Source organism: Rutidosis leptorrhynchoides, chromosome 3, assembly GCF_046630445.1.
Source record: "Rutidosis leptorrhynchoides isolate AG116_Rl617_1_P2 chromosome 3, CSIRO_AGI_Rlap_v1, whole genome shotgun sequence".
Lineage (NCBI taxonomy): Eukaryota > Viridiplantae > Streptophyta > Magnoliopsida > Asterales > Asteraceae > Rutidosis > Rutidosis leptorrhynchoides.
Window position 1 is genome coordinate 39,767,822 of NC_092335.1, and position 72,089 is coordinate 39,839,910.

The following is a 72,089-nucleotide window of genomic DNA, read 5'->3' on the forward strand; positions in this document are numbered from 1 at the left end:
CTATACTGGTTACTACGAAATAAATTTAACAAAAAGATTTAGATTTCTATTCAAGGATAAACGGCAATTTTAAAAATGTTAACTCTCCAATACGGTAACCAAACACTATGAGTTTAACAATTAGTTTGGTTGTTTTAATCAAGAATTTGTATTTGTATAAAAAAGGATCAACAATGGCTAATACAGATTGATATTCGGTTACGATTTACCTTCAAAACATAACCCGAGTTTGTACCGAAACTATTCACGAAAGTTATCATTCTTGTTTTGGTTTTACTTGGCCCCTCCACATGCTGGTCTATGTTTTTTAGTTTCCTTGGTAATTTGTTACAGAGTATTTGAGAATGAATAGTAGGCTGTATTGGTTCACTTAGTTTGGAGGTGATCTTCATATAAATGGAGTATTTACGATGAATGATTTCAAGTTAAAAGAATGTGATCTCAATTTTATGGTTACCGAGAGAATTATTCACGTAATACACGTGATTTGATGTCGTTCTGATTTGGTAAATATGACCGAGAAGTTGGACGATAAAAATGGGAGGTGATATTGTTACTATAAATAAATTCTCTTATTTAATTTTCGAACTAAATATAGAACAAGTCTCTTTTCCCGATAAGAGTTGTCCTCATTTCATAGAGAGTGAGATAATTAATTATGTTAATAAGAATGATTGTACCGTCGATAAGGCATTTCTTGTAGATAAATATTCTACCTCTATGATTGTCGGGTTACATCTGGTCTCTAATGTGATGAGAAATATCTCAACCTTATGCCTCGGTGTTGGAGGTGAGGCCCTGTTGAATTTCTTGAAATTCTATTTGGAGATGGAAGTTCTCGGGGTTGGTATCCGTGACCACATCTGCACTGTAGTTGCAAAACATACTTTTAAAATGTGGGATGATATAAGTTGATTTGATGCTAATGCAAAAACTTTTATTAAAGTCATGTCAGGTTTGAAAAGGAAAGGTCAGCGTTACGTGGAGTTGTTAGATAAAGGTTGGGGTAACTTTAACGCCATATTTTTGGACGTTAACGTACCTGATGATGTATCGCCTATGGGAGTATGTTCTCCTCCTCCGATTTTCATTATGAAGACAATGCTTGAAGGCATGCGCTCACTTCTGGACGCGCACAGAGTACTCATAATCAATGTTATTCTCTGCGATTATATTTTTTATGACGAGATTATTCGAAACGTGAAGGATGTTTTTCACAAGATGTACGTGCTTGAAAATCAATTTTTGTAAATTAGCATGAAATTATTTCTGTAAAATCTATTTTTGAAAATATATTTTTTAGAAAAAAAAAGTTACAAATGCCAACAGTTTTACAATTTTTTTTTCTCACAAAAATAGATTTTCAAACTTAAATTTTACAAAAAAAATTTCATACTAATTTACAAAAATAGATTTTCAAACACGTACACCTTGTGAAAAACATCCTTCGTGTTTCGAATAATCTCGTCATAAAAATACAATCGAGGGAAATAACATTGATTATGAGTACTCCGTGAGCGTTAAGAAGTGAGCGCATGCCTTCAAGCATTGTCATCGTAATCAAAATCGGAGGAGAAGAACATACTCCCATAGGAGCTGCATCATCAGGTACGTTAATATTCAAAAATATGGCGTTAAAGTTACCCAAACCTTCATCTAACAACTCCACATAATGCTGACCTTTCGCCTCCAAACCAAACATGACTTTGATAAGAATTTATGCATTAGCATCGAATAATCGGATATCATCCGACATTTGAAAAGTATGTTTTGCAACTATAGTGCAGATGTGGTCATGGATCTCAACCCCGAGAACCTCCATCTTCAAATAGGACTTCAAGAAACTCAAAAGGGCCCCGCCTCCAACACCGAGGCATAAGGTTGAGTTATTTCTCATCACATTAGCGACCAGATGTGACTCGACAACCATAAAGGTAGAATATTTATCTACCAGAATTGCCTTATCGACGGTATAATCATTCTTATTAACATTATTAATTATACGCATTTCACTCTATATGAAATGAGGACAACTCTTAAACCCGAAATCTCAACCGGTGCTCAACCTTCTTTTCGGGAAGAGACACTTGTAGGGATGGCGCCCGCGGGCCATGGACGCGGATTCTATAAACCTGCAACCCGACCGTCGGGGTTTTTTTTTGCTCGTTGAGACCCTATACCCTCTCGCGGGTAAAAATATTTCGCTCATGCCCGTGACGCGTGGATACCCGTGGGTCTCGGATAAACCCACGGGTAATAAAATATACAAGTTAGTTAAATAAAATTTAAAAAAAAATTATTAATTAGAAACTATATGTACAAATTACATATAAAATAACGTAAAAATTGTGTTTTTTACTTATATGTAATATGTAATATTATATATTTCATTATTATTTAATTACAAGTAAAATCGTTTTATATATAATAATTATATGTGTATAACTTACTATTTAAATTTAAAAATTGTCTCATGAATTAGCGGATCGGGTGGGTTTTACCCGTGACGGGTAGTATATACCCGCAACCCGTCCGCGACCCATCGACGGGTATAATTTCTTACATGTACCCATACCCACGGGTAAGATTTAATGATTTTACCCGCCCATCACGAACTGAGTACCCACAGGTCACCGGTTTTTTCTCGCCCATTGCCCCTGGACACTTGTTCTATATGAACAGCTAGAAAACCACAGGAAGTATTACTTACGTGCTGATAGATCAGGAATATGACCAAATCTGTAAAGTGTATCATCGCTGAACGCTAGGAACCTTACCACCGGCCTCATCAGAACCTTGATCAAGAAACAATACTAACAACCCGCCCCACATCACATGAACATTTGTGAAGTCGACAACAACATCATGATGTGCACTATACTCAATAGATGGACTAAGTTGCGTGGGATCATTACCCACTACAATCAATCGAGATAAACCAATCAAAGTACTTTTTGATTAAATGACCATGACCTTGTTTTGTTGTAAACAGCCAATCATATATCTTGTCGGCCAAAAGGTACGATTATTGCTCTCGCCCGCGGTATGATTAGCGGTGTGTGAAACTACATCGGTATTTAGTATTAAAACTCGTAACTTTTTCGTGGTAAGCCACGTACAAATGGAAGCAACAGGATTATGTTGTCGATGTACGTCTCCAAGACCCGATTAGGGAAGATGATGGTGAAGTTGCTGGTATTGGCCATGGGAAATGATGTTGAAAGCACAAATGTTTAGAAAGGAAAAGATGGCTACTTAGAACAGTGAATTATATGATGCGAAGGTGATAGATTAATATGGCTCGATTCTTCCCTTTAAATATAATATATGAATATGAATGATCAATCAATTTCTAGGTAGACATCTTTTAATTTTTTACATAAAAACATGCAAGGTATATATATATATATATATATATATATATATATATATATATATATATATATATATATATATATATATATATATATATATATATATATATATTGGCAGGATCAAGAGGGAAGTAACCATTCGGGGGGAAGCGGGGGGAAGCAAAAAACTTTTTTTTTTTTTTTCGTTTTTTGAAAAAACTTTGTTCACGAACATTATAGATGAGATGAAAATATGAACATTTAGTAGAGACCCTTTTTGATAAATGTTTTTATTTTGGCGGAAAAACACTCGAAGAAGTAATATATAACAATTATCGTGTTTTTCGAGCGTATTTTGAGATTTTAGCTATCGGGGTTTAGATATTAGGGTTTAGATATTAGGGTTTATTGGGTTTAGATATTAGGGTTTAGAAATTTAGGGTTTAGGGTTTAGATTTAGGGTTTAGATTTAGGATTTAGATTGAGTTTTTAACACGAACGGTTTAGAGTTTAGAGTTTAGGGTTTAGGGTTTGGTGTTTTGGTGTTTTAGGAATAAATCCAAAACACCAAACCCTAAACCCTAAACTCTAAATCGGGCTAAATTTTACTTCACAAAACATGAAGAAAAAAAAACGTTCATATTATAAACTCAGGATTTAGGGAACCCGTAGTTCCAAACATCGGATTGTTGATTCTCTGCGTAAAAGAAAAAAAAAAGTCAATCCGGAGTTCGAAACGCTGGATTCGACGACATGGCATTTTTTTTAAGAGTTGAGTGTATATGTGGTCAAATCCACGCATGTTGTCTTTAAAAACAAAAACTGATACATCTAGCTATTTATGATATAAAATTCATTTTGAAGATTAGTTTTCTGGTAAAGGGGATGTGGAAATTAATGCACAACACACAACTCAAACACTCAAGTCATCCTCATCTCCTACAATTATCACCAAACTTTAACCAACAACAAGCATCATGTGGTGTCTGCAAACCTCCAAATTACACCATCTGATCAATTCTTTTAAAAAAAAATGCCACGTCGCCAAATCCGGCTTTCGAACTCCGGATTCATTTTTTTTATTTTTTACGCAGAGAATCAACAATCCGATGTTTGGAACTACGGGCTCACTAAATCCGGAGTTTAGAACTCCGGAATTCCTATGTTTAAGGAGTAACACTTTTTTTTTTTTTTTACATTTCTATTTTTGTAACTTTTTTTCAAAAAAAAAAAAAAACCCCATTTCAACAAAAAAAACTCCTCATTTTCTCATTCTTTAAAAACCTTTTAAATTCAAACAAATGCATATATCCGTAAATATTTTTTTAATTTTTTTAAAATTTGTTATAATTATAATCCCTTCAAAGATGACGATGAAATAGTAAATGACTAAAGAGTCTTTTATTTGCTCATTTTCTCATTCTTTAAAAACCTTTTAAATTCAAACAAATGCATATATCCGTAAATGTTTTTGTAACTAATTTTTTTAAAAAATAATTATTATAACTAATAATTAATATTACTTTGTCAAAGATAACGAGTAGTAGTAAATTTAGTTTCGATTGTCTTTGATTGGTTAGTGTGGTAGTGCATATTTAGTTTCGATTTTGTTCTCATGAGCCAGGTCGCTTTATGCTTCTATATTCCTTTAGTTCTTTTCTTTTTCAAGAAAATGACTCGCTTATATAGTTTTTGTTTTTTGCTATAAAAAAAAGATGAAAATGAAATATTAAATGACTAGAGGGTCTTTTATTAGTTCATTTTCTCATTCTTTAAAAACCTTTCCAATTCAAACAAAAATGCATATATCCGTAAATGTTGTTTTAACTAGATTTTTTTGTAAAAATTATTATAACCATAAGTGTATATATATATATATATATATATATATATATATATATATATATATATATATATATAGGGAGAGGATCCAGTGACAACTTTTTTAGTGTGAGAACTCTAGGAACTCCAAATACACTGAAATTCGAGCAAAAAAACACACGGACGAACAAAAATGGAGGTGGTCGAGTAAAAAAAACGCGGCCGAACAATTATTTTATAATCGAGCAATTTTTTGAGCTGGTGAAAATGTAGAACATGCATGTAGAACACATAAGATAGAACAGAAAAATGTAGAACATGTTCGAATTTTCAAATTTTTTCAAATTGGACCTGATTTTCTTCGAATTATAATTTTGTAGAACATAAATAAGTTCATATTTTTCCAAATTAGTTCGAATTTCACCATTTTTGTTCGAATTTCACACGTTCTACATCAAAATTAACTTTTTTTTTTGTTTTAGTCCAATTTAGAGTTTAGGGTTTTGGGTTTTGGATTTTGGGTTACTCCGTAAACCCAAAACCCTAAATCCTAAACCATAAACCCTAAACTCTAAACCGTTCGTGTAAAAAAAATCATTTTAAACCCTAAATCTAAACCCTAAAATCTAAACTCTAAACTCTAAAATATAAACCCTAAATCTAAACCCAACATCTAAACCCTAACTTAATTTGATGAAAATTGATGTAGAACAAGTGTAAAACAGCATGTTCTACATGCTGTTCTACATCCTGTTCTACAAAAAATGTAGAACCAAGCCTAATGCATGAAAATGAAAAAATGTTCGACCAAGGAATCATTTGTTCGGCCGCGTTTTGTTTTTGCTCGACTACTAGAGTTCTCAGAGTTCTCACTCTTAAAATGGTTCTCATTTGATCCCTCTACTATATATATATATATATATATATATATATATATATATATATATATATATATATATATATATATATATATATATATATATATATATATATATATATATATATATATATATATATATATATATATATATATATATATAAACGTATAACACTCATGAGTCCCAAAGTACTCTAAAATCAATTGGTAGTAGAGGGAGACACCCATGAGCTTATATATTGGCATTGACATTTATCCCCAACCAATGTGGGATTGAGTTTGCACCCAATAATCCTCTCTCAAACTGAAGACCACATTACCAGACCTCCCCTTCAACGATATTCCGTACAGGATCCACTCATCTTATATTGCGGGCCACTTGCCCGGAACACTCAACCTGTTCTGGGCCCAATCAGGGAGACTTTGATATAAAGAACACATAGGATCCATTATCGTTGGCAGACCGAGGGGCGATTCATGCACATTATAATTTTTTTGGGCTAACCTGAGCTCTAATACCACTGATAGGACTGATTACAGCCAAACAAGCGCCAAACGTATAACACACATGAGTCCCAAAGTACTCTAAAACCAATTGGTAGTAGAGGGAGACACCCATGAGCTTATATATAGGCCTTGACATTTATCCCCAACCAATGTGGGATTGGGTTTGCACCCAACAATCTAATTGTTGGGAAATTACGGTCTCACTAATTTCCACTACCCAGCCCAACAATAACAGTAAGGAAATAAGAACAATCCACAACACAAGATTTAACGTAGAAACTTCAGAACATAAGAAAAATCACGGGCCTCCAAAGAGAGAAATACACTATATCACAAATTGTTACAATGATATAGACGGCTCTCTTAAGCCAACTACACTCTCCAAAGTATTTAACTAATACAACTCTCAAACAAGGGTAAGAAAGAAAAAAATAATCAAATATTTAAAGTGTATTGATTGATGCGATTTGAAAGTATACCCATGACCTCCTTTTATAGCCAAGTGAGATACCTCCAACTCTTAATTTCCTCCCACCTATGTGGGATAGCATCCTTCCTTAAGTTGTGACACCCCGTACATAACCATCGTGTACGGATCATCAACAACAGGATCATTACATGGTCAAACACTATATGTTGTTTGAAAACCGATTTGCATTCATGAAAGATAACGTTTTACAAAAGATAAATAGGAACATTAACAGGAGTACATGATACTAAGGTCATTACGAAGCTATTGTTTTGAAAATAACATAAGTTGCGAATGCAAAGTAAAAGTTCCATGCTTGAGACATCTCTAAGTAATGCAGCGGAAGTCTAACACAGCAAGTCTGTAACAGCCAGTCTAATACCCAGACATCAAGTTTATAACACCAAGACAGCAAGTCTAACAGCGGAAGCAACAACGTCTAAGCACCTGAGAAATACACGCTTAAAAGTCAACACGAATGTTGGTGAGCTATAGTTTGTTTGTAATCAGTAATGTAATACAGGCCACGAGATTTCAGTGCTTCAAACAAGCGTTTCAAATCAGTAATTCAAATCAGTATGATAAGGTATATGTATAACCGTGGGCACCCGGTAACTAGACTTAACGTTTATAACCCCCTGAAGGTACACCTGGCGAGTGCGTATGTTCACGAAGTATTAAACACCCGTTAAATGATAGCGCGACTAGCCCGAGTGGGGATGTCAAACCCTATGGATCCATATCTAAGATTCGCGTTCACCGGTTCAAAAACCAATGACTAAACGTTACCGTGCTAAGGGGAATGTTTATGCCGTTGTATAACCCACACACATATAAAGTTTAAGTACTCGTACCTAGTATGTAAAACGTAAAAAGCGCATGTATTCTCAGCCCCAAAATAATTAAAGTAAAAAGGGATGCTATAACTCACAGTGATAAAAGCGGTAAAGTCGGTAATGAAAGTACGCAAGTAGTAAGTCGGTCCGAAAGGTCGTCAACCTAAATCAAGGGTTACTAGGTCAGTAGGTTGTCTTTATAAATTCTAACAGTGCATAAAATAAGTTTAAGTATCATCATCATCATCATTCATCATCATAAAAGTTAAGTAAGTTTGACAAGAATAGAGATCGAAACAATAGGCTGACTTAGGTCAGCTGCTACGACCTCTACGTAAATCGAAAAGACGCATAGTCAGTGGCTATGGCTCCGTATAGGAGTCCTCTAACATCTGACCAATTTTTAGAACCTAAATCGTCTTCGTTTGACCGTGGTGACGGTTTAAGTGCGAGTAGGTCAGAAATTTCAGCACAACGTTAATAGGGTGTAGTGACTATCGGAGGGCCAGAAATCCTAAACCGTAACTCGGATTAAGACGAGGCCTAAACGGAAAATCATCTACTCGAACCGAACTAACTGAAAATCAACTTTCCAGTAGCCCAGGTGGTCTGATCAGATACGAAAATCAGTGAACAAGTACTCCGGTGGGGTTCTTGGTGCTTGATGCTCATCACGGTTCTCATCCTTGATGCTTGTAGCTTCAAGTGTACAACTCGTTGATGGTTTAGCATCACTTTTGACCAAGATTCACCATCAATACACAATATGTTAAGACCAAGTAAGAACACAACTCATTCATGAGTCTTAGATGGATGATGAACCAAGGTTACATCATATCCTTAGTCTTAACACAATTTCAATTCACAATAACAACTAAAGCTACAAACTTTACATCATTTCAACAAGTATAAGCACAATCCAAGTCAAAAGAGGTGATGGAACCCTAAGCTAGAGAGCTTGGATCCATTTCACACAAGTTACAAGGTTACAAAGCTAGAAAGCTTGAACCTTTAAGTGTTCTTGAAGATCTTGAAGTATAAAGCTTGGATCTTGAAGATATATGAAGATAACAAACACAAGTTTGAATCTTTTTAACAAAATAACAAGATCAAAGTAAAAAGAACTTAGATCTAACAAAAAGATATGAAGATTCAAGCTAGAAAGCTTGCATCTTGTTTGTTCTTGAAGATCTTGAAGCATAAAGCTTGGATCTTGAAGATGCATGAAGATTACAAACAAAAGTTTGAATCTTTATCACAAAATAGAAAGATTAAAGTATAAAAGAAGTAGATCTACAAAAGATATGAATATTCAAGCTAGAAAGATTGAATCTTCCATGTTCTTGAAAGATTAATGCGTGAATCAACAAGATATAAGTAAGATCAAAGCTAAAAGGAACTTTGATCTCCATATGATGATGATGATGACCACGAAATTGAGAGGAAAAGAAGAAGGAAAAGAAAACTTACAAGTATTACTAGAAAGGAAAGAAAGAAAGAACAATTGTGTGTGAAAATCAAATGAACAAGTGTGAGGTAAATGGCTAGTATTTATAGGCAAATGAAATGACAAGGATTGATGACATGGATAAGGCCATGGTGGCCTTGGTGGCCATGGGTTTTGGGTAGGGGGAGGGAGACACCACTTTGCTTTATGGATCATGGTTGTCTAAAGTGTGTACTAATGCTAGAATCCCATGTGACAAATAGATAATCCTTATCCATTATGCTAGTATGACTCATTAATTAATTAATTTATTATTTATTTATTATTATGGGCCACTAGTAATAATACTTGGGCTAATTAATTGGGTCACTAGCTAGAGTAGGGTGGGCTTGAGCCCAACAAGGTAGAAAGTCCAACAAGACTAACTATTGGGCTTTAGCAATTAAATAAGTAAAATTAAGCATCCAAAAGCCCAAGTAATTATTATTAGAAAATAATAATTAATATTTCGCAGTCCAAAAGTTCTGGTTCCGACAAAAGTCATACGTGCGCGCAGTTCGCGGTTTAATCGTAACGGCAAGTAACACTAACGGTTATAAAGCATCCAATGAACAAGTTAAGCATTCCACATACACTAAGGCACGTTTTAAGGTATATATGAATATAAAACACGTATATCAAGTTTTCGAAGCATAAATCAACGCAGTACGCACAAATACGCAGTTTCGCAAAAATACAAGGCATAAAAGCAAGTCGAAAAAGTCGGGTCGTTACATTACCCACCTGTTAATGGAAATTTCGTCCCGAAATTTGAGGAGTGACTAAAAATGGTACCGTATTTAAATAAGAAGTAGTGTATCATAGTTCCGTGAGACTTGTGGGCTCAGAAGTGAGTTATTTACCTTGAAAGGTACTTGGGCGTATAAAAGTAAGAATAGGTATATGCCATTAATTAAGTCTCTTGTCCTAAGAGATCAATAAATTGATTTCGTTTCTTGCTATCATGAATATGTCATCCGGATATATACCCACAAAAGGAAATAACAAGATTCATAGATTCTTAAAGTATTTTATACTACATTTCTGAAAGAAAATCGCACGAAAGGTGTAATCTTTGAACGAGAGTGAACTCTTCGAGCGGATTGATCCGAATTTATCCTTATACTCATGGAGATGCGCGGATGAGAAGATATGTGGACCCTTGGTCGTAAAGAATGGTTTACTCTAAGTGAAAAGAATCTCAAAAACGATTCCTTGTACTTCAACCTACTGATTCATAGAGATGATGTTGCGATTTAGTCTTGAAACATTGAGAATAGAAACCCACCTAGTGCCTTCTCTACAATAGGGTGACCACTAAGTGTTCCTCAGAAAACTGATTTATCGGCCCGTGTTTTTGCCATGTTTAACCTTAAAAGGAACATTTTATGAGCACAAAGACTTCCTAACAACTTTATAAATCTGCCATCCAAAGTGGCTCAAGAGTTTTTAACAAAGATCTTAATAGTAAGCTTAATCCCTAACGGAGGGCGAGAAGAAGTGTGATCCATACATGGTGTAGTCTAATACGAAAACCTTTAATAAAATCAACCAATGAAGTTTTAAAAACCTTTAAACATTTGATGTAACAACATAAACGGAACGAAGTTCCTAGTAAATTTAGAAGTATGTACAACGTGTACCATTTTGCACAAAACTATTTGACTTAAGTTAGACAGCTCAATAAAGGAGCGATTTTTAAATAATTTGAAGGTATAACTTAGTATGTACTAACTAAAATAAGTAAAGGTAAATCTATACATATATGATTTTATAAATCGCATAAGTGTCAGAAAAGATTTTAGTACTTTCATTTGTCCATAAATCTCGTGAGAACCGCACAAATAAGCAACGTGTAAAATCAACGTGTAAAAATTTTGATAAACATAGTTTTTCGTATTTCAGAGGTTACGATTTGAAAAAGATTGAGTGAAAAATCCTTGAATCATCGGGTGACATGTCACCGGGTAATAAAAACTAATGAATTAAATGTAGTTTTGACAATTATCAGGACTTAAGTCTTTGGCCCAAAAATGTTCACGTGCGAAGCCGTTGCTAAAAAGTGAGGTATGAAGGATAGAGCATGAGGATGAGAAGTTAATCGCTTCTTGTCTTTGCAAAATTGCCAAACAGGTTATGGCCAATTTTAAAGTCGGAGTACTGATGATGTTAATATCGCTAGACGAGAATATCTTGGAATAAGTCAGGACTTAGAGTTATGTAAGAAAGAACATCGCTCCGATGGGTGTGGCAAATAAGATCCCTAGGGTAACGCAATAATTTTGAATGGTTTAAGTGCTAGTGGATGCCCAAAGGCTCTGTATGACGTGGTAGTAAGTGCCTTCATCACGTACATACACACATGAATCTCTCAATTTCGATAGTTGTCTGTCTTCATGATGACTTGGATACGAATAAGCAACTAAAAATTTTATATAATGAGCAACAAAAATTTTATGAAATTGTTTAAGGTGACAATGTAAGAAAAGAAATGAAGTTCTTAGTAAACTAGGGTTACGTACAACCCGTACCATTCAAAGAAAAATATCTTTTGAACAAAAGATTTGATTTGTAAAAGTGAAAGTAAAATTTCATATGTATTTGCCAAAAATAAGTAATCATTTACTTTATTTTATATAACATATGTGATTTCAAAAATTTGCACGAATGACAAACAAAATAAATTTACTTTTATAAAACCTTGGGAGGATCGCACAGTAAAATAGTGTGTGAAAAATTTTGGCAGCAAAAATTTTCATATTTCGGAGGTTACAAGTTGGAAAAAGATCGAGTAAAATATTTTTTTGAAAATTTTGGGTGACATTTGAGCATCAATATCACGAGGTAATGAAAACTGTTGAATTTAAATGTGGTTGATGACTATTAGTAGGGCATAAGTTCTTTGACCAAAAATGCTTAAGTGTAAAGTTGTTGCTTATAAGTGAGATGCGAAAGGGAGAGTATGAGGGTGAGAATTAACTACCCATTGATTTTGGAAATCTCGAACTGGTATGACTAATATCGACGTAAGAAGGGTGATGGTGTGATTATCACTGATTAAGAATTCTCTCGGAATAAGTTAGGATTCAGTGTCGCATAAGAATGAGCATCAAATACGATTCTTGGGTAGTATAGAATTTGAATTGCCGAAGTGACGGGATACAGTTTCCTTTATGTATCGTTGTTCATTGTATCGGTTTCTTTCATGGTTAGAAAGTGAGCAGACTTGGTGAGGCGGTCAACAATAACCTAGATAGTGTCATAACTGCCTATTGTTTTCGGTACTTTCAGGATGAAATCCATCGTCATCCCTTCCCATTTCCATTGTGGGATCTCGGGTTGTTGAAGTAACCCAGATGGATTTTGGTTCACCATCCTCGCGAGGTATACGAATAATCTTCTTACTACATATTACTTTCGCTTTCATCCTTGAAAGCCAGTCCATTCCAACCAAATCTTATCAACCTTCTCAAATAACATCTGCTTGTGCGCAGGTAACTAATCCTTTCCAACTACTACTATAAAACTTCCAAGTTTCGTCGGCATGAGGTCATCTCCAAATGACCCACCTATTAATTTTAAGGTACTACCTTAAATTATTCATCTATCTTTGCCAGCTTACCATTAGTTTGTCTTTTAGAATACTTAACTCTCATGGTTGTTAATGGCTTACTCGTCATAACACTATAGTTCTTAGATGTAAGGTTTCTATCACTCTAGTATTAAACAACTTCGAGACAATAAACGTTGTAAAGAAATGTACCCTAACTAAAATCAGGATCCATGCGAGTCTCCATAACTGAGATAACGATTGTTCTACCGCATGTAAGTCCAAATTTTTCCCTTTTTGAGAACTTTTTCCTTAAGTGTCTAGGGTGTCTATATTCATAACAGATTATCGGGTTATCAATTTCGTAATCAAGGCCCTTCTTGTACAGTATCTAGGCTTAGTGGTTATTCCTACCTCCAACAGACCATAATGCGTACACTCGAGTGGTTCCTACCAAAATTTCCTTTGAATCGCTTCATATTCCTTATATAGTGACATTGGGACTTCTGCATGATTTACTTCAACATAATTACGCTGGCCTGGCGTCATTATATTGTACTAAATCATGCGTTCATTCCAACATCACTCCATATGGTCAATGTAACGTGATCACTTCAAGTTCTACTCAATTCCATCTAACGGTGCTTCATCTATGCTATCTCAAAACCGATTCTACCTAATTAATCTCACAGTTTCTCGGTGTGGGTGCGTAGGTTCTGTAGGTCATGCATCAATGCCTAAATGTCCCGAAATTTCTTCAAAATGTTCGGGTTCAAGTAATGTCGTTAGGTTCCTTTCTAGAAATTTAATCTGGGTCTCGTATCGAGTTGTTCGTGTAGCAAGTAGTAATACGATTTATCTCGAGGTGACTCCCAAGTCTTTGGATATGGCTGAGCATCAGTAGAAGGCACCCTGACCTTGTGAAAGGAGATGTCCTCCCGACTTCTCCAATTCCTAAGAGTGTTGGGGACCTAAGTCCAGAAGTGTCATTAGATCGTTGAGTAGCGGCGAAGGATGAAAGAGATAAGTGACGGTCACGAAAGTGTACGGGATATGAGTCAACTTGCAGGAACTGGACATCCTTCTAATATTCTTACGTAGTACGTGGCTAATTAGAGTGAGCTTGGGGTGCGGTTACTCCGACAAGTCCTTACATATCTCTTCCTCCGAGGATCAACTTCAGCGGGCGTGTAATCCGAGGGGTACTCTTCCTAGATTGCGTGAAGCAATGTTTCATTCTTCGGAATGGTGGAATGGTAGTAACAGGTGGATTACATTACTAGTCCTTAGGGTTAGATGAGTGGGAAAGGGTTCAGAAAAACATCTGAACTAGGAAAGGTAAGTTTTTTTCCAAGTTGGTGCAACGAATAGCAGGCATGAAGCAAGCATGTAATCAGGCACTACAGCAACCTAGCTTGTTTACAGCAGTATATAGCATGGCAATATTAACAGTACTAAACAGAAGTAACATGCAATCGAAAGCAGATAGTAGCATGCAGTAGCTAGAATAAGCAAAAGCATGCAGCGAGTTTACATAGCAGTAAAAGGAAACGGTAGCATGCAGCAAGTTCATACAGTAGTAAAAGTAAGCAGTGGCATGCAGTAGTAGTAAGCAGTAACATGTAGTAATATAACACAGTAGCATGCAGCAGGTTCCGCAGAAACAAGTAAACTAGCAAGTTGTAGATTAGTCCTATTAGTGAATCCTACTCGGGTCGACCCTAGACTCACTAATGCAACCTAATTCTCTACAACCAATGCTCTGATACCAACTGTGACACCCCGTACATAACCATCGTGTACGGATCATCAACAACACGATCATTACATGTTCAAACACTATATGTTGTTTGAAAACCGATTTGCATTCATGAAAGATAACGTTTTACAAAAGATAAATAGGAACATTAACAGGAGTACATGATACTAAGGTCATTACGAAGCTATTGTTTTGAAAATAACATAAGTTGCGAATGCAAAGTAAAAGTTCCATGCTTGAGACATCTCTAAGTAATGCAGTGATGTCATACCCCGTCCAAAATCTTCCTGAACGAATACAATAACATCTGGTACCATCGCGATGAACTGACGTCTATATGCCATGAACGACTCCATGTAATGTCTCTAGAATGAGTAAATGCACAGCGGAAGATTTCTTTCATACCTGAGAATAAACATGCTTTAAAGTGTCAACCAAAAGGTTGGTGAGTTCATAGGTTTATCATAAAACAATAAAATTCATCATTTTGATAGACCACAAGATTTAAATGCTGCATGATACAAATGGGCCCGAATCCTATACCCACCTGTAATGTACATGCGATATCTTTTAAATACAGTACACCTTTTTCGTGTACAAAATCATCTTTCATAAATTTTAGTAATCGTATACATATCTCGTGCACAAAAATTAACATACACATAACCTGTGTATAAAATCATTCTCTCGATACATAACATTCATATCAATTGGTGGCAATTATCATGTCCACATAATTCAATGGTGGCAATTATCATGTCCACATAATCCAATGGTGGCAATTATCCTGTCCACATAATTCAATGGTGGCAATTCTCATGTCTACATAATTCAATAATAATCCGCAGAACTTCCGTCTGCATAGTAATTCATTCGAGGAATGTTTTGCTTGTGTCTATTTCTTCAAACATTTATAAAAGCATTTCATATAATCTCAGTCCAAAATATATTTCAAAATTATTTAATAAAGCAGTCGTAAAAACAACGCATGTATTCTCAGTCCCAAAAATGTAAAGAGTAAAAGGGAGCAAATTAACTCACTGTACGATATTTTGTAGTAAAAATATGCATACGACTGAACTGAACAAAGCAAGGTTGACCTCGGATTCACGAACCTATATCATTCATATATATATTAAAACATATACTTGTATTCGGACAAATATATATATTATTTCAATTGTTTATATTTTTATATCTATATGTATACTTTTATATATGTTTTTTATAAGTATTTTAATAACAATTTTCATTGTAATAATAATAATATTAATAATAATATTGTTAGTAATAATAATGTAGTTCTTATAATAGCAATAATGATACTAGTAGTTAATAAAATGATAGTAATGATGATAATAATATTAATGTTAAAAATAATTATAGTAATGGTAATGATAATAATAATTATAATATTCATGAAATTAATAATAATAATTATATTCAAATAATAATAATAAGGATAATAATGATAAAAATAATGATAATTCTAAAAATAATACTAATAATATTTTTAAAGAAAATGATAATTTTAATAGTCATGATAATATTAATACTTAGACTCATAATGAAATAATGTTAATGGTAATAATAATAATAATACTTATAATAATGATGTGATAATAATAATTATAATAATAATAATAATAGTAATAATAATAATAATATTAATGATAATAATAATGATAAGTGATAAGTAAACTACCTCCAAGAAGTAACCCTTAAAAAAATGCCCAATTCCGGTTTTGAACCCGCGACGTCCCGCTAAACTGATAACAACCTAAACCATTCCTCTGTCTCAGCTTTTCTGATTTAATTCCCACTTAAAATTTATTTGACCCGTATTATTTTGTTTCTATTTTCTTCTTCTTTTTCTAAAAATAATGCCTCAGACCAGGCTCAAACCCGAGACCTCTCTATTAACAACCATAACTCTAACCAATTGAACCACTGCTACTTTCCTGCAATAACTCATACGCAAATGTATTTAATATATGCAAAATAGTTTTATCATCTTCATTTTTTTTTTATTTTTTTTTTGAAAGGCAAACTCACACACCCACCTAATTCTAGCTCGAATATATACACCACGAATTGTCCTAAGCAGGACTCGAACCCTCAACCTCAAGGTTGTAAGGGTGACCTCGATACCGCCAAGCCATTGGCTCTTTGGTTTTATCATCTTCATTAGTTCATCACCACCATTCCCATCTATTATTTTCATAACCTTCTTTATATTATCATCATTTCTTAACATCGCCACCTTTATGTAACCGTATTATCATCACCTTCCATGTACATCATCATCCTTATTGATATCAATTTTTTTTTTCGTTTTTAATATGCAGCTCACCATTCAAAATCCTAATCAACTATCAACAATTGGGTTTCGGCCCATTTAGACAAATTGGTTACTAGTTCCTTAGAGTTTTATGGCCCATCAACAGCCCAATCAAGGACTCAGTCCAATAAATTTTTGGACTAGAAGCAGAAAATGGGGACAAGTCCATGTTACTGACTTAGGATTCGATTTATTCATTAAAAGCCACAATACTAAATCATGCGTAAATCAAGTGGTTCATCTGAAGTGATTAAAAACACAACCTTCCAACACATCTCCTTCTTGTCTCCCACTAGTTATCAACCTTTAACTTTTTTCTTTTCTTTTTCTTTCTACAAGTCATTATCTCTATCTCCTAATTATCATCTTCATCTTAATTATTTATATCATCATAATCTTAATGCATCTTCACTGTTTAACATCATTTGGTCCAATAACCCTACGACCCTACTAGCAAAAGTGTCATCTTATTACCACAAAACAAAAAAAAAAAAATCGGAAGTGTGTCTTGTAAGTGGGGTTTTACATTATATCTTGTTTGCTCATAACCACACTAGCATACACCATCATCATTATTACTTTAATATCTCGCCACCTTTCCAAATTTACGAACCCAACTATACTTTGTAACCCATTTATCATTTGCTTAGCCAAAGTTAAATCAGTGGGTGAGTGTAGTGGTACGTCCAGCTCCAAACGAGGAAAAAGAAAGGCAACCACAACAGAATCCATAGTTGGTCATGGCCCCAATAAAATTTAAATGTTATCACAAGTTGGCGTATAAGTTTGATACCCTTGACCCACCTTAGAAAAAGTATCACGATTAATTGAGCAAATGGGTTTTCTTGATTAGAGTTTGTCGGCCAAAAAAATGATAGAAAGCACATACCTAGCAGCCACTTTGTTTTGTTTATCATTCCCTTTTCCCTCATACATTATTCTCTATATTTTTCTTTCATCTTCTCTTCATCTATTTCATTCTCACATCTAAATCTAGTACGATGTTTAAACAATGGTGGTTTGACAGAAATATGAAAGAGATAGAGAGTAAGAGAGGGTGATTCGATGATGGGTGGTGGTTATAGTTGTAGTGTGGGTCGTGGTGGTTTAATGGGTTGAAGAAGGTGGTGGATGTACGTGTTCGATCAAGAAAACAAGAAACATTTAGTGCAGCAGCTCGATGGTTTGTGAGCCGAAGGCAGATGATAGTTTGTAAGTGTTTCATTTATGTAAGTGTTGTCTTCCCACTAATTTTGTTAGGATATATATATGTATATATATAATGTGATAATTGACAATTACTACACATTAAGATTCGATTGTAAATTATTTTATAGTAAAATTGGGTCGACAGATAATATTAGATTAGAAGATTTTAAATAATAAACAAATTAAAAGCAGACTTTATACTCCGTATTGGTACGGTTTGAATGAGATGTGTAACAAATTTTGTAACTGTCTGTTTGATCTTTTTCATCGAATTGTAGTAATGAATCTTATATAGTGTAAGTATATCATGGATGTAGTATCACGATTTGATAGATGGTTGTTTGTAGTGAAGATATTAAATCGACAAGAAGAATCAATCAAGAGAAAGAATACAGAAAGTAAAAGAAGGGAAAGCGATGGCTAACAGATTCGTACAATTCTGTGAATTTAATATCTATCAGATTGATCCAGGTGAAACGAAGGTGAATTAGATGGCTAACAAAATTTGTGATTACTCGCTTGTCTTATTGAAGTGAAGATTTCGATGGGTACAAATTACAGACAGGAAGGACAATTCATTTTTCAATAAGGAGAATAAGAAAAAATAAAGCAGATAATTACATGTAACAGAATTTTGTTTTATATTTGAGATTTTAAGTTCATTTGTTTAGATTTAGAGACAAGAATATATATTGTTGATGTAGATATGAAACTGGTTCATTTTCTATATCTGTATTTATAAATTTATAAATTATATAATTAGTATTAACAATTAATAATTGTATAAGTAATAATACTAATTCCAATTAATAATAATTATTTTAACAATACTAATATTAAAATTAATAATGATAAGAGTAATAATGATAAATGTAACAAAAATAAGGAAATACTAATTTAAATAGAAATAATAATTTTTAGTAATCATAATAATAATAATTATAATAATGACTAAAATTATTAGTTTATTAACAATTATAATAATAATGGTATTAATAATTAATAATACTGATTATAATAATATTAATATTATTCATGATAATAATATTAATAATAATACTATAACAATTATTTTATTTTATAATTTAAATTTAATATATTATTATTACAAATTATTAATTATATCATATTTACTAATTATACAATATACTGAATATTTGATATTTATAAATTTTATATATAATACAATATATATGATATCACTTATAGAATTTATATATATATATTTACACATAATTGTTCGTGAATCGTCGGGAATGGTCGAAGGTTAAATGAATGCAAGAAAACAGTTCAAAAATTTTTGAGACTCAACCTAGCAGACTTTTCTTATCATGTCAAAACATTAAATCATATCAAGAGTTTGGTTTAAAATTTGTCGAAAATTTTCGGGTCATTACAGTACCTACCCGTTAAAGAAATTTCGTCCCGAAATTTGAGTGAGGTCATCATGGTTAATAATAAGAATGTTTTCATGACGAATAAGAGTTGCAGAATAGAGTTTTATCATTATTGAATAAATCAAATAAAACGATTCAACTACTCGAAGCGTACGAATGAAGCTATCACTAAATAGTGAAATGAGAAAGACAAGTTTCATCATAACTTTTGAATAGTCATGGTTGAATTTAGGAAAATAAGGTTCATCTTAACTTTTTGACGTTGTCTCGATTGAATTCCGGAATTCAAGGGATTTAAAAGAAAATCTTCGAAATCTATAAAATTTGATTCTCCGGTGAATAAGGAAATTAGGATCTCTTTAATTAAATGCGGTCATCTACCTCAATTGCTCTGTCGAATGTTTCCATTATAAATTTACTTCTTCCGTTTTATTATTCTCACCATTCCTATACTTTCTTCCTGAATCCATACTTCTAAAGATTGTAAAAATGCTTAATCCCGTACTGATCCTTGTCCTTCTTCTGACAATCGCTTCTGTCTTCCTCCTTTCTCATCTAACACCTGAGGAATCTGTTAACTTCTACTATTACCTTGGGGTTATAGTGTTTTTCATTCTCCAGTGTATTTATGTTGCTATCCGCATTGATATACACGGTTTGTAATTTACGTGTTTGTGATCGACTTTATATTTTCCTTTATATTTCGGAGCTCCATGCTCTTGTTTTCTCTTCCCGATTCTAAATCAAGCGAATAATGGTCTAGAATTCGTAGATATAGAGTTTTCGAATGATCATAATTTTCTAAGTAGGAAGGAACGTAATAGCACGATTTGATTTGGTAAATCACCAGAATCACAGAGGATAGAACTATCAAGAATATATTTTCTTGTTATGTTTGGAGGTTAAGTAGAATGAAAGAGTTATGTAACATGGCACATGATGATGGTATGATCTGTGAATCATCAGGTTCCAATAGAACTATCAGTATGAATTACTGTAATATAATCACGTTGGCCAAGTGTCATTATATTATACTAACTCATGTTCAAATTCTTAACACTTCTCCAGAATTCATTCGTAATTTATACTTAGATTTTACAGAAGTTCCCAAAATGTAATACAGATAGTACGAAGGGGTATATAATTTTCGGGCGAGAATATTTATGAAAATATCCTCAGAAATATCGAAGATATTTATGATGTTGTTTTGGAATTTTCTAAGTTCGAAGATTGATAGAGAAAATTTTTCGCAAGATTTTAACTGGGTATGGAGCAAGATATTCTCTAAAGATTTCATCGGATCCAGATTTACCTGGGTTTTTTTGAATATAGGGTTTGGTCCTTATATTTGTTCTTGGTCTCCTTCATAGTTAGCTCAATCCGTTTTCCAGTACCAATTTTCTACTGAGTGTTCCCAACACTCCATTCTTTTATCATCACTTTTGGCCATTAAGACCATTTACTACATGCTGCTTCGTCAGCATTTTCAAAGTTACTGGATCTGGATCATTGGTTATCAAACCGAGGGGTTTCAAGAGAATTGTGTTTGTAGATGATTAAACGCTGATTTCTGGTAATTGGTATGGCAATTCTCGTTACAAGGCGCGGATGAGTTCATGATAAGACTTCAATAGATAAATATAGTGATTTGTCGGAGAGATTTAAGCCAAGGAGCAACGAAGTTGCTGGTACGTCTGCTGGTGATGTGGTGGAATATAAAAGGTTCTCCGATGACAATAAAAGAGCACGCATATATATCAAGGTTATAATAAGGTTGTTTCGAATGAAAAGTCGAAGTTGACTTGCTAGAGCTGTGACAAAATTGGCTAATTTGAAAAGGGATTGCAAAGTTATTTTTGGTAATAACAACTCCCAAAGGGTTAGCACAGATACGTTTTAAACATTTACTCAGGTTCCGAGTGTTTTCAGTTGCATAACTATATGCATCAATCTTTTTTTTTCGTAGATGAAGTGCGATTGGTTCATCCTCTCGATTGAAGTATTTTCAAGAATTATGAAATGTTTGAACGCAGATTGGAATCGTCAAAATACAAATGAGGTTTAAGATGAAATCAAGTGGCAGACTTGAAGAATTGTTTAGTTTCATATGTTATAATCAATATTTTAATTCATTTTAATTGTCCAATGTTTTCTTCATTATGCCACTTGTTGGATTCTGATAAGTCAAAATCCAAATATGAAATCGAATAAAAATGGTTATTCTGTGGTCAACGGATTCGTATATCTGTGGATGTAAGTAGGATAGTAAATGACTGTTGAATCAGATTCGAAGAATGTACAGTGTAACTTATTAATGTGGAACTAAATATTCCTCGGGTATTACCTACCCGTTAAAATATTTTCATCACTATCAGTTTGTACAAAAGAATTTTTAATTACAATCTTTATGAAAACATATATACATATATATTTTCTTCAGATGTAATCATAGATTTAATGAGTTAATATGATATTAAACTCATATGATTTTCGGTTTGAGCTTGAATAAGTAATCTCTAAAATTATTAGAAACCACATATTCTTCGCAGAATATTTCTTCAATGAAGTTATGGATCAAACCTTCATCGTTCATTGTTGTTGGTACTCCTTGGTAGCTATGGTGCGTATGATGTTGATGTTCGAGGTATAGATTGTGATGTCAAGACGTGTGATGCGGATGTTGCTGTTGGCGGTGGTGATGGTACTGTTAATGTTGCTAATGGTGGTACTGTTGGTGCCAGTGATGTTGCTGAAGCTGGTACATTTTGTACCATATTTTTCAAGGCTACAACTCGGGCGCGAAGCTCGTTGACTTATTACTCCGGAATGATTGTCGGTAGGAATGAGCGAGTGAATAAGGTTTTGAGATAGTATATAATCATGGCGAGATATTCAGGAAATGAGAGAGAAAATGGTATTACGAACAGGTTCGCCGGTAAGTGCTTCAGGTTCTTTGCCAAGAGGGCAATATGGTTGGTGGGAGGGATCACTTCTTCACATCTCCATTGATTAAGTTTACTTTGTACCCATTCTTAATTCATCTCGAGTTTATGATGGCTAATTGGTTGACCTATTCCGGTTACACTGCTTCCGGAGCTCGAGTGGAAATCCATATCGGAATCCGAGGAACTTGAACTAGTGGTGAGTTCCATCTTGTACGGTTAGATAAAGGGTTTTCGATATGAAATGATTTTCGGATATCGAATGATATTCTAATTAAATAGAATACCTATAGATAGTACAGAAGATCCCGTAGATTACGGAGGGAATTAAGGAAACGTGTCAGACAAGATTTAATGTGATGGGATCTGAATTTTTCTGTACACCATCTATGCAATAATTGCAATAAGATGTATCGAGACTGAAAATGATAGGTAGATATTTTTCGATAAAGAACGGTAAGCAAAAATTTTGACATGCAGACCAGGTTCAAGTCTAAACTTATTAATATAACCTAACAACTACTAGGCCGAAGTCCAGACTCATTAACGCATCCTAACAACTACTAGTTAGACACATTAATGCAAGACCTGGTTCGCTACGACCACCTCTCTGATACCACATGTCATACCCCGTCCAAAATCTTCCTGAACGAATACAATAACATCTGGTACCATCGCGATGAACTGACGTCTATATGCCATGAACGACTCCATGTAATGTCTCTAGAATGAGTAAATGCACAGCGGAAGATTTCTTTCATACCTGAGAATAAACATGCTTTAAAGTGTCAACCAAAAGGTTGGTGAGTTCATAGGTTTATCATAAAACAATAAAATTCATCATTTTGATAGACCACAAGATTTAAATGCTGCATGATACAAATGGGCCCGAATCCTATACCCACCTGTAATGTACATGCGATATCTTTTAAATACAGTACACCTTTTTCGTGTACAAAATCATCTTTCATAAATTTTAGTAATCGTACACATATCTCGTGCACAAAAATTAACATACACATAACCTGTGTATAAAATCATTCTCTCGATACATAACATTCACATCAATTGGTGGCAATTATCATGTCCACATAATTCAATGGTGGCAATTATCCTGTCCACATAATTCAATGGTGGCAATTCTCATGTCTACATAATTCAATAATAATCCGCAGAACTTCCGTCTGCATAGTAATTCATTCGAGGAATGTTTTGCTTGTGTCTATTTCTTCAAACATTTATAAAAGCATTTCATATAATCTCAGTCCAAAATATATTTCAAAAGTATTTAATAAAGCAGTCGTAAAAACAACGCATGTATTCTCAGTCCCAAAAATGTAAAGAGTAAAAGGGAGCAAATGAACTCACTGTATGATATTTTGTAGTAAAAATATGCATACGACTGAACTGAACAAAGCAAGGTTGACCTCGGATTCATAAACCTATATCATTCATATATATATATTAAAACATATACTTGTATTCGGACAAATATATATATTATTTCAATTGTTTATATTTTTATATCTATATGTATACTTTTATATATGTTTTATATAAGTATTTTAATAACAATTTTCATTGTATTAATAATAATATTAATAATAATATTGTTAGTAATAATAATGTAGTTCTTATAATAGCAATAATGATACTAGTAGTTAATAAAATGATAGTAATGATGATAATAATATTAATGTTAAAAATAATTATAGTAATGGTAATGATAATAATAATTATAATATTCATGAAATTAATAATAATAATTATATTCAAATAATAATAATAATAATAATAATAATAAGGATAATAATGATAAAAATAATGATAATTCTAATAATAATACTAATAATATTTTTAAAGAAAATGATAATTTTAATAGTCATGATAATATTAATACTTAGACTCATAATGAAATAATGTTAATGGTAATAATAATAATAATACTTATAATAATGATGTGATAATAATAATTATAATAATAATAATAATAATAGTAATAATAATAATAATAATATTAATGATAATAATAATGATAAGTGATAAGTAAACTACCTCCAAGAAGTAACCCTTAAAAAAATGCCCAATTCCGGTTTTGAACCCGCGACGTCCCGCTAAACTGATAACAACCTAAACCATTCCTCTGTCTCAGCTTTTCTGATTTAATTCCCACTTAAAATTTATTTGACCCGTATTATTTTGTTTCTATTTTCTTCTTCTTTTTCTAAAAATAATGCCTCAGACCAGGCTCAAACCTGAGACCTCTCTATTAACAACCATAACTCTAACCAATTGAACCACTGCTACTTTCCTGCAATAACTCGTACGCCAATGTATTTAATATATGCAAAATAGTTTTATCATCTTCATTTTTTTATTTTTTATTTTTTATTTTTTTTTTGAAAGGCAAACTCACACACCCACCTAAATCTAGCTCGAATATATACACCACGAATTGTCCTAAGCAGGACTCGAACCCTCAACCTCAAGGTTGTAAGGGTGACCTTGATACCGCCAAGCCATTGGCTCTTTGGTTTTATCATCTTCATTAGTTCATCACCACCATTCCCATCTATTATTTTCATAACCTTCTTTATATTATCATCATTTCTTAACATCGCCACCTTTATGTAACCGTATTATTATCACCTTCCATGTACATCATCATCCTTATTGATATCAATTTTTTTTTTCGTTTTTATCATGCAGCTCACCATTCAAAATCCTAATCAACTATCAACAATTGGGTTTCGGCCCATTTAGACAAATTGGTTACTAGTTCCTTAGAGTTTTATGGCCCATCAACAGCCCAATCAAGGACTCAGTCCAATAAATTTTTGGACTAGAAGCAGAAAATGGGGACAAGTCCATGTTACTGACTTAGGATTCGATTTATTCATTAAAAGCCACAATACTAAATCATGCGTAAATCAAGTGGTTCGTCTGAAGTGATAAAAAACGCAACCTTCCAACACATCTTCTTGTCTCCCACTAGTTATCAACCTTTAACTTTTTTCTTTTCTTTTTCTTTCTACAAGTTATTATCTCTATCTCCTAATTATCATCTTCATCTTAATTATTTATATCATCATAATCTTAATGCATCTTCACTGTTTAACATCATTTGGTCCAATAACCCTACGGCCCTACTAGCAAAAGTGTCATCTTATTACCAAAAAAAAAAAAAATTGGAAGTGTGTCTTGTAAGTGGGGTTTTACATTATATCTTGTTTGATCATAACCACACTAGCATACACCATCATCATTATTACTTTAATATCTCACCACCTTTCCAAATTTACGAACCCAACTATACTTTGTAACCCATTTATCATTTTCTTAGCCAAAGTTAAATCAGTGGGTGAGTGTAGTGGTACGTCCAGCTCCAAACGAGGAAAAAGAAAGGCAACCACAACAGAATCCATAGTTGGTCATGGCCCCAATAAAATTTAAATGTTATCACAAGTTGGCGTATAAGTTTGATACCCTTGACCCACCTTAGAAAAAGTATCACGATTAATTGAGCAAATGGGTTTTCTTGATTAGAGTTTGTCGGCCAGAAAAATGATAGAAAGCACATACCTAGCAGCCACTTTGTTTTGTTTATCATTCCCTTTTCCCTCATACATTATTCTCTATATTTTTCTTTCATCTTCTCTTCATCTATTTCATTCTCACATCTAAATCTAGTACGATGTTTAAACAATGGTGGTTTGACAGAAATATGAAAGAGATAGAGAGTAAGAGAGGGTGATTCGATGATGGGTGGTGGTTATAGTTGTAGTGTGGGTCGTGGTGGTTTAATGGGTTGAAGAAGGTGGTGGATGTACGTGTTCGATCAAGAAAACAAGAAACATTTAGTGCAGCAGCTCGATGGTTTGTGAGTCGAAGGCAGATGATAGTTTGTAAGTGTTTCATTTATGTAAGTGTTGTCTTCCCACTAATTTTGTTAGGATATATATATGTATATATATAATGTGATAATTGACAATTACTACACATTAAGATTCGATTGTAAATTATTTTATAGTAAAATTGGGTCGACAGATAATATTAGATTAGAAGATTTTAAATAATAAATAAATTAAAAGCAGACTTTATACTCCGTATTGGTACGGTTTGAATGAGATGTGTAACAAATTTTGTAACTGTCTGTTTGATCTTTTTCATCGAATTGTAGTAATGAATCTTATATAGTGTAAGTATATCATGGATGTAGTATCAAGATTTGATAGATGGTTGTTTGTAGTGAAGATATTAAATCGACAAGAAGAATCAATCAAGAGAAAGAATACAGAAAGTAAAAGAAGGGAAAGCGATGGCTAACAGATTCGTACAATTCTGTGAATTTAATATCTATCAGATTGATCCAGGTGAAACGAAGGTGAATTAGATGGCTAACAGAATTTGTGATTACTCGCTTGTCTTATTGAAGTGAAGATTTCGATGGGTACAAATTACAGACAGGAAGGACAATTCATTTTTCAATAAGGAGAATAAGAAAAAATAAAGCAGATAATTACATGTAACAGAATTTTGTTTTATATTTGAGATTTTAAGTTCATTTGTTTAGATTTAGAGACAAGAATATATATTGTTGATGTAGATATGAAACTGGTTCATTTTCTATATCTGTATTTATAAATTATATAATTAGTATTAACAATTAATAATTGTATAAGTAATAATACTAATTCCAATTAATAATAATTATTTTAACAATACTAATATTAAAATTAATAATGATAAGAGTAATAATGATAAATGTAATAAAAATAAGGAAATACTAATTTAAATAGAAATAATAATTTTTAGTAATCATAATAGTAATAATTATAATAATGACTAAAATTATTAGTTTATTAACAATTATAATAATAATGGTATTAATAATTAATAATACTGATTATAATAATATTAATATTATTCATGATAATAATATTAATAATAATACTATAACAATTATTTTATTTTATAATTTAAATTTAATATATTATTATTACAAATTATTAATTATATCATATTTACTAATTATACAATATACTGAATATTTGATATTTATAATTTTATATATAATACAATATATATGATATCACTTATAGAATTTATATATATATATTTACACATAATTGTTCGTGAATCGTCGGGAATGGTCGAAAGTTAAATGAATGCAAGAAAACAGTTCAAAAATTTTTGAGACTCAACCTAGCAGACTTTTCTTATCATGTCAAAACATTAAATCATATCAAGAGTTTGGTTTAAAATTTGTTGAAAATTTTCGGGTCATTACAGCGGAAGTCTAACACAGCAAGTCTGTAACAGTCAGTCTAATACCCAGACATCAAGTTTATAACACCAAGACAGCAAGTCTAACAGCGGAAGCAACAACGTCTAAGCACCTGAGAAATACACGCTTAAAAGTCAACACGAATGTCGGTGAGCTATAGTTTGTTTGTAATCAGTAATGTAATACAGGTCACGAGATTTCAGTGCTTCAAACAAGCGTTTCAAATCAGTAATTCAAATCAGTATGATAAGGTATATGTATAACCGTGGGCATCCGGTAACTAGACTTAACGTTTATAACCCCCTGAAGGTACACCTGGCGAGTGCGTATGTTCAAGAAGTATTAAACACCCGTTAAATGCTAGCGCGACTAGCCCGAGTGGGGATGTCAAACCCTATGGATCCATATCTAAGATTCGCGTTCACCGGTTCAAAAACCAATGACTAAACGTTACCGTGCTAAGGGGAATGTTTATGCCGTTGTATAACCCACACACATATAAAGTTTAAGTACTCGTGCCTAGTATGTAAAACGTAAAAAGCGCATGTATTCTCAGTCCCAAAATAATTAAAGTAAAAAGGGATGCTATAACTCACAGTGATAAAAACGGTAAAGTCGGTAATGAAAGTACGCAAGTAGTAAGTCGGTCCGAAAGGTCGTCAACCTAAATCAAGGGTTACTAGGTCAGTAGGTTGTCTTTATAAATTCTAACAGTGCATAAAATAAGTTTAAGTATCATCATCATCATCATTCATCATCATAAAAGCTAAGTAAGTTTGACAAGAATAGAGATCGAAATAATAGGCTGACTTAGGTCAGCTGCTACGACCTCTACGTAAATCAAAAAGATGCATAGTCAGTGGCTATGGCTCCGTATAGGAGTCCCCTAACAGCTGACCAATTTTCAGAACCTAAATCGTCTTCGTTTGACCGTGGTGACGGTTTAAGTCCGAGTAGGTCAGAAATTTCAGCACAACGTTAATAGGGTGTAGTGACTATCGGAGGGCCATAAATCCTAAACCGTAACTCGGATTAAGACGAGGCCTAAACGGAAAATCATCTACTCGAACCGAACTAACTGAAAATCAACTTTCCAGTAGCCCAGGTGGTCTGATCAGATACGAAAATCAGTGGACAAGTGCTCCGGTGGGGTTCTTGGTGCTTGATGCTCATCACGGTTCTCATCCTTGATGCTTGTAGCTTCAAGTGTACAACTCGTTGATGGTTTAGCATCACTTTTGACCAAGATTCACCATAAATACACAATATATTAAGACCAAGTAAGAACACAACTCATTCATGAGTCTTAGATGGATGATGAACCAAGGTTACATCATATCCTTAGTCTTAACACAATTTCAATTCACAGTAACAACTAAAGCTACAAACTTTACATCATTTCAACAAGTATAAGCACAATCCAAGTCAAAAGAGGTGATGTAACCCTAAGCTAGAGAGCTTGGATCCATTTCACACAAGTTACAAGGTTACAAAGCTAGAAAGCTTGAACCTTTAAGTGTTCTTGAAGATCTTGAAACATAAAGCTTGGATCTTGAAGATATATGAAGATAACAAACACAAGTTTGAATCTTTTTAACAAAATAACAAGATCAAAGTAAAAAGAACTTAGATCTAACAAAAAGATATGAAGATTCAAGCTAGAAAGCTTGCATCTTGTTTGTTCTTGAAGATCTTGAAGCATAAAGCTTGGATCTTGAAGATGCATGAAGATTACAAACAAAAGTTTGAATCTTTATCACAAAATAGAAAGATTAAAGTATAAAAGAAGTAGATCTACAAAAGATATGAAGATTCAAGCTAGAAAGCTTGAATCTTCCATGTTCTTGAAAGATTCATGCTTGAATCAACAAGATATAAGTAAGATCAAAGCTAAAAGGAACTTTGATCTCCATATGATGATGATGATGACCACGAAATTGAGAGGAAAAGAAGAAGGAAAAGAAAACTTACAAGTATTACTAGAAAGGAAAGAAAGAAAGAACAATTGTGTGTGAAAATTAAATGAACAAGTGTGAGATAAATGGCTAGTATTTATAGGCAAATAAAATGACAAGGATTGATGACATGGACAAGGCCATGGTGGCCTTGGTGGCCATGGGTTTTGGGTAGGGGGAGGGAGACACCACTTTGCTTTATGGATCATGGTTGTCTAAAGTGTGTACTAATGCTAGAATCTCATGTGACAAATAGATAATCCTTATTCATTATGATAGTATGACTCATTAATTAATTAATTAATTATTTATTTATTATTATGGGCCACTAGTAATAATACTTGGGCTAATTAATTGGGTCACTAGCTAGAGTAGGGTGGGCTTGAGCCCAACAAGGTAGAAAGTCCAACAAGACTAACTATTGGGCTTTAGCAATTAAATAAGTAAAATTAAGCATCCAAAAGCCCAAGTAATTATTATTAGAAAATAATAATTAATATTTCGCAGTCCAAAAGTTCAAATTCTGACATAAGTCAAACGTGCGCGCAGTTCGCGGTTTAATCGTAACGGCAAGTAACACTAACGGTTATAACGCATCCAATGAACAAGTTAAGCATTCCACATACACTAAGGCACATTTTAAGGTTTATACGAATATAAAACACGTATATCAAGTTTTCGAAGCATAAATCAACGCAGTACGCACAAATACGCAGTTTCGCAAAAATACAAGGCATAAAAGCAAGTCGGAAAAGTCGGGTCGTTACATAAGTAACCATATCAATTTTTTTTATCGAAAACAAAACTAACAATATATATATATATATATATATATATATATATATATATATATATATATATATATATATATATATATATATATATATATATATATGAAATAACTAGAACATGAAGTTTTTTTTTTTTTTTGAAATATTGTAGTAATATTTGGAAAGAAGTTTACAAAACTAGAAATCTGGAAGAAGAAAAAAATACAAAACTAGTAAAACCGGAGTTTAAAACTTCTTTGTAGTATTTAGCTTCATGGAATATTGATAAAAGTTCTTCTTGCCTTATAAATGGTATATTGACATAATAGTAGTTTAATGGTAAAATAGGTAGTTTGTATTATATTAGTGTGGATGAATCAAAATCTAGCTTGGAAGAGATTGTTGGAAAAATATGTTTAGAATCTGATGAGTCAAACTATTTTGGTTAAGTATGTTTAAGTCTGTAATATAGAGTTTGAAGAACAGAGTCTGGGATACAGAGTCAGAAGAAATACAGACTCAAGAAGCTTATGAAGATACAGACTCAAAATGATAAATGACAGCAAGAAGACTTATTCAAATACGCGTGTATCTTTGAAGATAAGAATGAAGAGATTACATTTAAGCGAATATCTTCGCATTCAAATACAAGATTTGATTTGATACGATTTTATCTAGTTTCCTATATTAATGGATAGTTAGTTAGGAAACGATATATTTGAGAGGATTATGCTTCCTCTGTTTTAGTATAAATAGATGATATGTATCGTAGCTAAAAATGTCGATTACTTCAATACAATCAAATCTTCTCTTTTAATTGTTATTATTGTGTGTTCGTTCTTATATTTCACAAATCAATTGTTCCGCAATTTGATTACTTTGTTGATTAATATAATTGATAAAGGAAATCTTGTTTATTGATCACTGTAAAAGTTCTAGGTTGTTTAATCGGACCTAACAGAATCATCTCCCAATCCAAATAGTATAATTTTATATGATATTTATATTTATATTTTATATATTTATACTCGTATATAATATAACGTCCAAATTTAATACTGTTGTCTTTAAGTTGGTAACGTTTACAGAACCCAGGTCCTCTCTGTTACCATTATCAGCTGTCCATTGTCAAGTAGCAGTGTATAATGCATTGTAGTTGAGATATGTCGAATTCTTACTTTTTTATAAACAAAATGAAACAGGTGCCTTTTTAATGATTAAAACGACTGCTGCTAACTATTAGAAGAATATGTCGAATTCTTTTTTTTGTTCTGTATATGCTGCAGTTTTTGCCATAATTATGTAAACAAAAAAAATGCAGGCAAATAAACGACTACAAAGTTGAATATGTCTAATTCTACAAAAGTCTTATACTACTATATATTTGTCAATTTCCCCATAACTAATATTAATCTTAATATACTGTATTAATTTTATTAAAAAAACCCTTTAGATTTAAAATTTAAACAAATACATATATTCGTAAATGTTACTGCGTTCTGCGGAGTCTTATAAAATCCGTCTTTTTTTTTATTAGAAAGAGCGGGGCCTTACTTATTCAGGGGGTGGGGAAACCCGTAGGAAGGGGGACGAACCGCTGAAATGACATCTGAAATCGCCAACATGAACACAAACGAAATCTTTAATTTCGTATAGAAAGAAAACGAACCGCTTCTATTCTCGGAGCCCACGGAGCGGTATATGAAGAATTTTTGGTCCCTTTCGTCCAGTGGTTAGGACATCGTCTTTTCATGTCGAAGACACGGGTTCGATTCCCGTAAGGGATAGGTACTCATTCCCGGCCGCTTTCAGTTAGTGTTCATTGCTGAGTGATCGCTCGCTATCTGGCTGAAAAAGGTGGTCCGGAGCCTTTGTCATTGGCAGTCAACTAAGTAGGGCCTGAGGCCCCATGTGAATCCGTAAATCTGAGGAGCATGCCGCAACAAAAGGATGGTCCCCTATGCATTTCATTCTTTCCGGAAGGGAAAAAAGAAGTACCCCCATCACAGTGAACCTCTCCTTGTGATCGGGATGAGGAAGTGGCCAAGGAGGTCTACTATACCGATAATGGATTAGTAACCGGTGAAATCCCCAAATAAAAATTTCAGTGAACTACTGAAGCTATCAGTGTGATTGATCAGACAAGTACCAATGCTTTCGGTAGACTTCTTTCATCTCCGAATTTGCTTGCGACAAGTCCTAGCATTAGTATGAGTTCGTTGACCGCGTAAGGGTGATCCATCTTGATGAAGAATTCCACGATAACAAGAAATAGAAATTAATCGTTCGATGTCTGCTCGTTCTCCCCTCTTCAATTCCCAATGAACAACATGATCTTGACCTATCATTTGTTCAATTTGGTCGATCTGATACTTAGTTAATTCTTTTATCTTTATGTTCCCACTGATACCTAATCGATAACGAACCAGAATGGCTTTTTTAGGCCCAATTCCATCTATTTTTGTTGAGGCAATTCTTACTTGTTCATCGGCAACTGATCTAGCTCCTGAAATATATAACATTCTTGATCCTTCCTTTTACTAATCTTCTCGGCTGAAATCCAAAAAGATTCTCCACTCTGCTCCTACTCCTTCTTCTCCTTTAGGATAGGGTCGTCGTTGGTCCTTTTTTGCACAAAACCTCCGCTCCTTCAACTGATTTCATTCATTCATAAACTCGCTTGATTGTGCCATCAAGAGCTCCAGCTGCAAGAGGATATGATCTTTAGGATGGGCACGAAAGCTGCATTGATCTGACTTCTTTGCTTCTGCTATTGAAGCGAAAAATCCCAACAAAACTTTATCAATTCTCATTCTTCTTTGGTATAATAAATAAATTATTACATTAAATTACTAGAACATTAATTTATCATGTAGTGTTAAATGTTAAATCACTAATAAATATTATAATTATAATTATAATTATTACTCCGTATAATTATATATTAAATACTTTATACAGTTGAGATTTTATGACCATACTCATGCACTTGAAAAACATATTTACTAAATTCATGCACCTTACAAAATATACTCCGTAATGTTTTTTTTTCTTTTTTGAAAACAAACACACATATTATTTTTCCGCGACGAAACTCGAACTCACAACTTTAAGGTTGATAACTTGTTTTGATACCACTAATTAAGCCAAAAGCGCTTTTCTATTTTTTTTTTTTTTAATCACTTTAACTGTTCCATGTTCTAAACAACCATTCCAATATTCCATGTCTTCTACTTTCTAACATGAATGTTATTACCAATCAGAAATATTGTCTTATACTCTCTTATTTTTTTAATTCAACGTGCTTAAAATGATTTTCATACACTTTGAATGATTTACAAACAAGTATTGGGGGTCAACCGCGCTTCGCTGCGGTCGAAGTTCGGTTGACCATGTAAGAGCTTGTCGATTTTATCAAAGAGCCAATGACTTGGCGGTATCGAGGTCACTCTTATAACCTTAAGGTTGAGAGTTCGAGTCCTATTTATGACACTTCGTGGTGTATATATTCGTGTTAGTATTAGGTGGGTGGGTGACTTTGCCTTTCAACAAAAAAAAAACCTTGCCAATTTTTGTAGAAAAATAAAAATTTGAAAAAAAAAAACTTCTATGACTCAAACCCAAGACCATTCGGTAGACATAGAAGACACATAACCATCAATTCATTGATGTTTTTGTGTTTAAATAGGTTTTTAAATTTGAAAAATTAAAATGTAAAACTAAAAAAAGAAAACTAAACAAAGAAAAAAAAAGTTCAACGGTTTCTAACTATAGACCAATAAGCAATACACGTGAGCACCATACCAGGCTACCATTAACCATTCACTTTTGTAGAATAATGACCTAAGACTATTCCTAACCGTAATTGTGATGTCAAAGGCAAGTGATGTACTTTTTGGTGATGCGGCAAGGTCTTGTGGTGAAGTTGTTTAAAGGGGAAGATCAAATTTGAGAGTTAAATTTGTGGTGGGTGATGTGGTAAAATATTATTGGTAGTCGGGTATAAAATTTATTAACTAATAATATGTAAAAATATGTGGTAAAATCTTGATTGGCTGAAACAAATTTGACACCTCCGTGAAATTTCCGACTGACGCCCCGGGGTCAAATTTTGACGTCACGTTAGGGGCGTCAAAGGCGTCAAACAAGCAGCCATGTGGGATGACGGAGCAAAAGTGACGGTGGGTTAAAACCAGCCTAATAACATTCATGTAGTCAAATTGGTATACTTTTTTAAAATAGAATATTAAAGCCACAAATTGGTATACTTTAAAAAAAAAAAAAATTATTAAAGCCAAGCCCCGGGGTCAAATTTTGACGTCGCCTTAGGGGCGTCAAATGCGTCAAACAAGCAGCCATGTGGGATGACGGAGCAAAAGTGACGCTGGGTTAAAACCAGCCTAATAACATTCATGTAGTCAAATTGGTATACTTTTTAAAAATAGAATATTAAAGCCACAAATTCGTATTAAAAAAAAAAAAAAAAAAAACCACCAAACCCAAGGGCTTGAACCAGGGACCAACAACTTGTAAGAACGCCCAACAAACCAATCAACCAGCCATTGGTTTTTATTAAATTCCACAGCTATTACATTATACGGAGTATATATTTTTAAGTGGGGTTTTTCCAAGTCAAAATTGTTTGGTAATATTGACGCTACTGTTCATCAGTTTTTCTAATAAATTCCACAGCTATTACATTATACGGAGTATATATTTTTAAGTGGGGTTTTTCCAAGTCAAAATTGTTTGGTAATATTGATGCTACTGTTCATCAGTTTTTCTAATTGAATATATAGATAATAATTTGAAGCTACTGTTCATCAGTTTTTCTAATTGGATAACTAGTTGTTGAACCATCGCTTCGTGTCGGGGGTTCGGTTTTCAATGTATTTTATTGTATTTAGTTTGTAAAATTATTTCGTGACTAAAGAATGATGTCGTTGATGCGCAACTCGAGTCAAACTAAAAGGTATAATCCGTGAAAGATTTAAATGTTATTTTAAATTAACAATATATGTCCATGTCCGCGTTTAGCTATGTAACTATCGACTTTTAAAAATTTAACGCAAAATCAACGTGTATGAAAGTTACCCCAAATATTTAGCGTTTTTTAAAAAGCGTCCGTTTTGCGTATAGTTAGTGACATTGTGTTCCTAAAATTATTTCGAGTTTAACGATGGTGTCGGAAAAATTTAACTCGTTGCGAGCGAGAAGATATGACCCGTTGAATATTTGGGTAGAGTTTATTTAAGATTTTTTATGAAAATGGTTATTTGACACTTCCCCCTGGTTGGGGGGTCGATTTGAATATTTGAAAAAAGTATGAGAGTCGTTGTTGGTGCAGTGAAATTTAATTAGAATTTAAAAAAAATGAAAAGACGAAAATATTCCTAATTACTATTCACCTTTTTTGTCTATTAGATAATATAGTAATATTTTCTTCTTACACTTTGCTTGTTTTCCGGGGCAAGGTGCGTTTTTTTTTTTCTTTTCTAAATCTTGAAATTACAGAGTTACTTATGAATTATGTCTAACAATCTCAAGGTTCCAAATTGAACGCAAATGAAACAGACACAATTGACCTTTGATGTACTTTTATGCAAGGGAGTACAAAACTACACATAGTTCGACGGTCTTAAAAGATACTCCGTAATATCTAACTATAAGATTAGAATACCCTTGGACTAGCCACAATAACACTAATTATTAGAATGTGTCAATTGATCACCATTGATATTGATTAATACAATTAAGACAAAACTGTTTATAAATAACTTGATACCAAATTTTCAGCGATTTCTCGTATCCGTAAAGAACAAAGGAATAAGATGATGTCACTCTAGGTGGGTCGTTAATTCTCCATTTCATCTTCATCATCAAGTTCCTGTGACTTCGATAACTAGTGGCAGCAGTTTCAACTTCTTATCTACTTGTTGGTACGATTTTTCGTATAGCGGCTGTAAGGTACCAGTACAAGACAATAGCTGCTCAGCGTGTGACGTATACCGTTGATTGTTGTTTGCCCTCGAAAAATAATCTCTGCAGACCCGGAACACAGATGTAAGATCTGTGGGGTGGCCTCAATCAATCTGTGGACCAATCTATAATGGTCCGTCTAGCGTATTGCTGCTAAGCGGCTAATGTGCTTTTAGAGTGAAAAAGAACTGTGTGAGAGAGAAAGTGTACTTCTTTCTGACTGAAGTTCAGATCGGAATGATGTGAAATGTGGTGACCCAGGGGATCTATTTATAGGCGTAGAATGTCCGAAATTCACGGGATACACGTGTCAATCACTGAATGGTTCTGTTACGTGAAGTATCCGGAATGTCGGTGGCGTGTGCTGACGTGGCTGCGTGCCGTTCACGCGCTGAGTTAAAGGGCTTATGCATAGAAGCTGTCTGCAGGGCTTACGCTTGACATTGGACGGCCTGCTCTACGTTGGGCGGTAAATACTGAATACCGCTAAATTTTGTTATCTTTTGTGCTTTTTGATCCATTTTTCTGTATGAAAATGGTGCTTTTATGCGTGTATCCCATAGGATACACCATTACTACTTAATTATGAGTTGGCCAATTTAGGTTACATTTCATCTCTAAGACTCGTTCTAACCCAGCGTTAGTCAAACGATGTGGCGCATTTTGCCGGAAGTTCACGCCGTTAACTCGCGTCAAAAGTTGACGGATGATGGCGTTAGTTGGATAATTGACGGATTGTTGTTTGAGCGTGAGTGTAGATCGAGCCAATCCACATATTTATTATTGTTGTTGCTGAACCCCGTGGTTCCTTCTCCTGATGATAGGGCAAACAAACCACCTAAGAAGATGATTACACTATATAAGCTTCAACTTACAATAGGTAACCTTCGTATTCCTCTCATCGTTTTCTTGCAAGAACTTCTGTCTCATTATGGGATTGGCCTTAGTCAAATTCATCCACTTGGTTTGCAAAAAATTGTGCTTTTTGAATTGTACTGTAATGCTGTTGGCAAAATTCCAAGTATAAATGTTTTTCACGAGTTGTTTAGGACTCGATTGGTGAGTAAATGCTGGTACACTTTTGATTGTAAAGCTAATAAGGCCTTTACCGGAACAAAAGAAACCTCCTTAAAAAGATGGAAAAAACCATTCTTTTTTGTTAACGAAAGAGTTATACAGGACAATTGGGCAAACATTCGAAAATGGAGGAAAACTAAAATAGAAGTAAGTAAATCAATTGTTTTGTCTGATGATGAAAGAACAACTGTTGAAGAGTGGAAATCGTTGGAACTGCCACAACGTTCATATGCTGATAACGAAGCCATTTTAGCGCGTTGTGGGATGACTGATAATTGGCGTGCTGGATTTGTACCAGTGCTGCACTGTAAAGGCTGTGGTAGGCGATTTATAAATATGCCTTATTTGTACTATGTTATTGTAGAATGCATTCTTATTGCTATGCATTCAATGTGTCTTTTTTTTTTTTTTTTTTTTTTTTTTTTTTTTTTTGCAGAAGAAGAGATGCAGGTCTTTAAAGTATTTAAGAAGACCAATCTGGATTCTCTTACTGTTACTGAGCGGCCAAAGACTGCTATTGAACTTGAGGCCGATAAGGTTAAAGATACTATTTTTGAAGAACAACTGAAGAGCCCTGAACGGCCTACGGAGGGCGGTAATGATGATACTGCACAGCCCTCCTCATCTGATGTGAAAATTATTGAGGCTAATCCAAAACCGCCTACCACCAAGAAAACTGGGAAACACACAAAGCGTCTATGGAAACGTGCAACTGGCAAAACTTCTCAACAAACAAAGAAAAGGAGTATGTCTTTAATATTGTCTGCTGCCTTGACATAATATGTATAATATGTGTTAATGCGTATCTGTAAAGTTGGTTATCTACGATGCAGAACCAATTTTGTCAACAGATGGTGATGAAGCCACTGCTAGTAGTGACAAGAGTGGTAAAGTTGTTAATGCTGAAGATGATAATGATGAAGAAGAAGAGGATGAAGAAACAGATGAGGATAATATTGTTAAAAATCATCCTTTCACTAACCCATTAACTTCCACAAAAATAGGTACAACACAGTCTTCATCATCTTCTCAGCCGCCTTCCGTTGTCCCTCTAGCCGGCTTAAGAAGCTTTGTGGAAGATCCTGTTAACAAATCTGACTGCTTTGTTAATATTCTGAAGGTACATATCACCAGTTAACTCATGAAAATCCATTTGTATTGGCTATATTGTTTGTAATTTCTGAATGTGTGGTTTATTTTTGTAGGGAAATATGATTGCTGATCTTTCGGCATCCTTATCTGCAATGACACTTAAACAAAGTTGTTAATCAACTGCTGCATTACTGGTGCTTCTGAATCAGCATGTTCTTCATGGTCTGAAAATGCAAGAGGCTCAATCAACTCTTGTTGATAATGCTGTCCAGAATGCCAGCAAATTGAAAAGGATGGAAGTTGAGCTAAAAGATGTTAATCTGAAGTGGAAAACATCAGTTAATTTGGCACAAAAGAAGGAAGAGGCACTCCAATCGATTGAGAAAAAATGTGTTGCTGAAAGGACTGAAAAAGAGAAGGCGATGGAGGAGAAGGATGAATTATTGAAGGAAGTTGAAAAGTTGAAAAAGTTGGTTGAACAAGAAAAATGTCGTGCTGATGAAAAAACTGTTGCTGCTGCTGCTTCAGAGAAGAATTTTATTGATTTAAAAAATGGGATTCATGCTCTTGTGCAGAGGGTGTTGAGCTCTCCTCTTATTGGTCAGACTTTTCATAGATATCTGGAAGCGTCTATGGAAAGTGACCTTTCAGATACTATGGTGGAAATTTTGAATGCTCTTCCTATAAGATCTGACCCTTTATCAACCGCAATCTCAAAACATATCAAACCTGATGCTAATACCAAGCTGCAAATGGCCATCAATGAAGTGACTTCTCTGAAGATTAACTCTTTGGAAGAAATATGTGCTAAGGATGATATGTCTGTTAAAGACATTCTATAGGTGCCTATTTGAAAAGACAACTAATCTGTAATAACAATGTGTAGCATCTTTATACTGATAGTATATATATATATATATATATATATATATATATATATATATATATATATATATATATATATATATATATATATATATATATATATATATATATATATATATATATATATATATATATATATATATATATATATATAGGGGCACGATCCATGGATAAGCTTAAAAGGAGTACAAAACGGATAAGCAAAATAAAAAAAAAATTTTGAATTTTTTTTTACATTCATAAATCTGCATTAAAATGCACCTCTAATCAATTTTTTTCATAAAAAAAAAAAGTTCAAAATCTTTTAAAAATCGATGATGAATGGTAAAATTAACCATTCATCGGGTTAATTTATCATTCATCTTGTTTATGATTAATGATAAAATTAATCAATGCTAAAAAAAACCAGATGAATTGTTAAATTAACCATTCATCTGTTTTTTTATCATTCATCATAAACAGATGAATGGTTAAATTAACCATTCATCTGCTTTTTTTAGCATTGATTAATTTTATCATTTATCGCGAACAAAAATGAATGATAAATTAATCAGACGAATGGTTAATTTTACCATTCATCATCAATTTTTACCATTCATCATCGATGTTTACCATTCATCATCGATTTTTGAATGATTTTGTTCAAAAACTTTTTAAAATTTTTTCGTTTTCTTCTATTTGTATATTAAAGGATCGTTTTTTTTTTAAAAATTTTTTTGAAATTTTACTTATCCAGTTTGTGCCCCATTTAGTGCTTATCCATGGATTGGTCCACTATATATATATATATATATATATATATATATATATATATATATATATATATATATATATATATATATATATATATATATTCAGTCCTTTTGGTTAATGTTGGTATTTTTTTCTGCTTTCCATGATTGACGTATCACTGCCATATGTGTTTAACCATTGCAAGCTTGTTAAAAAGCTTAGATTTTCATATATCACATCATATGAAATGATTTTTGTCTTAAACTAATTTTTGAATTTGTACATGAATTGGACTGTCATCCGCTGTCCGTAATGCATAATTTCTCTTTATGAATCAGAGGTGTACTGCTACCTAAATGGTATTATGTATACAGGCTATTGAAATTGTATACCTGTTTTGTATCTTCACTTAGGAAAACATGTATAACTTTGCTGTTATGTAATGAATATATCAAACAATTTACCCATTCTCCGTTGTGTATCAGAGCATTTGTTTTGTAAAGAAGTATTTGAGAATTCTCACATAATTTCTGAAGTATGATATGAGTCAATTATAATGCTGTTATAAAAATTTATAAATCTGTTAGAGAAATTTCTATTTATGGTATTAACGGTGTTCCGTTTAGCGTGTTGCGCTCAGGTGTTGTGCGGCTTACAAAATACACATGTATTAATTTTTTTTCTTTTTTCAAGATATAAATGGATTTATGCCGCTGTGATAAACCATTATGTATATCATGACATTATGAGATCTTTACTTTTGCCTCGGTGCCCTCTAGCGAAGTAAATACTTTACGCTAGCCGATACCTTGTGTCTATAATGTTGACACAAAAGCCTCTACCATCGGGGGCATGAAAATGCCTTGCCATATGTGGGTAGGTATGAATTCTATGCTTTGCATTCGTAACGTGTATTGCGTGAGAAAAAATAAAATTTTATTGATAATACTGTCACACATACAGCATTTTGTGTAATATCTTCGTATGGGGTGATCAAGTCTCAATCAGAAAATTACAAAAAGTGTATTGTGTTATTGTCTGAACTGATGGAAATTAGAAATGTGATAAAAACTGTTCTGTAAGATTCATGCTATTATATTGTCTAGGGGTGGTCAGTATTTGGTTTGAAACCGTGGAACCCGAAAACCAAACCGAAACCAAACCGGAAAAAAACCAAACCGAATTCGAAAAACGGTTTTTGGATCGAGTCAAACCGAAACCGAATTTGAATTCGGTTTTCGGTTTGGTTTTCGGTTTTGAAAATTCTGAATTCGGTTTAACTGAAAACCGAATTCAAAATCGAATTCAAAATTTTTAAATATTTAATTTGTATATTTATGTGTTAATGTCATTATAATTTGGGCTCCAATCAATAAAATATGTTCTCACCCATATGACGATTTGGTAGTTCACATTATAATTATGTTACTCAAATTATTATGTTATTCTTCTTAATAACAGAAGCAGTAAACGTCATAATTCAGCTGTAAATATTAATAAATCATAAAATTCTTTATAATTTAATAGTACGTCATTGTTTTAGAATATAAATAACCAAGACATCAGTAACGCCACAAATAAACTAACATCGTTCTCAGTTTTTTCATAATATTCGGTTTTAACCGAAAATCGAACCGAATCCGAATTCGAATTCGGTTTTCGATTCGGTTCGGTTTGAACTTTGAATTCGGTTTTCGGTTCGATTTTCGGTTTTGCCCAAAAAAATTTCAAAACCGAATACACCGAACCTTATTAACCGAACAAACCGAAAACCGAACCGATGAACACCCCTAATATTGTCTTCCGTGCAGCGTTCTGCGTCCTCCTTTCAATGCTCCCACATTTTATATGGTTTAAAGTACCCGTTCACATCATTTCTGCTAAATAACTACCTCGATGATTCCCCTCTGACAAAATTCCCTTGAGCTTCATAAACAACTGATTTTTCTCTTGTGGGTCCCACATATTCAGAGTGCACTACTGCTACACCATTTGGTGTTGGGAACCGTAATTCTACATGTGGTGTGGAAGTAATTGCTCCAAATTTGCGAAGAGTTCGCCTACCGAACAATGCATTGAATCTTGATCTGCCATCAAGAACTGTAAAGTCCATAATTTTTGTTCGGACTAAAGTGTCAAAACCCGTCCTTAACCATAAGAACGTGTTAGATAACGTATGATTTCATTGCGAGGTATTGACCTCTATATGCGACATTTTTTTTTAAAGAAAAACTGCATATATTATACATTACAAACCATGATCCTTATTTTTGATACAAGCTTTGGACAAAATAAAGATGATTATCGTTTAGCGATAATCTTCGACTTACAAACTTTACAAATGATAATAACAACCCGATTTCTAGCATATTTTACAACACAAGTTCTTGGATATGCAGTCTTATTTTTGACACAAATATGCGTACGCAAGATCCTGCTTAGATTCAACATGATGCAGCGGAAGCTTCTAATTATCACCTGAGAATAGACATGTTTAAAACGTCAACATAAAGTTGGTGAGATATAGGTTTAATGCCGGCAGCGATATAAATATAGACCACAAGATTTCATATATAAACATTTTAATAAAAATATTCTAAGTGGTTGAGCACTTGGTAACCATACTTAACATTTAATCACGTCGCATATTCCCTTTATTATGAAATCTTACTACACCGTACCAAGTGTAGTCACGAAACGAAGTACTGTGCAACCGTTGAATACTGGTCGTCCAGTCCGGTTGGGGTTGTCAGGCCCGATAGATCTATCAACAGGATTCGCGTTTACAATACCGCTGTAAATAACAGTTCCCAAGCTACAGGGAAGTATGTCAGTGGTACAACTCAACGTAGAATATATTTTTCAGTTACTTGTGTCCATAACGTAAAACATAAAATACATGTATTCTCATCCCGAAATACTTAGAGTTTAAAAGTGGGACTATATACTCACTTTTGTCTTGAAGATATGTAATTTCGACTTGGTCTCCGATTGATATCACGAACCTATCCATATATAGTTTATCAATATATTTCTATTTTAAACAATCGTCACATATATATATACTTTTTATACTTTTAATAGTTTTAATAATTTCTTAGTCCGTAGTTAGCAGTCCGATGTTAGTAATTCAATTTTAATGGTTCATTTTTAGGTGTTTAATAAACCCCCAATGAAATAAATAAAAACCCCCATCGTATATGTATTGGTCGAGATTAATCTTGACCCACGGTACCGGTGTTGTCAAATGACGTGTTGCGTACATAAAGTACCGGTGTTGTCAAATGACGTGTTGCGTACAATCATGGGATCTTATGATTAATCTTCTCGTATTGTTTACGGGTGATCCTGAACCATATAAAATTAAATTATGAGTACATATATATAAAATATCATGTTATTTTAAAAAGATGTGATTTATTTAATTTTCTCCAATTATTTTCGTAGCTAAACTAGTCTTAGATATCCGATCTCGTTTTGGTCATAGTTTCTTCGTTACAACTCCGTTTTCGTTGATTCAACTTGCCACTTCCTTGGATCGAGTCCCTCTTTAAGACTATGAACTGTAAATACCTTAGTTTGTATTCGAAATCACAGGTCATAGGTCAAACTTTAGTGAAACTTATGGAGTTGATCATTTTCCATCATGTAAACAACCTTAAATGATTATTTTTCTAAAAATACTTATACTTTGAGTTAAATCATGAAATTTTTATGTGTTAACATATTCATAGTAAATATCAATTTTCCAGAAAATAAGCCTCCAATTCAAAGTTCAAAATAGTTTTTAATTATCCAACCCAAAACAGCCCCCGGTTACACTCCGACACCGTAGATTCAGTTTTAAGGTGTTCTTTGAAAAACCAAGTTATACCTTGTTAAATTAGCATATATTTAAGTTATATTACAGGTCTTGAAGTATTTTAAAAGTTAAGTTAGAAGGATCTATTTAGTTTGCAAACAAGTTTAAAAACATTCAAACTATGTTCTTGTTGTTAAAATTTTATACCATAAAATAAGATAGCTATATATATATGAATCAAATAAGGTTATGAACAAAGTTACTACCTCAAGTTACTTGGACAAGATTGCTGTAAAAGAGGAGTAAGAACCTAGAACCAAAAGAGTGATGGAATTGGATGAAAGATTGGAAGTAAACTTGTGTTCTTGAAAGGATTCTTGAAGTGTTCTTGTATGGTTTTTCTTATGATGATTAAGGGTTGTTTTTGAAGCTAAATGATGGGGAAAATGCTTGGAGATGATCAAGTATGAAGTTAAGAGTATTTTGAGAGAGAAATGGGAGTGTAAGTATGAGAAAATGGGGTGAAGAAATGGTGTGCATGCATAAAAACGTTTTTAGGTTATAAAGGAAAAAAAAAGATACCTAACTTTGTTTTCTTGCTAAATAATTCATGCTACTTGACAAATGGTTGGTTCCACATGTTTCTTAATCATTTAAGGCTGCTAAGGAGCAGATTTTTATTGGTATATACCAATAGTAAATACATCTAGAAGCTGCGTATGATACGGGTACATATACTCTAGGTATACGTATAGAAATCTTTGAGGAAACGGAACGAGGATTCAAATATAGCTATCTTTTGTAAATATACTTATATTGTTTTATGTATGTAAGCCCTTTAAAAGTGATAAAATACATATCTATACGATGCATGTATAAGTAATATAGGTTATAAGTATTTACGTCGAAAAACATTACGTATAGTTATCGTTTTGAAAACTTAAGTTAGTAGTTTTAAAATATACTTATAACTTATTGTTATTAATACAAAATGAGATATTAAAACATTCTTAGATCATGTTAAATATGTATATATACATATATATACACAAACGTATAATTATCATATGTTATATAGTTCGTGATATCATCGGTCAAACTAGACGGTCAAACGTTGTGTAAACTCTTTTCGGAAATATAAATCTCGACAATTTGGATTGCTTATCATGTTGGTAAGGTTTAATTTATGTAAATATTAATCTTATAAGTATAGAACGATCGAAAAAGTGCGGGTCGTTACATTACCTCCCCGTTAAATAAATTTCGTCCCGAAATTTTAAAATTGTACCTATTTTGCGTCATCGAGAAACAAGTGTGGATACTTTTGTTTCATCTGATCCTCTTGTTCCCAAGTAAACTCAGGACCTCTTCGAGCATTCCAACGAACCTTAACGATCGGTATGTTGCTCTGCTTGAGCTGTTTAACTTCACGGTCCATGATTTCGATTGGTTCTTCGATGAATTGTAGTTTCTCATCGACATGGATTTCTTCAAGAGGAATGGTGAGATCTTCCTTTGCAAGACACTTCTTAAGGTTCGAGACGTGAAAGGTATTATGTACTCCGGCGAGTTGTTGCGGTAACTCGAGTCGATAAGCTACCGGTCCAATGCGTTCAATAATCTTGAACGGGCCTACGTACCTTGGGTTCAGTTTACCCCTTTTGCCGAAACGTATTACACCTTTCCATGGTGACACTTTTAACATAACCATGTCACCGATCTGAAACTCTAATGGTTTCCTTCGAACATCGGCGTAGCTCTTTTGGCGACTACGGGCTGTTTTCAATCTCTCCTTGATTTGTACAATCTTCTCAGTCGTTTCGTGTATGATCTCGGGACCCGTTAATTGTCGATCTCCTACTTCATTCCAACAGATAGGAGATCTACACTTCCTTCCATACAATGCTTCGAATGGCGCAGCTCCAATGCTCGCATGATAACTATTATTATACGAGAATTCTGCTAACGGTAGATATTTATCCCATCCGTTTCCAAAATCAATCACACATGCCCTGAGCATGTCTTCAAGAGTCTGAATTGTTCTTTCACTCTGCCTGTCGGTTTGCGGATGATATGCGGTACTCATATCCAAACGAGTTCCTAGTGCCTCCTGTAGTGATTGCCAGAACTTTGAGGTAAATCTACTATCACGATCAGATATAATGGAAATAGGTATTCCATGCCTTGAAACTATTTCCTTTATATATAATCGTAATAATTTCTCCATTCTATCCGTTTCCTTTATAGGCAAGAAATGTGCAGATTTGGTAAGACGATCAACAATTACCCAAATAGTGTCGTATCCCCAGGCAGTCTTTGGTAACTTCGTGATGAAATCCATGGTAATACCGTCCCATTTCCATTCTGGGATTTCTGGTTGTTGAAGTAATCCTGACGGCTTTTGGTGTTCTGCTTTGACTTTGGAACAAGTTAAACACTCCCCAACATATGTTGCAACGTCTGTCTTTAAATTAGGCCACCAATAATGCGTCTTAAGATCTTGATACATCTTTCCAACTCCAGGATGTATCGAGTATCTTGTCTTATGTGCCTCATTCAATATCAACTTCCTTAATCCACCCAACTTCAGTACCCAAATACGGTTTGCAAAATATCGAATTCCGTCTTCCCGTATAACGAGTTGCTTCTCATACTTCTTCATTATTTCATTTCTTATGTTTTCTTTAGTAAGTGCTTCTCGTTGAACTTCTTTGATTTGTGAGTTGAGATTCATGCGAATTTTTATGTTCATCGCTCGTACTCGAATTGGTTCTCGTTCCTTTCTGCTTAGAGCATCGGCCACCACGTTCGCCTTCCCGGGATGATAACGAATTTCACAATCATAGTCGTTTATCAGCTCGACCCACCTACGTTGCCTCATGTTCAGCTGTTTTTGATCGAAAATATGTTGAAGGCTTTTATGATCAGTAAACACAGTGCATTTAACCCCATACAAGTAGTGTCTCCATATCTTCAATGCAAACACGACTGCTCCCAGTTCTAGATCATGCGTCGTATAATTCCGCTCGTGAATCTTTAATTGTCGGGATGCGTATGCAATAACTTTCTTCCGTTGCATAAGAACGCAACCAAAACCTTGTCGCGAAGCGTCACAATATATTTCAAAATCATCGTTCCCTTCTGGTAACGATAAAATAGGCGCCGTAGTCAACTTCTTTTTCAGTAATTGAAATGCACTCTCCTGCTCAGAAGTCCATTCATATTTCTTCCCTTTTTGCGTTAACGCTGTCAACGGCTTAGCTATTCGGGAAAAATCTTGAATAAACCTTCTATAATAACCGGCTAAACCCAAAAATTGGCGTATCTGCATTGGTGTCTTAGGAGTCTCCCATTTTTCAATGGCTTCAATTTTTGCTGGATCAACCTGAATTCCTTTGCTACTAACAACGTGGCCAAGAAATTGCACTTCTTTCAACCAGAAAGCACATTTAGAAAATTTAGCATATAGCTGTTCTTTTCTCAACAACTCTAATATCAACCTTAAATGCTGCTCATGCTCTTGCTCACTCTTGGAATAGATAAGAATATCATCAATGAAAACGATAACAAACTTATCTAAATATGGACTACAAACTCGATTCATGAGGTCCATGAATACAGCTGGCGCATTCGTCAATCCAAACGGCATAACCAAAAATTCGTAATGACCGTAGCGTGTCCGAAAAGCAGTTTTCAGTATATCTTCTTCTTTGACACGTAATTGATGATAGCCCGATCTTAGGTCAATTTTCGAGTACACACATGATCCTTGGAGTTGATCAAATAAGTCGTCAATTCTCGGTAGTGGATACCGATTCTTGATAGTTAACTTATTTAATTCACGATAATCTATACACATTCGGAAAGATCCGTCTTTCTTCTTGACGAATAAAATTGGAGCTCCCCACGGTGAAGTACTTGGTCGTATGAATCCACGATCCAGTAATTCTTTTAACTGACTCTGAAGTTCTTTTAACTCGGACGGTGCAAGTCTATATGGAGCACGGGCAACCGGTGCAGCTCCTGGTACAAGATCTATTTGAAATTCTACAGATCTAAATGGAGGTAATCCCGGCAACTCTTCCGGAAATACTTCAGGAAAATCTCTTGCCACAGGCACGTCATTGATGCACTTCTCTTTTTCTTTCTTTTCGACTTTATTAACATGTGCTAAGATAGCATAGCACCCTTTCTTCAAGCACTTTTGAGCTTTCAAATAACTAATGAGTTTTAGCTTTGATTTACCCTTCTCTCCATAAATCATTACTGGCGTTTTATCCTTACGAGGAATGCGAATTGCCTTCTTGGCGCACACAACTTCAGCTCCTATTTTGGACATCCAGTCCATGCCGATTATTACATCAAAACTTCCTAATTCTACGGGTATCAAATCAATCTTAAATGTTTCTCCGGCTAAATTTATTTTACAATCACGGCAAATTTTATCGGCTTTAATTAGTTTACCATTAGCTAACTCAATCATGTACTTAGCATCTAGAGGTAATGATGAACAATTCAATTTAGCGTGAAAGTCTCTACACACGTAACTTCTATCAGCACCAGTATCAAATATAATAGATGCGGATAAGTTATTAATGGTAAACGTACCCGTAACAAGCTCCGGGTCTTCACATGCCTCTCTAGCATTAATAACAAATGCTCTCCCACGTGCAGGTCCGATATTCTTCTCTGGATTCGGGCACTGGCTCTTATAGTGACCTTGTTTTCCACACCCAAAACAAGTAATGGTAGCCAAAGCAGTTCTATTTGCATTGGTGGCAGGAGTCTTGGTACCATTTGTATTTGTAACGAGAGCCCTACAATCTTCAGCAAGATGACCCTTTCGATTACATTTGTTGCATACCACATTACAGTAACCAGAGTGATGTTTGTGGCATCGGTTGCATAAAGGATTTTGTCCTTTATAACCAAAGCTTAAACCACTACCTGCACCTTGCGTGTTTTCTTGTTTCTTAAAAGATTGTTGTTGGTTACCTCGATCATAATTTCCATTCCACTTTCTTTTGTTACCTGATACCTTCACATCAGTATTGGATACTTTCTTATCCATGATGACCTGATCCATTAGCTCATTTGCCATGGTTATAGCTTCATGAATTGTCTTAGGTTTCGATGCTGTAACATTTGCCTTGACCTTTTTGGGCAAACCATCTTTGTACATTTCAATCTTCCGTTCTTCGGTTGGAACCAATTCAGGACATAGCAAAACTAATTCCATGAATCGCTGATTGTAGTTGGTGATTTCAGTACCAATAACCTTCAGACTTCGTAACTCATCTTCCAACTTCCTAACCTCGTTCCTTGGACAATATTCGTTGATTAACATTGTTTTGAATTCTTCCCACGGAGTATCATAAGCTACATCTCCTCCTACAGCCTTCACATAATTTTTCCACCACGTGAGTGCACTATCTTGTAAAGTGCACGATGCATACTTGGTCATGTCCTTTTCAACACAACCACTGATTTTAAACACAGTCTCCATCTTTTCTATCCACCGGGTTAAACCGATCGGTCCTTCTGTTCCACTGAATGATGAGGGCTTGCAAGCTTGAAAAGTTTTGTAAGTGCACCCCACACGAGGATTTGGGTTAACTGCAGCACCTCTTGCAGCCTCGACCCATAACATTCTGTCGTTCACTCGCTGATTGATGAGTTCCTGGATTTCTTGTTCCGTCATTCGGTTCAATCGCGCCATATTCTTCTATAAGAATGAAAAGAAAATAATTATTCACATGGAATATTATAGATGTAGTGTATATTTACAGTACATTATAGCTTATTAATAATATGAACCAGGTATTATTATAAAAGCCTTTTCTTCTTATTAGCGTTTTATAATTATATCTAGGGTAGTACCTACCCGTTAATGTCCATACTTAATAGCTTAGTACAGAATCAATTACTACCATCTAAATAATACTTAACCATGGAAAATTATTGCATTTCACACTTCACTATTTTACATATGCTTATCTTACATCGAACATTAAACAAACCACACTAATAATATTATACAAAACATTATATGATCTCATGGTTTAATACGGCAGCGCATCGTTTGGTCTATTTTCTAGGACGTTTAGGTTCAAAGAATCGCTTAACGCTTATCCTGGCTGTCTGCCTATATTTTGGCTGTGGGACTAAAGAACTGGATGCCGGGATAGAACGAATAGGAATAGCGGGAATAGGGGTGGTAGTGTCTAGTGGAGTTGGTGCCACATCATCTTTACTAAACTCGGGATTTGAATTTTCTAATTCATTAGCCTTTCGTTTCTTTCCTAGTTTGAACTCGTCTTTTGTAATTTCCTGCATTTCTTCCTCGGGTTCACTTTCCTCCTCGGGTTCACTTTCCTCCTCGGGTTCACTTTCCGGGTTCTCTATAGTCGGTTCATCCGGAATTTGTGAGTCTTCCCCAAAGATATTATTTTCGTCATCGGATAGGTTAATGACTGGAACACCATCTGAAGATTCTGGTTCGGAGTCGCTGAACGTGATGATAAGTTTTGAGCCCGACATCTATCACACAACAACTAACCCATTAGTACTACATAATATTTACATATAAATTTTAACCAACAATGATAAGCAATGGTTTTTAAATCAAACCCGGTCAAAGTCCAGACTTACTAATGTATCCTAACGACTTATCAGTTAGACACACTAATGCAAACCTGGTTCGCTAAGACCACCGCTCTGATACCACATGTCATAACCCGTCCTTAACCATAAGAACGTGTTAGATAACGTATGATTTCATTGCGAGGTATTGACCTCTATATGCGACATTTTTTTTTAAAGAAAAACTGCATATATTATACATTACAAACCATGATCCTTATTTTTGATACAAGCTTTGGACAAAATAAAGATGATTATCGTTTAGCGATAATCTTCGACTTACAAACTTTACAAATGATAATAACAACCCGATTTCTAGCATATTTTACAACACAAGTTCTTGGATATGCAGTCTTATTTTTGACACAAATATGCGTACGCAAGATCCTGCTTAGATTCAACATGATGCAGCGGAAGCTTCTAATTATCACCTGAGAATAGACATGTTTAAAACGTCAACATAAAGTTGGTGAGATATAGGTTTAATGCCGGCAGCGATATAAATATAGACCACAAGATTTCATATATAAACATTTTAATAAAAATATTCTAAGTGGTTGAGCACTTGGTAACCATACTTAACATTTAATCACGTCGCATATTCCCTTTATTATGAAATCTTACTACACCGTACCAAGTGTAGTCACGAAACGAAGTACTGTGCAACCGTTGAATATTGGTCGTCCAGTCCGGTTGGGGTTGTCAGGCCCGATAGATCTATCAACAGGATTCGCGTTTACAATACCGCTGTAAATAACAGTTACCAAGCTACAGGGAAGTATGCCAGTGGTACAACTCAACGTAGAATATATTTTTCAGTTACTTGTGTCCATAACGTAAAACATAAAATACATGTATTCTCATCCCGAAATACTTAGAGTTTAAAAGTGGGACTATATACTCACTTTTGTCTTGAAGATATGTAATTTCGACTTGGTCTCCGATTGATATCACGAACCTATCCATATATAGTTTATCAATATATTTCTATTTTAAACAATCGTCACATATATATACTTTTTATACTTTTAATAGTTTTAATAATTTCTTAGTCCGTAGTTAGCAGTCCGATGTTAGTAATTCAATTTTAATGGTTCATTTTTAGGTGTTTAATAAACCCCCAATGAAATAAATAAAAACCCCCATCGTATATGTATTGGTCGAGATTAATCTTGACCCACGGTACCGGTGTTGTCAAATGACGTGTTGCGTACATAAAGTACCGGTGTTGTCAAATGACGTGTTGCGTACAATCATGGGATCTTATGATTAATCTTCTCGTATTGTTTACGGGTGATCCTGAACCATATAAAATTAAATTATGAGTACATATATATAAAATATCATGTTATTTTAAAAAGATGTGATTTATTTAATTTTCTCCAATTATTTTCGTAGCTAAACTAGTCTTAGATATCCGATCTCGTTTTGGTCATAGTTTCTTCGTTACAACTCCGTTTTCATTGATTCAACTTGCCACTTCCTTGGATCGAGTCCCTCTTTAAGACTATGAACTGTAAATACCTTAGTTTGTATTCGAAATCACAGGTCATAGGTCAAACTTTAGTGAAACTTATGGAGTTGATCATTTTCCATCATGTAAACAACCTTAAATGATTATTTTTCTAAAAATACTTATACTTTGAGTTAAATCATGAAATTTTTATGTGTTAACATATTCATAGTAAATATCAATTTTCCAGAAAATAAGCCTCCAATTCAAAGTTCAAAATAGTTTTTAATTATCCAACCCAAAACAGCCCCCGGTTACACTCCGACACCGTAGATTCAGTTTTAAGGTGTTCTTTGAAAAACCAAGTTATACCTTGTTAAATTAGCATATATTTAAGTTATATTACAGGTCTTGAAGTATTTTAAAAGTTAAGTTAGAAGGATCTATTTAGTTTGCAAACAAGTTTGAAAACATTCAAACTATGTTCTTGTTGTTAAAATTTTATACCATAAAATAAGATAGCTATATATATATGAATCGAATAAGGTTATGAACAAAGTTACTACCTCAAGTTACTTGGACAAGATTGCTGTAAAAGAGGAGTAAGAACCTAGAACCAAAAGAGTGATGGAATTGGATGAAAGATTGGAAGTAAACTTGTGTTCTTGAAAGGATTCTTGAAGTGTTCTTGTATGGTTTTTCTTATGATGATTAAGGGTTGTTTTTGAAGCTAAATGATGGGGAAAATGCTTGGAGATGATCAAGTATGAAGTTAAGAGTATTTTGAGAGAGAAATGGGAGTGTAAGTATGAGAAAATGGGGTGAAGAAATGGTGTGCATGCATAAAAACGTTTTTAGGTTATAAAGGAAAAAAAAGATACCTAACTTTGTTTTCTTGCTAAATAATTCATGCTACTTGACAAATGGTTGGTTCCACATGTTTCTTAATCATTTAAGGCTGCTAAGGAGCAGATTTTTATTGGTATATACCAATAGTAAATACATCTAGAAGCTGCGTATGATACGGGTACATATACTCTAGGTATACGTATAGAAATCTTTGAGGAAACGGAACGAGGATTCAAATATAGCTATCTTTTGTAAATATACTTATATTGTTTTATGTATGTAAGCCCTTTAAAAGTGATAAAATACATATCTATACGATGCATGTATAAGTAATATAGGTTATAAGTATTTACGTCGAAAAACATTACGTATAGTTATCGTTTTGAAAACTTAAGTTAGTAGTTTTAAAATATACTTATAACTTATTGTTATTAATACAAAATGAGATATTAAAACATTCTTAGATCATGTTAAATATGTATATATACATATATATACACAAACGTATAATTATCATATGTTATATAGTTCGTGATATCATCGGTCAAACTAGACGGTCAAACGTTGTGTAAACTCTTTTCGGAAATATAAATCTCGACAATTTGGATTGCTTATCATGTTGGTAAGGTTTAATTTATGTAAATATTAATCTTATAAGTATAGAACGATCGAAAAAGTGCGGGTCATTACATAAAGGGTGTGTTCCCAATGTTACATCTAGCTTCACTCTACCAACTGCCTTCATTGATTCTCTCGTAATGCTAGAAATTTTCACGGTCGTGTAGCGAAGCCTATTCTTCACGCTGAACGGATAATCACTGATACAATGCAAATATAAAATATCTGCTTCACTACCTGTATCAGTATAAATTCGGGGAATGTTTCTGTTTGCAATTACAGCTGAGATAACCACATGCTCCTCTGACAGACGCCAATTTGGAATGGTGTGAAATACGATTGGTGCAAACATCCATTGCTCCATCCTGCGCTCTCCGTCTGCATCATTTTCATCCACCGTATTCCATATAACCTTAATATGTTTCTCAGGGGTTGGATCCCTCTCATCTTTCCTCTCTTCTCTTCTGTTCTAGTTATTCCGTCCACCGTGACGAACTTTTCCTTGCCAAGCAAAATGCTTGTTTGGATCATTGCTCCGATATTGTTTTCCTGGTAACAGATGGTTTAGCTCCCCAGCTTTGATCTTTGCAATGATTTCTCTCATCAGCGATTTGCAATTGTCAGTGTCGTGTCCATATGCTTCATGAAAATCACACCACTTGTCACTTTGTGGTCCTTGACGTTCTTCCATTGGTGGTGGAGGGTGAAAGGTTTTCTTAACGGGTTCTGTAAACAAGATTTCTCTTGTAGTTTTTGTTAAAGTCATGATAAGTGGATGTCTATCCAATGGCTTTCGATGGTGATAATTGTCATTCGGATGATTATTTCCCCTCCAACCGTGTTGCTGTTTCTGGTAATTATTATCATACCCATGTTGCCTCTGGTACTTATCATTCCTGTTACGTTCTCCGCCTTGCGGTCTGAAATTTCTTTGATAATTATCCACTCTTGGATATCCCATCTCTCCTGCTCTTAAGTGCTTCTGAGCAATACCCAACGCTTGGTGCAATGTTTTTGGAATATCATAACGCAAAGCATGAATTAATCGTGCAAAACGTCGCTGATCGAGACAAAATATAAATCCTGAAACAAGCTGAGACTCTGGTATGTCTGGTATCTTCTGAAATTCAATGGTATAACGCTTCATGAAATCACTCAGTGATTCATTCTGGTGCATTGTTATCTCATGTGCATCAAGATGTGACAACACGCAGCTTCTCAAACTTTGATATTGGATCACAAACTTTGCCCTCAAATCAAGGAAACTGGTAATACTCCTTGGTGGCAAACTAGCAAACCACTCCCTTGCCATTTTCTGCAGTACCCTTGGAAACATATGGCACGCAGTTTCATCTTCCCAATGCTGTAACCTCATAACAACTTCAAACATAGTCAGAAAATCTTCTGGATCTGTTGTACCATCATAAACACCGATGGATGGAATTCTCAAATTTCTTGGCAATGGATAATTTGCAATTCTAGGGATAAAACACTGTGTTGGTTCTGCCATTACTGGTGGTTTGATAGTTTCATCTCCAGTAATCAAAGCAAACAAATTATCTACAGCCGTTGCACCGATGGTTGGTTGTGTAATTTCTGCTAATATCGTGATGGTGCCGTCTTGGTCAAAATTCCATCCAATAACTTTCCTGTCATCTCCTCAGTCATAAAGAACTGCTCGTCTTCATCCCTAAAATTCCAATCATCTTCCACGAAACATTCATCACTGTGTTGAGTTTCAATTTCATCGACAAGAGTGTTTAATTGATTGAATAACTTGAACAATTGTGATTTTGAGATTGTCTTTCCTCTGTAGTTGTGCTTAACATTCACATCAACTGTCATTTTAAAAGAAATATTGTGTGTTCCTCGCCTGGCTTTCCACATTCCTCCACTAGAACTCCCTATCATTGGCTTTTTCAATCATGGTATAGTTTCATGAACTTGATCATCGGTGTTACCAGTGTGCGGCTGGTTCTCTTCTTCAATTGAAGTTTCTTCAAGAGTTAGCTGATCCACTGGTATGTTCTCAATGATGTTTTCATCAACTGGTTCAAGTGTTGTTTTTGATGAGGTTGTTTCAGTTGCCTTCGTGTTCTTGGTGGTTTTGGTGGTCCTCGAGACGGGTGGCGCCATTTGTTGGTACGATTTTCCGTATAGTGGCTGTAAGGTACCAGTACAAGACAATAGCTGCTCAGCGTGTGGCGTATACTGTTGATTGTTGTTTGCCCTCGAGAAATAATCTCTGCAAACCCGGAACACAGATGTAAGATCTGTGGGGTGGCCTCAATCAATCTGTGGACCAATCTGTAATGGTCCGTCTAGCGTATTGCTGCTAAGCAGCTAATGTACTTTTAGAGTGAGAAAGAACTGTGTGAGAGAGAAAGTGTACTTCTCTCTGACTGAAGTTCAAATCGGAATGATGTGAAATGTGGTGACCCAGGGGGTCTATTTATAGGCGTAGAATGTCCGAAATTCACGGGATACACGTGTCAATCACTGAATGGTTCTGTTACGTGAAGTATCTGGAATGTCGGTGGCGTGTGCTGACGTGGATGCGTGCCGTTCACGCGCTGAGTTAAAGGGCTTATGCATAGAAGCTGCCTGCAGGGCTTACGCTTGACGTTGGGCGGCCTGCTCTACGCTGGGCGGTAAATACTGAATACCGCTAAATTTTGTTATCTTTTGTTCTTTTTGATCCATTTTTCTGTATGAAAATGGTGCTTTTATGCGTGTATCCCCTAGGATACACCATTACTACTTAATTATGAGTTGGCCAATTTAGGTTACATTTCATCTCTAAGACTCGTTCTAACCCAGCGTTAGTCAAACGATGTGGCACATTTTGCCGGAAGTTCACGCCGTTAACCCGCGTCAAAAGTTGACGGATGATGGCGTTAGTTGGATAATTGATGGATTGTTGTTTGAGCGTGAGTGTAGATCGAGCCAATCCACATGTTTTCACAATTTATATTTATTATTTAATTTTTTTTCCCACCCAATCTCAAATCAGATTTTACCACATCACCCAACAAAATATTTGACACAAACATTTGACCTTTTGGGTTAATGAATGTCAAATACAGTCACACTCAAAAACTCATTTTTTCACTAAATAGTACACAATTTGACTACACATCATAGTCCGGGTTAGGAATATATAGTCTAAGGGTCACATACTCGCATAAGATAACCAAATCTTTTTGTCAAAAAAGTAATAACAAGTCAAACGAGTCAAGCATCAATAGCTAAAACCAGCAGAGCTGAAAGAGTGTTGTTACCTCTGGAACATAATGCATCAGCATATTTTCGATGCCTGATTTCAAAGTGCCAGATGAGCTGGGGCACCCACTACAGGCTCCTTGCATTTTTAACTTCACAATTCCAGATTCTCTGACAATAAATAAACATATGACAAATTTTAGATGTGTGTATATGGATCCCAATCTTCTATGCATCTATCTATCTATCTATAATATAATAATCAGGTGATCAAAAAATCTACGGATCAAATCCAATGTACTCTATATCCCCACTGTCATCCTGCACAGCAGGTCGAATACGTGTTTCCAACAGTTGTTTAATCATGGCAACAGTTTCCGAGTCATCCTGAAACACATGAAAATCATAAATAAACATCCTCATATAAGATTAAAAATTGTAAAGGTTACAATTCAGTCAATATAACCACTAAGTTAGAAATACTTGATGAATAGCAGTATCCAAAGCAGCTGCAGTACTCGAATGCAGAAAAAGTGACTTCCCAGATGAATAAAAGTCGATAATTGCTGCAAATATTTCAGGTTTTAAGAAATCCCAGCTACTAGTATCGTCTGACTTTGTCACAGTTACAAAATTTGAACCAAAGAACACACGAGTAACTCCTACACCAATAGCACAACACATTAATTCATTCCATCAACTGGTTAAATTTAATCATTAATAACAAGTGAAGTTATGGTCATTTAATAATTAAACAACGTAAAAAAAGTATAGCCATTAAGGTAAGCAAAAAAATATCAAAAGATAAACTCATCACCATCAATTCCAAAGAGGGCCTTTGCAAGTGGTGAATTCATAGCCGTACGGGCATTTGGGAAGTCCGCACTCCCAACTTCCATAACAGGCTTACCAGGATAGAACATCAACGATTGAAGATTAGGAGTTGATTGCGTTTGTATAAACATGCTCTTCCTCTGCCATGTCCAATATAATGTCAGTATACACCGATTTTCAAATCTACATACCCACGTTATTAATACACACTACATTTTTCCGGACGACTGTCGTCAGGGAAAATGCACTACATGACAAAAAAACAGCTTTGTAGTCCACTTTTTTCTGCAACCATGACCAACTTTCCCGGACGACCGGATGTCGTCCGGAAATGAATAAGTAATTATTTTTTTATTTTTTCGGAAAAAGTTTCGCTCCAAAAATGGGAAATTTTCGCGCATTTTTTTCGGACGATAAATCGTCTGGGAAAATCTTATGGGACGATTTTTGGATCTGTGAAATGAAATGAGCATTATTATACTCATAAAACATATCTGCAACACATTTTTCATCCACTTAAACACCAGTATATACTTCTAAACACAAAATGTTGACCCTTCCGCTGATGGTTGTCTCATTGGAAGTGTATTAAGGAAGTAATTTCCGTAATGAAATGAGAGTTTACGATTATACCCGTAGTTCGCGACGTAGGCTTAGAGGACCTTTTATACATTTTGAAAGAAATGGTTCCGTTCGAACACAAGGACGTGTTGTATTACGAAGATGACTATGTTCCGGATTTGTCTGCTACATATCTCTGTACCGAAGAGCAGTGGAACGGTATAAAAGAAACACTGATTTAGCGTTGCAATCGCATTTCTCTTTATTTAATTTTCTAAGATGAAGAAACTTTTCTTAATTTCTGTCAACTAAACTGTTAAGTTTAGTTAAGTTTGGTATTATTAGTATCGTTTTTATGTTGTATTGTTTATGTCATTCTCATTTTCTGTTTTCAAGTATTAATTGTATCGTTTTTATTAGCTATGTTGAATGAAATTCTCATTTTCTTTTTTCAATTTACTATAATTAACACCGAACAAACGACAAACATTCAATCGAATATTATACAAAGATTGTGATTAAACACTACAAATGACAAACAATAAATAATGGTCGATGCTGCCGAAGTACGGCATACAAGTATGACCATTTCATGTGGTGGAATAAACTCGGGAAGATCTTGAAGATCTTGATGAATTGTGTTTGTTAGTGCTAATTGATGTTAGATATATGTTCTATATAGTTTATATGATGTTCTTGAAGTGGTTTTGGGGTTAGAACTTACAAATATCGTTGGAATCGTAATGAAAAACACATTTCAATGATAAACTTTTAAGAAGCTATATCAAATTGTATTTGAGTCAGAAAAGAGGTTTTAGCGCGTATGTCTTGCGTTGCATGCATTTATATGTCATTATTGATGGAAATTATGATATGGACTTATCAATTAATGATTATATGATGATTTGAGGTTGAAACCCGTCCTTACAACTGCTATTGTTATTCTTTGTCACTCGCACGAGTGAGCCTTCACTCGTACGGTTGAGGCGGTCAACCTCCTGGCGAACCGCTCGAGTGAATGGATATTTGAACTACTACCTTGTGTTGCTGAACCGTATGACTGAGTGTGACTCGTACGAGTCACATGTCACTCGCATGGTCAACCGTACGGTTCTGCTGTTGTTTGTTTAAATGTTTGGCTAAGGACCAAACGTACGTGTGAGTTGTCAACCGAACGGTTAGAGGTTTCTTAAACGTGCTGATGAGTGTCACTCATGGGGTTGACAGGTCAGATTGATTAAGTGTTCAAGTGTTTATATATTGATGTTATTGTCTTGTTGCTGGGATGATATCAAGACATGATTACTGACTGGGTTATGTTTATTCTCAGGTGGAAAAGATAAAGAGGAGGCTCATTAAGATAAGAACTCTGAGTGCCTTCTGTTGCTAGTAATCGGTGAGTGAGATTATCTCCTGGTGTTGTATAGAGTAGCAAGTTGTGCTACTATGTTTGTATTGTCGTTAGTTGCCATGCTTAGTAGTAATGTTGTACCGTTGATCGCATTTTAGGGTTGCCATGCTTGTAGTAAGTATTAGTTTCCTGTAGTAGTAGTTGTTGACTGGTTTTATGTGCACTAGTTGATGTTGCTGGGACCTTGATTTGTTAGGTTCAGCTTAGAGAGGTCAACCAAGTTGTGGTTGGGTCCAGTTGACTACTATTTGTTGAGTATAGTGTTGAATGATGCATCACCTGCGTGTGGATGACTATACTGGAGATTAAGTAGTAAGGACTATCGATAGACTCTAGCCTGATCAGCTAATGGTCGTATATCCGTACAAGCTGTCGGTCCTCTATTCGGAGCATAGTTGCTAGTTGCTTGTTGTTGTATGTTGTTACTGCTGTGGTGATATAAGTTGACACTGTATGCTAGACCGTTTGATAGTTTCATTCACTTAGCCTTGTGCTAACCCCTCACCTCCTCTGTAGTGACCCGAACTTTTCCATGTTTATATATATTAATTGAGATTGATATTTACATGATTAAATGTTTCCAACATGTTAAGCAATCAAACTTGTTAAGACTTGATTAATTGAAATATGTTTCATATAGACAATTGACCACCCAAGTTGACCGGTGATTCACGAACGTTAAAACTTGTAAAAACTATATGATGACATATACATGGATATATATATATATAGTTAACATGATACTATGATAAGTAAATATATCATTAAGTATATTAACAATGAACTACATATGTAAAAACAAGACTACTAACTTAATGATTTTTAAACGAGACATATATGTAACGATTATCGTTGTAAAGACATTTAATGTATATATATCATATTAAGAGATATTCATACATGATAATATCATGATAATATAATAATTTAAAATCTCATTTGATATTATAAACATTGGGTTAACAACATTTAACAAGATCGTTAACCTAAAGGTTTCAAAACAACACTTACATGTAACGACTAACGATGACTTAACGACTCAGTTAAAATGTATATACATGTAGTGTTTTAATATGTATTTATACACTTTTGAAAGACTTCAATACACTTATCAAAATACTTCTACTTAACAAAAATGCTTACAATTACATCCTCGTTCAGTTTCATCAACAATTCTACTCGTATGCACCCGTATTCGTACTCGTACAATACACAGCTTTTAGATGTATGTACTATTGGTATATACACTCCAATGATCATCTCTTAGCAGCCCATGTGAGTCACCTAACACATGTGGGAACCATCATTTGGCAACTAGCATGAAATATCTCATAAAATTACAAAAATATGAGTAATCATTCATGACTTATTTACATGAAAACAAAATTACATATCCTTTATATCTAATCCATACACCAACGACCAAAAACACCTAAAAACACTTTCATTCTTCAATTTTCTTCATCTAATTGATCTCTCTCAAGTTCTATCTTCAAGTTCTAAGTGTTCTTCATAAATTCCAAAAGTTCTAGTTTCATAAAATCAAGAATACTTTCAAGTTTGCTAGCTCACTTCCAATCTTGTAAGGTGATCATCCAACCTCAAGAAATCTTTGTTTCTTACAGTACGTTATCATTCTAATACAAGGTAATAATCATATTCAAACTTTGGTTCAATTTCTATAACTATAACAATCTTATTTCAAGTGATGATCTTACTTGAACTTGTTTTCGTGTCATGATTCTGCTTCAAGAACTTCGAGCCATCCAAGGATCCATTGAAGCTAGATCCATTTTTCTCTTTTCCAGTAGGTTTATCCAAGGAACTTAAGGTAGTAATGATGTTCATAACATCATTCGATTCATACATATAAAGCTATCTTATTCGAAGGTTTAAACTTGTAATCACTAGAACATAGTTTAGTTAATTCTAAACTTGTTCGCAAACAAAAGTTAATCCTTCTAACTTGACTTTTAAAATCAACTAAACACATGTTCTATATCTGTATGATATGCTAACTTAATGATTTAAAACCTGGAAACACGAAAAACACCGTAAAACCGGATTTACGCCGTCGTAGTAACACCGCGGGCTGTTTTGGGTTAGTTAATTAAAAACTATGATAAACTTTGATTTAAAAGTTGTTATTCTGAGAAAATGATTTTTATTATGAACATTAAACTATATCCAAAAATTATGGTTAAACTCAAAGTGGAAGTATGTTTTCTAAAATGGTCATCTAGACGTCGTTCTTTCGACTGAAATGACTACCTTTACAAAAATGACTTGTAACTTATTTTTTCGACTATAAACCTATACTTTTTCTGTTTAGATTCATAAAATAGAGTTCAATATGAAACCATAGCAATTTGATTCACTCAAAACGGATTTAAAATGAAGAAGTTATGGGTAAAAGAAGATTGGATAATTTTTCTCATTTTAGCTACGTGAAAATTGGTAACAAATCTATTCCAACCATAACTTAATCAACTTGTATTGTATATTATGTAATCTTGAGATACCATATACAATGTTTCGACCTATCATGTCGACACATCTATATATATTTCGGAACAACCATAGACACTCTATATGTGAATGTTGGAGTTAGCTATACAGGGTTGAGGTTGATTCCAAAATATATATAGTTTGAGTTGTGATCAATACTGAGATACGTATACACTGGGTCGTGGATTGATTCAAGATAATATTTATCGATTTATTTCTGTACATCTAACTGTGGACAACTAGTTGTAGGTTACTAACGAGGACAGCTGACTTAATAAACTTAAAACATCAAAATATATTAAAAGTGTTGTAAATATATTTTGAACATACTTTGATATATATGTATATATTGTTATAGGTTCGTGAATCAACCAGTGGCCAAGTCTTACTTCCCGACGAAGTAAAAATCTGTGAAAGTGAGTTATAGTCCCACTTTTAAAATCTAATATTTTTGGGATGAGAATACATGCAGGTTTTATAAATGATTTACAAAATAGACACAAGTACGTGAAACTACATTCTATGGTTGAATTTATCGAAATCGAATATGCCCCTTTTTATTAAGTCTGGTAATCTAAGAATTAGGGAACAGACACCCTAATTGACGCGAATCCTAAAGATAGATCTATTGGGCCTAACAAACCCCATCCAAAGTACCGGATGCTTTAGTACTTCGAAATTTATATCATATCCGAAGGGTGTCCCGGAATGATGGGGATATTCTTATATATGCATCTTGTTAATGTCGGTTACCAGGTGTTCACCATATGAATGATTTTTATCTCTATGTATGGGATGTGTATTGAAATATGAAATCTTGTAGTCTATTATTATGATTTGATATATATAGGTTAAACCTATAACTCACCAACATTTTTGTTGACGTTTTAAGCATGTTTATTCTCAGGTGATTATTAAGAGCTTCCGCTGTCGCATACTTAAATAAGGACGAGATTTGGAGTCCATGCTTGTATGATATTGTGTAAAACTGCATTTAAGAAACTTATTTTGTTGTAACATATTTGTATTGTAAACCATTATGTAATGGTTGTGTGTAAACAGGATATTTTAGATTATCATTATTTGATAATCTACGTAAAGCTTTTTAAAACCTTTATCTATGAAATAAAGGTTATGGTTTGTTTTAAAAATGAATGCAGTCTTTGAAAAATGTCTCATATAGAGGTCAAAACCTCGCAACGAAATCAATTAATATGGAACGTTTTTAATCAATAAGAACGGGACATTTCAGTTGGTATCCGAGCGTTGGTCTTAGAGAACCAGAAAATTTGCATTAGTGTGTCTTATCGAGTTTGTTAGGATGCATTAGTGAGTCTGGACTTCGACCGTAATTTCTTTAAAAATGATTGCTTAATATTTTTGTTGGAAACTATATATTATTAACATATGAATATTATGTGATATATTAATATCTTATCGTGTTTGATATTATGTGATAGATGTCTACCTCTAGAACAAGTCCCATTGACTCACCTAATAATAATGAAGAGTCAAATGTAAATTGGAATGATTCGTGGACTGATTCACAAGTTCCCGAAGAGGAACCGGAAGAAGAGTCGGAACCGGAAGAAGAACCGGAACCGGAAGAAGAATCGGAACCGGAAGAAGAAATAGAACCGGTGGGGGAAATAATAAAACGATTAAGTAAAAGAGAATCCTCAACCAACCGACCAAGGTTAATTATGGTCAATGGTGTTTCCGCCAAGGAAGCAAAATATTGGGAGGATTACCAATTCTCCGATGAATCGGATTCCGACGAGAATTCCGATGATGTTATAGAAATTACCCCAACTGAATTTAAAAAGGCAAAAGAAAATAATAAGGGAAAGGGCATAAAAATAAAGAAATCTAATTCCAACCCCGATGAACTTTATATGTATCGTCAACCCCCGAAGCCCTTAAGTTGTAACAATGACCCGGGAACCTCTAAACCACCAGGTTTTTCTAAATCGTTGTGGAAAACGACAGCTCGTATTAGGGGAACATCATATATCCCTAGAAACTTGGCAAAATGAACCAAAACCGAAGAAGTAGAAACGAGCGAGTCGGAATAAGATAGTTGCATTCGTGTGGTGTAATATATGTAATATAGTGTGCTTATGCTTTATGATATATGTAAAAATTGCTTGTATTAATAAGTATTTTTTTTATGAATCTAACTCTTGTCTATTTTACAGTATAAAAACACAAAATGGATAGACAACCCAATATTTTAAGAGACCTACCCGGAGACATGATTGATGAAATCTTGTCTAGAGTCGGTCAGAATTCTTCGGCACAACTATTTAAGGCGAGATCAGTTTGTAAGACATTCGAAGAACGTTCCAAGAATGCCTTGGTTTATAAAAGGCTTTCGTTCGAAAGATGGGGGATATCACATTGGGAAATCCATAAGTTACAATGTGTTTACTTTGACGCATATATTGCGGGGAACCCAAATGCTATTTTACGCAATGGGTTAAGAAATTATTTTGACTCAATATATCCGAATATTGGACTTCGTGATTTAGAAAAAGCGGCTAACATGCAACATAAAGAAGCATGTTATGCTTACGGATTAGTAATGTTCGCTTCTCACCAAAGTGAGAACAAGAACATCGGGCTACAACTATTAAACAAAACGTTCCCACAAGTGACGGAGTCGGTAATTGGGGTAAGAAATGAGGTTTTTAGATTGTTACGGGACTGTTGGACATTACGTAACCCTCGTCCCTTTGACGACGTTACAACACGCTGTCTTATCAACGGCCATAACGGTTATGTTCCACAAGACCAAGGATGGGAAGTAATCCTAGTAAAACCAGAATGCATGACTTGTTTCTGGACGTATGAATTACGTGTCTTTATTACCTTTGCTGAACGACTTGTGTACTAGCTAGTATTATCTTCACAACCATCTTGTATCAAGTTTATTGTGTGCTATACTTCATGCTATATGTAAAATAAGCGGTATTGTAAGTTGTAAAATATTGTGTAAAAGTTTGAACGCGAAATTTTATTATAATCAGTTTTTCATATAGAATTGTAGTAGTTGAATTGTATATTAGCTACTAAGTATGAACTTAACGGGTAGGACCTACCCGAATTTAAACTTATAAAACGCTAATATGAAGAAAAAGCTTTTATAAATGAGTTCATATTATGCTACGAAATACTATTAACTACTCTTAATATTCTGTATGATTAACTTGTTCCATTTGACTATTTTGAAGGAAATGGCACCGACTACTCGACACACCGTGAATATGAATGAAGAGGAATTCCGTACTTTTCTAGCTTCAAACATAGCCGCAGTACAGGCTGCGCTACATACCAACAATAACCTTGGATCTAGCAGTACAGGAAATCGTGTAGGATGCACCTACAAAGAATTCACTGCCTGCAAACCTTTGGAATTTGATGGAACCGAAGGACCGATCGGATTGAAACGGTGGACCGAGAAGGTCGAATCGGTGTTTGCCATAAGTAAGTGTACTGAAGAGGACAAAGTGAAGTACGCTATGCATACCTTCACAGGTTCTGCGTTAACATGGTGGAATACCTATCTAGAGCAAGTGGGACAAGATGATGCGTACGCACTACCGTGGTCAGCATTCAAGCACTTGATGAACGAGAAGTACCGTCCCAGAACCGAGGTCAATAAGCTCAAGACAGAACTTAGAGGGTTACGAACCCAAGGATTTGATATTACCACGTACGAAAGACGATTCACAGAATTGTGCCTATTGTGTCCGGGAGCATTCGAAGATGAGGAAGAGAAGATCGACGCGTTTGTGAAAGGATTACCGGAAAGAATCCAAGAAGATATAAGTTCACACGAGCCCGCCTCCATACAACAGGCATGTAGAATGGCTCACAAACTAGTGAACCAGATTGAAGAAAGAATTAAAGAACAGACTGCTGAAGAGGCCAATGTGAAGCTAGTCAAAAGAAAGTGGGAGGAAAACGGTGATAAGAATCACCAATACAACAACAACAGCAATTACAACAATAATCGCAACAATTATCCCAACAATCGCAACATCAATCGCAACTACAACAAATCGCCCAACAACAACAACAACAACAACAGCAACTACAACAATCATCCCAACAACAATAATAACCGCAACAACAACAACAATCAGAAGCAGCTATGCCAAAGGTGTGAAAAGTATCACTCGGGGTTCTGCACCAAATTTTGCAACAAGTGTAAAATAAATGGTCATAGCGCGGCGAAGTGACAAGGCCGTGGAAGAGTTTTCAATATATGGGAAAATATTACCATGGATTTCATCACTAAATTGCCAAGGACTGCAAGTGGTTTTGATACTATTTGGGTAATAGTTAATCGTCTCTCCAAATCAGCACACTTCCTACCAATAAGAGAAGATGACAAGATGGAGAAGTTAGCACGACTGTATTTGAAGGAAGTCGTCTCCAGACATGGAATACCAATCTCTATTATCTCTGATAGGGATGGTAGATTTATTTCAAGATTCTGGCAGACATTACAGCAAGCATTAGGAACTCGTCTAGACATGAGTACTGCCTATCATCCACAAACTGATGGGCAGAGCGAAAGGACGATACAAACGCTTGAAGACATGCTACGAGCATGTGTTATTGATTTCGGAAACAGTTGGGATCGACATCTACCGTTAGCAGAATTTTCCTACAACAACAGCTACCATTCAAGCATTGAGATGGCGCCGTTTGAAGCACTTTATGGTAGAAAGTGCAGGTCTCCGATTTGTTGGAGTGAAGTGGGGGATAGACAGACTACGAGTCCGGAGATTATACAAGAAACTACCGAGAAGATCATCCAAATTCAACAACGGTTGAAAACCGCCCAAAGTTGACAAAAGAGCTACGCTGACATTAAAAGAAAAGATATAGAATTTGAAATTAGAGAGATGGTCATGCTTAAAATTGCACCTTGGAAAGGCGTTGTTCGATTTGGTAAACGAGGGAAATTAAATCCAAGGTATATTGGACCATTCAAGATTATTGATCGTGTCGGACCAGTAGCTTACCGACTAGAGTTACCTCAACAACTCGCGGCTGTACATAACACTTTCCACGTCTCGAATTTGAAGAAATGTTTTGCTAAAGAAGATCTCACTATTCCATTAGATGAAATCCAAATCAACGAAAAACTTCAATTCATCGAAGAACCCGTCGAAATAATGGATCATGAGGTTAAAAGACTTAAGCAAAACAAGATACCAATTGTTAAGGTTCGATGGAATGCTCGTAGAGGACCCGAGTTCACCTGGGAGTGTGAAGATCAGATGAAGAAGAAATACACGCATCTATTTCCAGAAGATTCGTCAACACCTTCAACAGCTTAAAATTTCGGGACGAAATTTATTTAACGGGTAGGTACTGTAGTGACCCGAACTTTTCCATGTTTATATATATTAATTGAGATTGATATTTACATGATTAAATGTTTCCAAAATGTTAAGCAATCAAACTTGTTAAGACTTGATTAATTGAAATATGTTTCATATAGACAATTGACCACCCAAGTTGACCGGTGATTCACGAACGTTAAAACTTGTAAAAACTATATGATGACATATATATGGATATATATATATATAGTTAACATGATACTATGATAAGTAAATATATCATTAAGTATATTAAGAATGAACTACATATGTAAAAACAAGACTACTAACTTAATGATTTTTAAACGAGACATATATGTAACGATTATCGTTGTAAAGACATTTAATGTATATATATCATATTAAGAGATATTCATACATGATAATATCATGATAATATAATAATTTAAAATCTCATTTGATATTATAAACATTGGGTTAACAACATTTAACAAGATCGTTAACCTAAAGGTTTCAAAACAACACTTACATGTAACGACTAACGATGACTTAACGACTCAGTTAAAATGTATATAAATGTAGTGTTTTAATATGCATTTATACACTTTTGAAAGACTTCAATACACTTATCAAAATACTTCTACTTAACAAAAATGCTTACAATTACATCCTCGTTCAGTTTCATCAACAATTCTACTCGTATGCACCCGTATTCGTACTCGTACAATACACAGCTTTTAGATGTATGTACTATTGGTATATACACTCCAATGATCATCTCTTAGCAGCCCATGTGAGTCACCTAACACATGTGGGAACCATCATTTGGAAACTAGCATGAAATATCTCATAAAATTACAAAAATATGAGTAATCATTCATGACTTATTTACATGAAAACAAAATTACATATCCTTTATATCTAATCCATACACCAACGACCAAAAACACCTACAAACACTTTCATTCTTCAATTTTCTTTATCTAATTGATCTCTCTCAAGTTCTATCTTCAAGTTCTAAGTGTTCTTCATAAATTCCAAAAGTTCTAGTTTCATAAAATCAAGAATACTTTCAAGTTTGCTAGCTCACTTCCAATCTTGTAAGGTGATCATCCAACCTCAAGAAATCTTTGTTTATTACAGTACGTTATCATTCTAATACAAGGTAATAATCATATTCAAACTTTGGTTCAATTTCTATAACTATAACAATCTTATTTCAAGTGATGATCTTACTTGAACTTGTTTTCGTGTCATGATTCTGCTTCAAGAACTTCGAGCCATCCAAGGATCCATTGAAGCTAGATCCATTTTTCTCTTTTCCAGTAGGTTTATCCAAGGAACTTAAGGTAGTAATGATGTTTATAACATCATTCGATTCATACATATAAAGCTATCTTATTCGAAGGTTTAAACTTGTAATCACTAGAACATAGTTTAGTTAATTCTAAACTTGTTCGCAAACAAAAGTTAATCCTTCTAACTTGACTTTTAAAATCAACTAAACACATGTTCTATATCTGTATGATATGCTAACTTAATGATTTAAAACCTGGAAACACGAAAAACACCGTAAAACCGGATTTACGCCGTCGTAGTAACACCGCGGGCTGTTTTGGGTTAGTTAATTAAAAACTATGATAAACTTTGATTTAAAAGTTGTTATTCTGAGAAAATGATTTTTATTATGAACATGAAACTATATCCAAAAATTATGGTTAAACTCAAAGTGAAAGTATGTTTTCTAAAATGGTCATCTAGACGTCGTTCTTTCGACTGAAATGACTACCTTTACAAAAATGACTTGTAACTTATTTTTCCGACTATAAACCTATACTTTTTCTGTTTAGATTCATAAAATAGAGTTCAATATGAAACCATAGCAATTTGATTCACTCAAAACGGATTTAAAATAAAGAAGTTATGGGTAAAACAAGATTGGATAATTTTTCTCATTTTAGCTACGTGAAAATTGGTAACAAATCTATTCCAACCATAACTTAATCAACTTGTATTGTATATTATGTAATCTTGAGATACCATAGACACGTATACAATGTTTCGACCTATCATGTCGACACATCTATATATATTTCGGAACAACCATAGACACTCTATATGTGAATGTTGGAGTTAGCTATACAGGGTTGAGGTTGATTCCAAAATATATATAGTTTGAGTTGTGATCAATACTGAGATACGTATACACTGGGTCGTGGATTGATTCAAGATAATATTTATCGATTTATTTCTGTACATCTAACTGTGGACAACTAGTTGTAGTTTACTAACGAGGACAGCTGACTTAATAAACTTAAAACATCAAAATATATTAAAAGTGTTGTAAATATATTTTGAACATACTTTGATATATATGTATATATTGTTATAGGTTCGTGAATCAACCAGTGACCAAGTCTTACTTCCCGACGAAGTAAAAATCTGTGAAAGTGAGTTATAGTCCCACTTTTAAAATCTAATATTTTTGGGATGAGAATACATGCAGGTTTTATAAATGATTTACAAAATAGACACAAGTACGTGAAACTACATTCTATGGTTGAATTTATCGAAATCGAATATGCCCCTTTTTATTAAGTCTGGTAATCTAAGAATTAGGGAACAGACACCCTAATTGACGCGAATCCTAAAGATAGATCTATTGGGCCTAACAAACCCCATCCAAAGTACCGGATGCTTTAGTACTTCGAAATTTATATCATATCCGAAGGGTGTCCCGGAATGATGGGGATATTCTTATATATGCATCTTGTTAATGTCGGTTACCAGGTGTTCACCATATGAATGATTTTTATCTCTATGTATGGGATGTGTATTGAAATATGAAATCTTGTGGTCTATTATTATGATTTGATATATATAGGTTAAACCTATAACTCACCAACATTTTTGTTGACGTTTTAAGCATGTTTATTCTCAGGTGATTATTAAGAGCTTCCGCTGTCGCATACTTAAATAAGGACGAGATTTGGAGTCCATGCTTGTATGATATTGTGTAAAACTGCATTCAAGAAACTTATTTTGTTGTAACATATTTGTATTGTAAACCATTATGTAATGGTTGTGTGTAAACAGGATATTTTAGATTATCATTATTTGATAATCTACGTAAAGCTTTTTAAAACCTTTATCTATGAAATAAAGGTTATGGTTTGTTTTAAAAATGAATGCAGTCTTTAAAAAATGTCTCATATAGAGGTCAAAACCTCGCAACGAAATCAATTAATATGGAACGTTTTTAATCAATAAGAACGGGACATTTCATCCTCCCTTACAGGTTTTGGATCTTAGTGTTGGTTGGGTCGGGAATCGAGCTGATGATATGTTTGACAAGCTACTCTGATGTCGTGTGCTTATTTTATAAAATGGGGGTTTAAATGTTAAATAGGTTGTTTGTAATAATATGAAGTGTTTGTATCTGATTTGTATATATTACATGTGTGTTTCTGTTATACTGCACTGACATCCGATAACGACGTTACATTTATTACTCTGATGATATGTTTGACAAGCTACTCTGATGTCGTGTGCTTATTTTATAAAATGGGGGTTTAAATGTTAAATAGGTTGTTTGTAATAATATGAAGTGTTTGTATCTGATTTGTAATAAATGTAACGTCGTTATCGGATGTCAGTGCAGTATAACAGAAACACACATGTAATATATATTGGATTAATTAGTGTTGTGATTAGTGGGGTTATTATATAGAAGAATTTATCCGCCAAAAAGCCACCATCCGTTTTCCCGTCCAAGATTTTCCACCTAAAGTTTCCCGCCAGACCGGATCGTTTAAGGTTTAGGTAGGGTTAGTTTAGGGTTTAGGGGTTTAATTAGGGTTTAGGGTTTAATTTATAAGTAATTAAAAATAATATTTAAGTAATTTTTAAGTAATTAAAAGTAATTTTATAAGTAATTAAAAGTAATTTTTAGCTTACAAACCCACTTCTCTTTACCGTTTACCTCAAAGCCCTCGGGTTGCCTCATGTAGATCTGTTCAACAAGATCACCATGCAAGAATGCAGTCTTCACATCTAGTTGCTCTAGATGTAAGTCTTCGGATGCAACCATAGAAAGTACCAAACAGATAGTAGTCATTTTAACTACCGGTGAAAATATCTCTTTGTAGTCAACCCCTTCCTTTTGTTGAAAGCCTTTGACTACCAAACGAGCCTTGTACCTTTTCTTGCCATCCATCTCATTCTTGATTCTATATACCCATTTGCTTTGCAATGCCCTTTTATCATGAGGTAACTTCACTAGTGACCAAGTCTTGTTCTTCTCAAGTGATCCCATCTCTTCTTTCATGGCAAGCTCCCATTGTATGGATTCTTTTGTTTTTCTTGCCTCAAAGTAACTTTCAGGTTCACCATTCTCGGTATAGAGAAAGTAGTTTGCTGATGGAGAATACCTAGGATTAGGTTTGGGCACTCTAGTCGAGCGTCTTGGTGTAGGAGTAACCGGAATGGTTGGACCGGTTTCATTT

General features: G+C 34.2%; 1 protein-coding gene and 1 non-coding gene across 2 annotated transcripts; one reads left to right on the plus strand and one right to left on the minus strand.

The window, feature by feature from the left end:
• Positions 1–32,274: 32,274 nt before the first annotated feature.
• On the plus strand, positions 32,275–32,346 carry TRNAE-UUC (transfer RNA glutamic acid (anticodon UUC)). The gene has a single exon. It is a non-coding gene; the product is annotated as a tRNA-Glu (tRNA).
• Positions 32,347–39,569: 7,223 nt separating this feature from the next.
• On the minus strand, positions 39,570–58,145 carry LOC139899889 (nifU-like protein 4, mitochondrial). The gene is made up of 7 exons (XM_071882714.1): positions 57,996–58,145; positions 57,728–57,884; positions 57,394–57,572; positions 57,194–57,297; positions 56,970–57,081; positions 49,074–49,164; positions 39,570–39,574 (listed from the first exon to the last, which is right to left on the minus strand). The coding sequence occupies exons 1-7, from the start codon at positions 58,143–58,145 to the stop codon at positions 39,570–39,572; spliced, it is 798 nt and encodes a 265-aa protein (XP_071738815.1).
• Between the last annotated feature and the right edge of the window lie 13,944 nt (positions 58,146–72,089).

What these genes read in the sequence shown, in the direction of transcription:
- LOC139899889 (XM_071882714.1), bottom strand. Translation starts at nt 58,145, where the DNA reads ATGCGCGAAAATTTCCCATTTTTGGAGCGAAACTTTTTCCGAAAAAAT. An exon ending in CAAAGCTGTTTTTTTGTCAT is followed by an intron (nt 57,885 to 57,995) that starts GTAGTGCATTTT and finishes TGGACATGGCAG; the next exon opens with AGGAAGAGCATGTTTATACA. An exon ending in GGCCCTCTTTGGAATTGATG is followed by an intron (nt 57,573 to 57,727) that starts GTGATGAGTTTA and finishes CTATTGGTGTAG; the next exon opens with GAGTTACTCGTGTGTTCTTT.